The following is a 72,089-nucleotide window of genomic DNA, read 5'->3' as shown; positions in this document are numbered from 1 at the left end:
AACTGTATTTTCTATGTTCTTTCTATTACAAAACCTTTCCACAAGGGGCAGTATTTTGTGTGAAGAAATGTGGCTTTCACAGGATGGATGACTTGGTTACAGAATGAAGCACTTGAGGTTTCAATATCTCAGTTACAAATGGAGAATGGTTTATTGAGGTTAAAAATTATGTATGCAATGGGGCTGGTGTGATAGCTCAGCTGTAGGGCGCTTGCCTTGCATGGGGCCCGACCTGGGACAGACCCAGGTTTGATTCCCGCACCCATTCTGGTTCCCTGAGCCTGCCAGGAGTGATTTCTGAGCTCAGAGCCAATAACCTCTAAGTGCCACCGGATGTGTTCCCCCCCCCCAAAAAAAAGAAAGAAAAATTATGTATGCAAAGGACATGAAGTATTCTATAAACTAAAATCTGCTAGTACTCTATCACCATTATATAAAAATACAGATCATATTTTAAAAAGAAAGTCGCCTTCAAATTTTAGAGATCAAAGGGATAAAATGAATGTTTAATTGCTGGAGTCTCAAGTTTAAGCTTACGCACCCCATGGCCTAGTAGTAGGTCTCACTAGGAGATTATTGGTTTTGACCCCAAATGCACAAAAATATCCATTGAAAGTTGTACTGGCAAAGGTCAACTTTTCCAATCCCTCATTGCTTTCAGAACCAAGACTATTAGCCCCAAGGAAAGAATGGGTCCCAGGCTGATGACCAAAGATTCTTTTCATTCTAAAAATGCTTATATAGGACCAGAGGAACTGGGCAATCTGCAGGCTGGCAAAACATAGGAAAAGCATAACTAGGGCAAGAAGCTACCAAGGAAAAGATAAGCATGAACAATGGAGTTTAGGAATGCCACAGGAGCAAAAGTGTTGATAAGTAACCTCCCCCAAAAACCAGAGCCCTCTGTGAAGGAAGAGATGGCCCAGAATAAAGTCTGAAACCAACCACTGATCATGGGGAGAAGGTGCTCCTCTTTGTACTGTCCTTGTCCATCTCTAAAACTTTTTATTAAGGATAATCACCAGAAGAGTTTATCTATGGGGTCTTTCACAACAGTTGCTTTACAGGTTCCATATGTCAGGCAATTTGGGTACAGTGTCACAGGAGAAATCCAACAAGAGTGTAGACAGCTTACATTTAACCTGTATATTATTCCTCTTCTTGTCTTTTGCAAAAGAAAACAATAAATTTACTACACAGAGACAAAATTAAGTGATAGGCAAGTCCAAAATAGACACCGAGTACTCAAGATTATTTGATTTTTTACTTTGCAAATAACACTGGCAGAAGAAAGAGGCTTGCTTTTTAGAAGGGTGATCCCAAGTGATTACTTGACAACAAACATTTGACTTTCCATTCTCTTATTGTTTAGGATTCTTAAGATGTTTGATATTTCATTCTATTCTGTGCCAGTAAATCTGCACATTTGTCCTACATTTGAACTCATCTTCCACAACACAGGATTTGTTGACAAATGTATTTTTTCCTCCTATGGCCTTCATGATAGGATGACTCACTCCCTTGTGGGTGGTAGGTAACTCTGCCCTTGGTCACTAAGTGAATGATTTGGAAAGTCTCTGTGGCTGAATATATTTGACTTAAATGATGCAGTGGGAAAGAAGGGGTCATGGAAAGAGCATAGCTTGGCAGACTGTCAAATGGTGCGTGGCAGGCATTAGGAGCACACTGCAGATGAAGAGACAGCAAATATATTTCAAACGTTGCTGCATTAGGAATAAGCAGAAATCACAGACTCCTTGAATATTGGAAATGTCATTTATACTTCAATCAAATGTGCATTACTACTTCATTCAAATATGCTTTTGGAATACATAGACTATCCACAAATTTCACCATCGAGACCCTAAAGTGACATTTTTAACTTGAATTCCTTAATCAATATCCATTGTTTACTTCCTGCATAGGAGTTAAAAGTGATATTGGTCTATTTTTTAACTGTTAGTGTTAGTATTCATAATTTCTTTTTCTGAATTGTTTCCTTTAACCCTGTCACTCTGTTCTGCACTATTTCAAACACACAGTTCCAAGTCATTCTGCTCTGTCCTCATTTGTCATATATAAGCAAAATTATTCCTGGGGAGTGTGACAAGCATTTATCCCCAAGAAAGGTGATATGTTCATAAAGAATATGGCTCTATCAGAAAAGGGAGAAATATCTGACAGAAGCGTTTATGTTGTCTGTGCTGCCTGTTTTGAGGTAGAGTCCATTTGATTGAGCAGAAATTAAGAAAATCCAAAATAGTTACTGAAGTGACAAGAAAGTTCTTTCTTGCCCATTTAAGAGAGTACCAATCTGCCTATATGCAGATTCCTTTTCTCATTGAAAGCATCATATTATCAGACTGATACCAAAGTAATAGTGCTATAATAGCCTACAAGGAATAGTGCTTTCCCACATCTGAATTTATGTCAGAATTTTAATAAGCCATTTAAAGAGAAAGAGGAGGACTGAGGATATAGCATAGTGGCTAAAGAGCTTGTTTTGCACACAGCTGACCTAGGTTCAATCCTCAGCACTTTATATGGGCCTGAAAATTCTTCTAGGGATTATTTCTGAACATAGAGCCATGAGTAAACTGGCTGGTTGTAGCCACACACTGCTGGGTATGGCCGTAAAATCAAATTAAAATAGACAATAAATAAATAAATAAATAAATAAATAAATAAATAAGGACCAAAGAGATAGTACAGTAAGTGAGTGCTTGCCTTGCAAGCAACCAACTGGAGTTCTATCTCTGGCACCTCACATGATTCCCTGAACCCACCAGAAACAATCCCTGAGAGAGAGCCAGAAATAATCCCTGGGCAATGTGTGACTCCCAAAAACAAATAAGTAAGTAAATAAAATCATGATATAAAAAACTATTGCCTGATTAATGGATGGTGTATTTCAATGATAGTGCATATTCCTTGAATGTCTGAAGCCCTAACTTTGATCCTCTAGACCTCTCTACAAAAGTGTGGCTGAAATATATCCCACCAAATGATAAATTGAAGTCTGCCATACTATCTGTAAATGTGACCTAACTTACTTGTATGGGGCCAGAACGGTGACGTGAGCCATAGGCGTCTGCCTTGCACATGCTAGATGAATCGAGGTTCAATCCCCTAGCATCCTATATGGTCCCCCAAGCCATAGGTGATTTCTGAGTGCATAGCCAGGAGTAACCTTTGAGAATCACCAGGTGTGGCCGAAAAACCAAAATAAACAAATAAATAAATATTTGTAGTAATCAAGTTAATATGAGGTATATACATCATTATCAAGTGTTATTAATCCCAGAGAGTCAAGTATTTTTAATGTACATAATGTATCATCTCAAAAAATAATTATAAAAACCATAAAATCAGGCGTTTGCTTTGCACGCAGCTGTTTTGAACAGACGATGGTTCGAATCCTGGCATCCCATATGGTTCCCGGAGCCTGCCAGGAGCGACTTCTGAGTACAAAAGCCAGGAGTAACCCCTGAGTGGTGCCAGGTGTGACCAAAAAAAAAAAAAATAAAAACAAAACAAAAAACAAAACCCCATAAAATCATGTACTTTTATACAGAGAATGTTTTTTTTTTTTGCTGAAGTTGTCTTGTTGTGTTGTTGTTGTTATTTGTTTTGGGATCACACTTAGTGGCACTCAGGGGTTACTCCTGGCTCTGTGCTCAGAAATCACTCCTGGCAGGTACGGGGGAACATATGCAATGCAGGAATTCTAACCCTCTTCCTTTCCTGAATTGCCTGCTTGCAAGGCAAACGCCCTACCACTGTGCTATCTGGCCCTTAGAGAATTTTTTTAATAATATTCAACATCTATTCAAAATAAAAATTATCCAAAAATAAGGATTGAAAGAATATACTTCATGATAGAAATGGCCATCCACAATAACCCACAACTAATATCATACATACTCAATGGTGAAAAACTGCCTTAAGAAAGAACTAAGAGGGGCCTGGAAGGTGGCGCTAAAGGTAAGGTGTCTGCCTTGCAAGCACTAGTGTAGGATGGACCGCAGTTCGATCCCCCGGTGTCCCCTATGGTCCCCCCAAGCCAGGGGTGATTTCTGAGCGCATAGCCAGGAGTAATCCCTGAGTAATCCCTGAGCGTCAAACGGGTGTGGCTCAAAAACCAAAAGAAAGAAAGAAAGAAAGAAAGAAAGAAAGAAAGAAAGAAAGAAAGAAAGAAAGAAAGAAAGAAAGAAAGAAAGAAAGAAAGAAAGAAAGAAAGAAAGAAAGAAAGAAAGAAAGAAAGAAAGAAAGAAAGAAAGAAAGAAAGAAAGAAAGAAAGAAAGAAAGAAAGAAAGAAAGAAAGAAAGAAAGAAAGAAAGAAAGAAAGAAAGAAAGAAAGAAAAAGAAAGGAAGGAAAGAAGGAAGGAAGGAAGGAAGGAAGGAAGGAAGGAAGGAAGGAAGGAAGGAAGGAAGGAAGGAAGGAAGGAAGGAAGGAAGGAAGGAAGAAAGAAAGAAAGAAAGAAAGAAAGAAAGAAAGAAAGAAAGAAAGAAAGAAAGAAAGAAAGAAAGAAAGAAAGAAAGAAAGAGAGAAAGAAAGAGAGAAAGACAGAGAGAGAAAGAGAGAGAGAAAGAGAGAGAAAGAAAGAAAAAGAAAGAGAAAGAAAGAAAAAGAAAGAGAAAGAAAGAACTAAGATTGAAACAGCTCTAAAAAAAAGAACAAAATTATGTAATTTGCTGCAACATGGATGTAACTAAAGTATGTCACGCTGAATAAAGTCAGTCAGAAATAATCAATGAATATAGTATTATATGTTTCATATGTAGACCTCAAAGACAACAAATTATTGACAAAGGCAACAGGAGAAGAGAAACAATCCACAAAACAAAAGGCTTTTGGTGGGTTAGGTTTAAAGAAGAGAATCTTTCACCTCTTCATATACTCCATACAATCCTCTTGAATAGCAAATGGCAATAAAATTCTAATGCATGAGAAGCAGAACCTAAATCATCAGCAATTTTCTGATAGGGAGAGAGTTGCCTAAGTTGTGTTCAAGAGGCTCAGAGTTTCCCTCTGATGACTCTTATCTAACTGCGCCTTAGGTTAAGTACAATAACATGAGGATGCCATGGGATACCCAGCCCCCCACGGTGATTAATGGGACCTCAAGTTGCAACCAGCAAAGCTTGGAGAATCTAACCTAAGCCAGGCACATTGCAAACATGATCCCTGATCCTTATACTTTCTACAAACCCCCAGGTGCATTAAAAACAATTATTTGCATCACTTTCCTGTACCTAGTACACCAAACTGTTACGTTTAACAGAAATGTAAGCAATATCTTAGTAACATGATGTGGTACATTTTGACATAAAATTGTTGGTATTTTTACTGTGGAAAACACAATTAATATTTTATTTTTTATAAATTTATAAATGATTATAAATTTTGAAGTGAAATTATTGAGATTTTACTGTGGGAAACAAAATACCTATTTTATAATTGCTGGGTCTGTAAAAAGTTATACACAGGTTTTTCATATGTCTGTTGAAGGTTTGTTTTTTGTTACCAGAAACATTTAAATAGGTGTAAAAACATAGTATTTCTTAACCTTTGACAAAGGAAATAACAACTATTTTAAGTATTATCTTACAAATATTTTCTTCTTAGTCTATTCTTCCAGAATCATTTGCTGTTATGATATTCTGCAAGTGATTTTTCTCAATATCAAAATACCAATAATAAAGTCATTACACTGAGATGAGATAGAAATTCAATAGGCTTTGTATGAGTAATAATTGAGTTCACCTCTGATTAATAAGGCTGTAATGAAATGAAAGAGAAATGGCATTGAAGTATGCTCAGGAAATAGGAAATAAATGGAAATACTGTATGGGTTCCTAATTTACCACACAAGGGACCAGAGATATAGTACAATGGATAAGGATCTTGCCTTGCATTCAGACAGCATGAATTTTTTTCTCACACCACATAAAGCTCCCCTTAACGCCATCAGCAATGATCTCTGAGCAGAGAAGCAGGAAGGAGTAAGTCCTGAGCACAGCTGTGTGTGGCCCCCAAATAAAACAAAATTAATATAGAATTGCCAAATATTACAGGTTACAGAAGCGTATTACTTTCTTACTTTCTTTCTTTTCTTTTCTTTTCTTTTCTTTTCTTTTCCTTTTTTTTTTTTTTTTTTTGGTTTTTGGGTCACACCCGGCAGCGCTCAGGGGTTACCCCTGGCTCTACGCTCAGATATCGCTCCTGGTAGGCTCGGGGGACCATATGGGATGCCAGGATTCAAATCACCATCCTTCTGAATGCAAGGCAAATGCCTTATCTCCAAGAAACATATTACTTTCTATGAGCAGAAAGTATCCTGTAGATAACATGTAGATTACTATTAATGACATATCATTAATATGTTTCATATCTACTCATTCTCAAATACCTGGCTATTGTAGACAAATAAACTATGATTTGGAAGATAAAAAAACACTCATTAAAAGAACTAAGTTGGGGCCAGAGAGATAGTTTGGAAGTAAGGTGTTTGCCTTGCATGCAGAAGATCAGCAGTTCAAATCCCGGCATCCCACCATATGGTCTCCTGAGCCTGCCAGAAGCGATTTCTGAGCATACAGCCAGGAGTAACCCCTTAGAAATACTGGGTGTGACCCAAAAACAAAAAAAAATAAAATGAAGAAGAAGAAGAAGAAGAAGAAGAAGAAGAAGAAGAAGAAGAAGAAGAAGAAGAAGAAGAAGAAGAAGAAGAAGAAGAAGAAGAAGAAAGTTAGTTAATTAATTAATGTTCTGGAAGATTTTCCATTCAATTACATAAAAGCATTTTACATTTTACCTAAAGTTACCTTCTTAGACCTCTGCAGGTGTAAATGATATTGAATTGTACAGTCAACACCCATTATTGACACAGATGGCTTATTTTTAGCAAAGTAATTCACAGAGTATTTCATAGCACCTACACACAAAAAGAAATCTACATCTTAAAATATACAGCAAGGATGTCAATTTGAACATGCAATTGCATAACTAATCCTACTGAAAATTATTTCAAGAAGTAGGATTGTAAAAAAATAACATTTTCTCGATGCTTTTATATTAGATAATTTTAATAACTGAATTCTTTCAAATATGCTTATGTCAATATTTAAAGCATGAGATAATCCTAAACTTTTGCCAAATATTTTGTTCAATGATTTATGAAAAATTTGATATATAGAACTAATTTCTCCCATGGGAGGAAGAGCATGTAACTTTTAGAAATATCTATGATGTGATACTTTATACTGTTACCTCAAGAAACATATAATCTAATCAGAGAAAATGTAAACAGAAGTGGCAAATAATACCACAAAGCAAAATAAACTGAGTTTGTTTAAAGTAATATTGGTTTTTCATCTTAAGATTTCTTAGATCTATTTGACCACTTTAAAACTGTATAAATAAACAGGAAATGAGAGCATAAGAAGCACTGACTTAATGTATTTTTTTACATTTTTTCAGTAATCCACACCCTAACCCTGCACCAAACCCATATTTATAATGATATCCAGAAAATATCAGGTTCTCTGTGTTTCACTGTGCTACTTATACAAAATACATTTAAAAAAGACACATGGACTTGTTCTCTTCACTTTTCTTGCCGAGGAAATTTCTACAAAGGCTTAATACTAATATACTTCTCATTCTCCTTTGAAATGGAAATTTTATAAAAGAATACAACTTTCTACTATTTTTCAATTTTCACAGAAAATACATTGAATTTTATTGTAGACACTTTTTTTACTTTTAAATAATTTTTATTTTGACCAAAGTGGATTACAAATCTTTCATAGTAATATTTTAGGTATATAGTGACATTGAATCAGGGGCATTCCCACCACCAATGTTGTCACCCTCCATCCCTGTTCCCAAAATGCACCCCATATCCCACTCCTTTGCCCCCGGGGTTGCTAGTATAAGTGATCCCCTCTGTGTCTAGCTTGTTGTAGTTTGGGTATTGATTCTGTTGTCGTTGGCTTTGGATTTGGTGTTTCACTTTGATCATTTTTTATTTCTACTCAATGTTCATACGACTGTTTGGTCTTGGTATCCTCCCTTATTTCCCCCTTGATTTATGAGGAGAAACCAATTGGTTCAAGTTATGTGGTTCTGTTTAAAGAAAAAAGTGGGAAGGGTCAAAAATCAAACAAGAAAAAAACAAGAGTTCTTCTAGAGGCTTAATATCTATCTTAAGAGAAGAAAGGGAAAAAGAAGACCAACATAACAATAATACAAAAAATCAAACAAACAAAAGAAATTGAAAAACATCGCAGAAAAAAAAACTATGAAACAAATAACAATGAAATGATATTGGATTGCACAACAACGAAACAATAACCACGACTCCAAAATAAAAATAAAACAAAACAATAACAAAATAATTTGTGCTTTTTTTGCATAGGCACAGTAAATATTGGGGAGATTATAAAGGTAACCCTTGGCCTAAGAGATACAGGGTTTCTTCGCCCTTGAAGTATACTGTCATGGGAATAACTACAGGCTCCTTACATGCTCTTTTACTTTCCCCTAGATCCTTTTGTGGTGTCTAAAAACTTTCTGCTCTGTCGTGGATGATAAAATCAGCCCTCTATAACTAGAGACTTTGGTGTTTGCACAGGTCATAGGATGGAGCCTAGGATGGAGTCTTTCTTTACAGTTCTAGAAGTTCTGTTCCATCTCTGTTAATTTAATCAGTCTTCTGTAGTTGGTGGTCTTGGATTTTGCACTGATCCTTGGGCAAAGCCTAGGATAGAATCTTTCATTATGTTTCCAGAAGTTTTGCTCAGTTGCAGTTGTCTCAGTCAGACCTCTGGAATTAGAGATCTTAATTGTTGTACAGATCATAGGCCAAAGCCTAGCTGAGGGTCTTTTTTATAGGTTCCAGGATAACTTCTGACTGGTCATGGTTGTCACAGTCAGTATTCTGTAGTTAGCAATCTAGACTTTTGCACAGATCAAAGGATGCCATGTATTCTGATTTCATCTTATAATTAGGTGTTGAGATAAGACAACCTGCTCTTAGATCAAGTTACCATTTCCTCATTGCCAGGATTTGTATTGTAGACACTTATTAAAGCTTCTCAATATTTCCAGACACTCTGGTTTTTAAGTATTCATAAATGTCAGATTCTATTGATTCTAATCCACACTCTTCGACATCTTTACTCTTCAATTTTTTTTCAAGATTTTTGATTGTATTGAAATCAAGATAATTGCAGTTAGAAAAAATGATTTCCTCATAATTTTTACTCAATTTTAGGGTAAAGCTTACATTGCTGTGACAAAGACCATTCAATATATGGTAGTTCAAAGACATTTTTTAATAGTTCAAAAGAGAGAGAGACTACATCCTTGAAGTTTTTCAAAGGACCAGGATGGTGCAGTAGATCTGATTACCTCCACCATATGTACTTCCCTGGCTGAAATACTGTTCTCCTCCACCACAAAGACCAGTTTGAACCTATTCTGTTCATCCATTTCCAGAAGGAAAGAGTATGCCCAGGATTAGCATTTTCATAAGGAATGAAGTAAAACTGTGTATACTCGCTTTTTACCAATAACGCTTATTCATACAATTGCACATAAGTACTTTAGAACCTCTTAGTTTGACTTACAGGATAGTCGTGTACCCAAAGAAAGAACAAACAAACTTAACAAAAAAGTTCATTTGTGCAGATTAAGAATCATATAATTTATCTTTTTAATATGGTTTTTGTTGTTGTTGTTATTTTTACAGAATCACTAATCACAGAAGCCTATTGTCTCGTTAGCAAGTTTATCCCAACCTGGCATAATATAAAACCACAGCTCATAAAATGTTTAACCATAACTTTTGGCACTGTTTTTATTCTTTTTCAGCCTGTATATTCAAAAACAAACAGAAATTTTCTAGCAGCAATGTATCTAGTGCTTCACTGATTGGAGAAAGTGACAAAAGTACCTTATTCCAAGACTATATGCTTTTGCGATAGAGCCTCATTGTTTATCTCCTATTATATGATAACCACAAATTCAAAGAACTAAAGGAAGGTTGGTGCCTATCCAGAAAACAAAGTAAGTAAGACAGAAGTTGAAAAAAAAAGACAGACAATTTCAAAATTACAAATATGTGTCTCAAACTGTTGTATACAGGAGTCAGAGTGATAGCACAGTGGGTTGGGAATTTGCCTTGTATGTGATTGGCCTGATTTCAATCCCCAGAATCCCATGTAGTCCCCCAAGCACCATAGCAACTCTTACTGCAGTGCCAGAAATAACCCATTAGACTTGTTGGAAGAGCCACCCCAAAACAAAAACAAACATAAAATTGTCTTATACAAATTAAATAAAGCAGTATTAAAAAACATTATTTCAGAAATAAGAAGTACTATTCTGAAGAGAAGGTATTATTGATGCAGTGTCTAAATCATTTTTGGAGAAAGTGAATGAGTATTTCAATTCACATAGCACTAAGAACAATAATCATAAAATATTACAAAAAGTGAAAAATGCATTAAAGTTTACTGAACATATTGATTTCTTTTTAGTCTTTCTCAGACTCATTAGTTTAAGTAATAAAGACATAGCATTCAGGTATAAGATGTATTCAAAGTTCATCTGTTGGAAGCTGGATCCAAGTCCCATAGTCACTACCATGCAAAAGATTCGCCAAATCATCATGCCAGAGATTTAAAATGAAATCTCTGGAACCTCTGGTAGTGGAGGCAGGCAGTCCACATCCCCCCACCCAATCCCACCATGCTTCCGGAAGCCCCAACAGCCACACCCAAGTCCTAAAGCTGCCTCAGTGTAGCCTCATTGGCACCACTAAATAGATTTTGGAGCTTAGGGAGACCATGTCACTTATGTGGCCACTCAAAACCTCCAAATTCTTTAATAAAGACATCCCAGCAGAACATCAATATAGATTCAAGAGTAGCATACAAGTAACCTAAGCTCAACAAACAAAAATGTAGAATTTTCAACTAGCAGCATACAGCTAGTACCTTCAGACAATGACATAATTATATCCTGTGAGATATAAAAAGTTTCACAAGTTTTCTTTTATTTAATTTTTGATAATTCCATAAACATTGAGTTATAACAAGCAGTACAAAAATAAATTATTTTGTGCATGCCAAGAGGGCTGGCTTGGGAATGGGGAGGAAACTGGAGACAGTGATAAAGAGAATGTCCACTAGTAGTTGGTTTGGTGTAAAAACACTGAATACCATAAACCACTTTTATATGAACAATTTTGTAAATCATGATGTTTAAATAAATTAAAATACAAGGTTCACCTGTCTAATATGTAATTTTTAGTTATAATAAAATTAAAAAGGCACTACACATGATAGATGGTATGTTTTTTTATGAATACCTTAAATTTTCAAAAATTAAAGAATACAAACTCAGGTGGTTAATCACTATTTTTATTTAAAGCACTAGACTAAAATTTTTGTGGAAATTGTTGCCCAGTTCTTGAACCATAAAATATAAATTAGATAGGTAGAAAAATTCCCATCCACTCACCCAATTATATATTGTGTTCATGTGACCATAATCAAACCTGGGTTGGCCACATGCAAGACAAAATATTAACCTCTGTACTATTAAACTGACCTCCATCTTGAATTTTGGAATCTATGAATATGTTTGATTATGTGGGAAGTCATGACCTCAATTTAAGATTACTATGGATTATTTGGCAATATCATTGTCAAGGTCTTTAAGTTGAGAGAAGAGAAGCAAAAGTGTCAGAAGGGTACATCAGTAAAATAAGATGACAATGGCAACTATGAAGACAGTATACTTTTGGGACAGGGCATTAGTGATCTCCAAAAGTTATAAAGATATAAAGACAAATTTCATTCAACAAAGAAATATTTGATTAAAAATGTAACCCAAATTACAATAAGCAACTACATTTTTAAAAGAAATAATGTATTGCCAATACCTTGCATTTAGCACAGAAAAACCCAGTTTAGATATATGACCTTCAAACTATAATATAGGGCATTTGTGTTGTTTAAACCATTAAATTTGTGATCATCTGTTACACCGGCAATTAGAAATTCATACATAGTAGAGTGTTAATGGTTTGAAATTGAATTACTTTGATTTGAGTATTTTCCAGATATTATCTGTTGTTACTGTTTGTATTCTTTGAGCCACACCCAGAATTGCTCAGGGATTACTCCCAGCAGTGCTCATAAAACCTGCAGTCTCTGGAATTAAATTATGATATCTCAAGTCCATTGAGCCACCTTGTCTAACTTATGACTTGAAAGTTATTCAACTTTTCATGTTATCATTTTTTCTTGGGTTCAGAGAAATAAAGCAGCAGGTAGGGTAATTTTCTTGCATGTAATTGGACAGGCTTTCATTCCTGGCATGAATATGGTCCCTCAAGACCCACCAGGAGTAGTCCCTGAGCACAGAGCCAGGAATAAGCTCTGAGTACTGCTGGGTATGACCTAAAAAAACAAACAAAAGAAAGATTGAATAAATAATCCTTAAACCCATAGTATTTTTATAAGGATTAAATAAAGCACTTTCACAATGCCTGCAATAGCCTGTATTTTAAACTGTTAGCTGTTTCTGTTGCTTTGTAATTATTATGTTATTTGGTAAGACCAGTTATGTTACTCTCCGCCCATCTTTTATCCAATTTCATACCACAGAAATTCAAGAACACTTTCCAAAAGTACATGTGAAGAATTAAATGAAGACATAAAAGTAAGACTTGATGAAATACAAATTAGAACATAATCATTAACAACAAAGAACAAAAGTCTTATGCTGAATATTTACGCCCAACATTGTGGTTGGATTTGAACACCTAGTTAGAGATGAACATAAGTAACCAGAAAACACACACATACACAAATGGCATGACTCATTTATGTCTTGAAAAATGTAGCAGAATAAATATGAGAACTACCAGCTAAATGGGTCATGGAAAATTTTGTGGAACGAGAGGTAATAGAGTAGGCTTAGAAACTTATCAGGACTTAAGTAAGAAGAGAGGAATTGAAATAAGTATATTACTAACAAATAAATAACCATAAAATGAGCTTTTATTCTTACAAGTTATTAACTGAATACTTCCTTCTAGACTGTAGGGCTCAGGAAGCTTAATATACTTTAATTAAAAAAAAAAAAAGGACCACATACACTCTATGACACCTCACAATTATTTTACATTGCCTTTTATTTTCCCAGATGTATATAAATATTTCCTCAGATACAAGAATTTTTATAGTGACCTGCTCCTTTTAGGCATATTTGCCTTGAAAAACAGCATACATGCTAAACAAAGGTCAAGAAAATTTATTATTCCCTCAGTTCAGAAAAAAAACATATGGTCTACCTTAAACCATCAAATGTCTAACACCCCAATTTTTATGGGGGAAGCAACAATAACTTCTTCTTAGGCTCAATGATTGTGATAAAATATACCCTTTTATAAAAATTATTAAAAATTTCCCCTCAAAAGGTGAAAGAATAGGTTCATCTATTTATGAGAGGACCCTGACTGGTACATTGAAGCTGTTGGTAGACAAATTAAAATTTTGTTCAGTTGTGTGGTCTTGTCTTTAAACTCAGGACCCTAACATTTGGGGGCTCATCCAGAATTGATCAATGATGACTCAGTCACCAACAAAACTGTCTAGGTCCTGTTAACACCAGTACCCACTTGAGTATTTTTGGATGCTTCATGGCATTATGTTCATTTTAATAAATACAAGCAGTAAGTGTTTCTGTCTATAATGGGGATACTCCTCATGGAGACAAGATATCTTAAAAGTCAGCTAGGGGTACCCAGAGCCCTCTTCCAGGGAAGCAAAGTTGAAAGGTGTTGAGGTTAAGTGACCAGCAGGTTCCACTCTACTGATCTCAGGGACACCACAGGTGGATTGGTCTAGGGAAATCAGAGATCTTCTAGGGATGTCTAGATCTGTGATGGCTGGCCACAGCCTGGATCTTGCTCTCAGCATTGAGAAAAGTTCCAGAGACCAGAATCTCTCTCAACCCTGGCCAGGTTGGGACAGGATCTCTCCAAGACATACCTTCAGAGGGTTAGACACCCAAGGCCATCCATATGTTGACATGAACTTCTCATCTTTATATCAGCCAAGGTTGGGAAACCCTGACATAACAGATAAAGTCTAATGCTATTATTATTAAACACCTACTCTGATCTTAATAAATCCTTAGAAATTCTCTGTAAATAATGGGGTGCCCCAAATAGAGATCTATCCCATCTTGCTGGGTTTATACAAAGGTTTATGCCAAGTATATTTAGCCATCTGGTAAGGTTCAATGTGAAGGTGGAGAGAAAAATTATTTTTCTGTAGTTGATTGAATTAAATGCATTCTAGCATGCTTAACATAAAGCCCACTCTTCTTGGGTAATCTAAATGGAAGTATACTTATTGGTTGTAATAGACTAGTCATAAGGAACTGAAGACTTCACTTGCAATGACTAGTCTGGAGAGAACTTTACCAGGCAGAACATATGCTGAATAGGACAAGTAGCTGAATAGTAGAAGTAACTCAAAGCTGTGTTTTATTACTAAAGCTAGGGTCTTCTCTTTAGGTAACATTTTAACACTAAAGAGCATATCCTGAGGAAGACTGACCTCACATGGATGGTAAATGCTCAGGCAACAAGTGTAATGCCATGATGCTTAGCTTTCTGTTATTTAACATAATTCCAGAGGGAGCTATATCCTTCCAAGTATAGAGAGGACCATTTACTGCTCCAGGGCCTGATCAGTATTTCCCTGTCTAATTGATCTGATCTCTCTCGGGTGTTTAAATGGCAGAACAAAACCAGTTAAATGCCTCATTAAGAGTTAAGGTAGCTGGGCCCGGAGAGATAGCACAGCGGCGTTTGCCTTGCAAGCAGCCGATCCAGGACCAAAGGTGGTTGGTTCGAATCCCGGTGTCCCATATGGTCCCCGTGCCTGCCAGGAGCTATTTCTGAGCAGACAGCCAGGAATAACCCCTGAGCACCGCCGGGTGTGGCCCAAAAACCAAAAAAAAAAAAAAAAAAAAAAAAAAAAAGAGTTAAGGTAGCTAAATATTACACCTCTTCTTATAGGTAAGGTGCACAGTCCTTTGCCAGCCTGAGAAGTTACAGAAGATGACTTCTAAGGTGGTGAAATCTCTAGGAAAAATGTGAAACAGGAAGGTCAGCGGTAAAGATGCTAGAGAATAAGGGAAAATGGGGCCACAGAAACTCAACTAGTTAAGTCCATTGACATCAATTGGAAAGTACACTATGATAATCTACCCCAGTGGTTGAATCAAGTGAAAAGAATGAACCAGACACCAACATTTAAAGAGAATGGGTGGTGGAAGGAAAGAAGGAGAAAAGATTGTGGCTTCCTCTGGTAATCTTAATGGTAAAAGTATTAGCACCACAGTGTGGGAGGCATTTCTGTCTGACCTAGTGCAGGAAAGGCAACTGGATTTTAGGACACTATGTTGTTATTCTCTCCACCACAAAAGATGTTTAAGTTGCAGAAATGAAGAAGCAAGCACCTCCCTTATCTTTGTGGTGGAGTCACAGCCTGAATAAGCAGGACCCCCTGCAGATCCTGATGTCTCAGCTCCCAGGACCAGGACAGAATGCAGATAATCCTGGTGCTCCTGTTGACTGTGGCATTGACTGCGCAGTGACTGCGAAACGACCAACAAGAATGAACATCCTCTAATCCAGCCTGTGGATGGGGGCTTTGTGAGTCAAACTATCACACTTGGGATCACTCCCTAAACTTTGACTTATGTGATTTGTTTGGGGTTTCTTGATATGCCCCACAACACCTCCTGCTACTGACGCATAAGTATTAAAAAAAAAAGTGGTTATCAACCCATGGGTTCAGGTTCCAGAATAGGGAAGTTGCCTTGAGAGTATTCTTATTTTATGCTTGTCAAGAAGGGAGTCCCTTCTGTAGGGTATAGGAATTTTCTGCAGGGTATAGGAATGTGCCAGGGAAGCCACAGGGAGCCAGTCCCTGAGATCTCAGGAAGAGTTTTGGGAATGCTGTTTATCAGATCGCTCTTCCCCAAATATCTGGCCCAAATAAGAGAATGTATCCTGACTAACTTCCTAGTAGGGAAGTATCAGTTAAAGCAAATAAAGGAAAGAGGCAGCAGCTCAGCAGTGCCTTCAGGTGCCAGTGTAAGCCCCACAACCCTGTCCCTCTTCTTGGCCCAATAACTGAAGAAGTGGAACTCAGGACCATAAAAGAAACCTACCATTTTCTTAATGTCACCCTGCTGGGTCTGGCCAAAGATTACTGGTTATACTTGAACCCTAGACCCCCATATTTTATGGGAGCTAGAGTAATGGGGGTAGTGGTCCAGGAAACAGACTCCGTCTACCCCTGGATTGAGGGCAGGATCATCCTGCAGGGAATACAAGGTACAGGCACTTGCTTTTACCCACCCCTAGAGGGGCCACTAGGGTCCCCTCCCCTTACCTGAACTATTGCAATGAGACTATAGTGGCCAATATAGATGCATGAAAAAGTAATCTCCATCAGGAAAGGAATGAGACATGACTTGCATATAACAAGGAACTGACCCTTTGTATTTACCACTGCTTTTGCAAAACCAAGTGAGTTTTGTACCATGGTCATTTTCCTATTCCAAGTGTCATACCTGTTGGGAGAGAGTGGGTGGGAACAATTTGAGCAGAGTTAATGTCCCCCTTTTTATTTTAGCTCTTGTAGCATTTGGTATTCCCAGCTCCACTGGTGTGGGAGTGGCCTCCCTTGTCAAGGGAGACATGCAATTTAAACAACTCTTCCAACAAGTGGATGCTGATCTGAGAAGATATATTTTTCTATCAGGATGTTAGAAGAACAAGTTGCCTCTCCAGCTAAAGTTGCTCTCCAGAGCAGGCAAAAACTGGACCTACTGTTCTTTTTCTATAAATAAAATGGAAATCATTCACTTATTTACTCATACATAGGAGATTATACAAACATACACACACAAATATACACTCACATAGCAGTAAATGATTTCAGATGGTTCTACATAAAACTTTAAATCACTTCATGCAACACAAGAATTATTATTGAATGTTTTCAAGGAACCAAACTAGAAAAATGAAAAATTACTCATCTTATAGAAGGAAAATATATCATAAATTTTCAGCACTGTAAGGAGACAGAGCAATAGTCAAGAGCTAACAAATGAGTTATAAGAGTACACTATGACAAGAAGGAGCAACGTGAACCTAACTCTAAGGCTAAGAGGCAACCAACATTAATTATTTGAAAAAATGTAGACATTGCCATATTTTACAGAAAGTTTTCTGTCATTTCATTCTTTTAAATAATATCTGCTCTCAAAGAAAAGAAAATCTGATTCCCAAACTACTATCTTGGCAACAATCTAGGGGAGGAAATGTTGACCTTCTTAGTTAAATCCCACCATATACACTGGAACATGTTTTATGGAAATTGGGGCAGTTCCTGAATTGTAAAAAGCACAATAACCATGCTCACTGCCTACCCTTCACATTCCTTGTTCCATTTCCTCTACCAAGTGATCATGGAAACATAGCCCTACTCCTCCAAACAACTTTTCTGATGCTACAGATATTCTGAAGTACAGAAATGGCACAGAAGCCCTTCTGTTCTAAACGTATGCCATAGACTGTACCAGAAAGATAACAGTAAACCAACATATTTTACTATTCTATCAATACAAATAATAATAGTTTGGGTAATAATTCCTACTAATAAGCTTTTTTACTTTTCACTAGGGATCTACAAGGAGGAGGAGGTGGAGGAGGGGGTTAGATTCAGGTACCAGAATCTCCATCTCCAAACTAAGCACTGTCAAAAGCAGATTGAGCTGAGTCTTAAATGATAAGCAGAATTCTAAGCAAGGGGTAGGAGTTGAGGGTAGGAGGCAGCTGGAACAGGCAGCAGAAGGAGAGCATTTGGGAGCAGAGAAAACAGCTTCAGCAAAACTGATAGAACTATAGCCTGCATGGAAAAGAGAAAAATAGGAGTAAGACTGATAGGCCTAGTTAAGGTAATGAACAGTCTGTTAGTTATCCTAAAATATTATATAATATATTATCTTAATATAATTATTGTTATACTAATATTATCCTTTCAAACTCTTACATATTGTTTTTCTAATATTATTCTAGAAGGTATAGAAAGCAATTAAAATAATATAAATATAAAAACGTTAATTTTGCTCTTGGAAAGATGTCTCTGAGAATAGTGTGGAAAACTAACCAAAGGAAAAACTAATCAAAGAGAACAACTCTAAAATAAGTGTAATAATCTAGGTAATAGAGAAGAGTCATCCTATAGATAGTATCAGATTCCCTTAGATTCCAATACAAAAGCCAAAATGCCTAATAAGATTCTGTTTAGAATGCAATGAAGACAGAGTCTTTGTGAATGGAAGTGGGCCCTTTGAAAAAGAGATAGGAAAAGTGAACTTTGTGTTATGGGAAGGCACACAGAAGGAAAGAGGCTGAGCCAAGAACCAAATCATTCAACACCTGGAATTTAGACTACACCAATTCCCAAAACTGTGAGATGCCAATGTCTGTAGCTGAAGCAACCTACCCATAGTGCTCAGTAGAGCAGCCTGATCTAATAGATGAAAAAAAAAAGGGAGAGAAGAATAAAATTATTTGAATAAGGTTGGTCATATCACTGAAGTAGACATTTTATATTCACTCACTTTTTGTTCCTTCAAATAACCCTGGGAAGATGCATTAGCTCTTTCATGTATAGCAAAAAACATAATCTGAAGGTTGTCTTGTCACATAAGCTAAAGCCATAAAGTAAGCCAGAAGTGAACCTATATCATCTTTGATTCAACTCTGATTGGGGCGAATCTCATAGATACACTTATCCCCGCAAAAACATTAGAATTTATTAAGTGTTAACAAGCAGAATTCATCCAGTGTTTTTACTGGGAGTCTTTGACCAATTGAATAATGCTTTCCAAAAGTTAAGCTATAGTCATAAACCTTGGAACTTATAAATGTGAACTTATTTGGGAGGAAAGCTTTTTACAATATAAGTAAGCCAAAACTCTTAAGCTAGTAGCACATTGTATTTAAGATACACTCTACGTCAAATAACTTGTATCCTCATAAGTAAAGGAGGGGGAAGAAATTTAAAGAAGAAGGCTGGGAGGATATACAGACAGTGATGAAAATGTTTCCACTAGACAAAGAGAGAAAATGGCAAACAGAGATGAGGATGAATTTTCTTATCATCTTGATGCCTTGTTCAGATTTCTTAGCCTCTAGAACCATGGAAAAATAAAGTAAAATAAAAATTAATATATTTATTTGCTCTGTGAGATCAGGTCAGCTGCTTGTAAGGCAAATGCCCAACCGCTGAGCTATCTCTCTGGTCCTGGCACAATTCTATTTTGTGGACCACAGAACTTGTATGTTATGAACTGAGATGTTTAGCTGAGAAAATTTTCAACAAAATTGAAGGCACATCCTGGTTCTCCCTTTCTACTTAGAGTAAAAGGCAAGAGTTTGAAAGGATAAATTGAGGAGAAGGAAGAAGCAGAATTGTATAATTTAAAAAATCTCATTCTCTTGAGATGGCATACTGTAGCATGATCTGACACAAGAGGCCAGGTATGGTTAGTTCTGCCAGAGACCAGGCTTGTGACTCATGAATTCAATCTAGCAACTAAACAGAGGCTCAGCATAGCAATGGGATTACTCAAGAGAGGAGGAAGAGCTTGTCTAATGTCACAATCCTTTAATATATACAAAAGAACAGAAGAGTTTTGAATTTTCTATACCACCAAACACTTTCAACTTGGAATACCAAGGCTTGAAATGTAATGAAATGAAAAAAATCTGTAAGACTGTGGAGTTCTCCAAGTTGGAAAGAGGCTGGTTATCCACATCAGAGGGAAACATGATATCCTACAAGGAAACAGAAGAATGAGTCATGAGGTAGATGTCATTGGTGAGGAAGACTTTCAGAGATCCCAAGAGCAAAGTCAACCCTTACATGTACAAGCCAGCACTACTTGTTACTCCAGGTGTGTTGCAAAAGAAGAGTGTGTCCCAGAGAATAGGACAAGTAGCTACTGCTAAAATCCCAAAGGGGCAAATGAAGGCTAATGTATTATTTCCTGTGCTGTGTAACAAATTTATACAAATTCAGCATTCAAATCAATAACCTTATCTCCTCCAACCATCTCATTTCTTTTATTTCTTTCTTTTCTTTTGGTTTTTGAGTAAACTTAGTGGTGCATATGCCTCTCAGAGATCACACTTGTCAGGGCTCTGGGTATCATAGAGGTGCCAATATTAAATCCAGGTTATTCTGCATGCAAGACAAGAGCCCTACTCATCTTACAATGTCTCTAATCCCTCAGAAACTCAGGATTGCTTTCAGGTTTGAATTTGGTTTTGAAATTCAAATTTGGGTTTGAATTTTTTACAGTCACAGGACAAAGCTCCCAGTTTCTTGGTTTCTTTAATTGTTATCAAAGAAGAAATATTTCAATTCTTGGACACAGCTTAAATTGCCCTGTAGTCTTTTTTACCTTCAAAATAATGAGAATTTTTTAATAATATCTTTATTTAGCACCATAATTACAAACATGTTTGAAGTTGGGTTTCAGTCATATAAAGAACACAAAACCCGTAACAGCAGTACCTGTTGGTTTGAATAATAAAGAGAAAAGGTCTACATGTTAGGGATTGCAAGTTTAAGAACTGATTTAGGTTCTGTACACCACTTTGATTGCTAGATTACTAAAAACTGAAGCTGCCAGTTTGTAGGGGAAGGAACCAACTGCCAAGGAAAGGTAAGTATCATTAGGGATGAAGAGTTAGTACATGGAATAAAGCGCATGCTTTTCATACAGATGACTCTAGTTTAATCCTAGGTACCACATGGTGCATTATTAAATACATGCAGGAGCTCCCACCTTCCCCCGGACCACCCCAAATTAATTTAAAACATTTTTAAAGAAGGTGTAATTCTGGGAGGCCAAGGAAAGAACAAAAGAATGGGAAGAAAACAAAGACTGAAAGCAAAATGACAGAAGAATAAAACAAGTCCCTTTCCTCTCCTCCAACCTGTCCACCTTCGATCCCCCTTCTGGTAGAGTCCTTGAAATTCCCTGAGAAAATAGAAAATGCCATGCAAAGTCCTGATCCTTAGTACAATAGGCTGAGTTACTGGCCCAGAAGGTCATCCGAGGAACAAAACCAGTAATAGGTTATATTGGATAACAAATGCAAGATTATTAGGACACAATTGACTGTTTTGGCATGGAACAGAGAGTTTGTAAAAGAGCAAATTTTGCAGAAAATTGGATCAAGAACCAAGATGACTTAGGAAACTACAATTTCATTAGCATAATCAAGGAAATCTGTTGATCTAGATGTGTTTTTTTATTTGTTTGTTTTCTGTTTTTCACTTTTAAGCCACAACCTGGGATGATCAGGGCACTCAGGAATTATTCAAGTTGGTGTTCTGAATGACCTTATAGGATGGCAGAGATTAAATCTATCTATCTCTCTGAGATCTAGATGTGTTATTTTAACATATAAAAATTTGTTACAAAGAGAAAAAGTCACGAGAAACAGAAAAAAATTATCAATCCAAATTTCATTAGGAGGTGACGGAACATACTTTTTTATGAGGATGACAAATTGCCTTTGATTTTCATATAACAGTTTAAGGCAATAGTCTTTGAAGTTCAGATAAATTGTGATTTACAGAGGTAAATATGTTTTAAAGAAACCAAAACAGACAAGAAAATATGTGAGTAGTAAATTAAGACGCAAGGAATATATTGAGAAGAGAACCAGCTTTGAACACTACTACCTATTTCTTTTTTTATAAAATTATATGTTAAAACAATCAATAATGTAATGAATATTTTTTGATAATTTCATTATTTAAGCATCATGGTTACAGACATATTCATAGTTGGGTTTTAGTTATAAAATGTACACCCCAGGGGCCAGAGAGATAGCATGGAGGTAGGGAGTTTGCCTCGCATGCAGAAGGACGGTAGTTCAAATCAAAGAACCAACTTTTCCATTTATTGATTTTTAATAATATTTTTCAAATCATTGATTTTTGCTATAAACTTTATTATTTTCTTATGTCTGACTATATTGGGTTTTTTTGTTGATTACATTTTAATTTTATAAGCTGTGTCAGTTATTTCCGTATGCCCTTTCTTCCTTCCTGATGAGTGCTTACAGACCTATTTTTTTCTCTTAGTTCATTAACTAGGAGATGTATGGAGTCCACTCACCTTGATGACATACCTTGCTCTGCTGGAAGGGTAGGAGACTCCATGCTTAAGGCCTATGTGCCTTGGAGGGCTGCTGGTCCTGGCAGGGTCCACTCATCTACAATCATGTGTGTACCACTGGGAGGGAGCAAGCTTGAATGAAGCTTTTCTAAAAATCTTTGAAAAGCCTGTTCAATTTTTTACTGTATATATAATGATATCATATTTATTTGTAAATAGCTTAATGACTTCCTATTTCCAAGACTTTGGAAACTCAAGCAAGTAAGAATTCATAACTATTTATTCCTCTTCTAACTTACAGGAGCAGTTATTTTTAAGTAGTGATAAATCTTTAATTACATGATTTTCCCTTCCAGGGAGTGTTATTGTAGGGATAAAACCTCCAATGAGATGAGGAATGAAGCAAAATCAACAGCAAACTAAGCAAAAGACTAATCAATAGTGTTATAACAATCCTAGATTTAGTATGCAAAATCAAAAATTAAGGTTTACCATGTGCTTCTCTATTCTAACCCTCAGTATTGTTTTACTACCTTTCCCACAGATTAACAGGACCCACTTTAAAATATCTGGGTCATTATATAATCCCTCCTCTTCCCAATACACTTACCAAGCTCTTACCTCAGGGTCTTTGCTGTTAAGCAGCTGATACACTACTTAATGTCCAAGTTCCTGTAAATGTCACTTTTACAAAGTCATTTCTTAGTAATTCTTTTTTAAAAAAGTCATCAACTTTCATCAACTTTAATTTCATAAAATGTACATTGATGAAATAATGGGTGTTGGATGAAATAGTGTTTGACTGAAACTCAATTACGAACAACTTTGAAACTGTATTTGAAACTATGTAGTGAGTCAATTAATAAAGAAAATAAATTTAAAAAATTTAAGTTAATACTTTCCTATGCCCATTCTATCATTTTTTTCTACCTTAATCGGCTTTAATTTTCTTTGTACAGAGACTCAGTGCACGGTCCACAGCATAAGTTTATTTATGTTTCTCTTCACTTTAAACGTAAAGACCTAAGAGAATAAGGTTATATCTATTTATGAAACAGAGAGTATGCAATAGACTTAAAAAACAGACAGGGAGTAGAAATAAGATCCAAGATAACATGGAAAAAATTATTTCCCAAACTTAATCAAGAAATTCTGTTGATTAGATAAATTGGATTATCTAATTTTTCTATAGTTCCTTGCTATATCTTACTATCTTACCTAATTACTCAAACTTTTTTAGCTTACTTTCCCCCAACACACTGTTTTTTTGTTTGCTTATTTGTTTTGGACCACATCCAGAAGTGCTCATCATATGGGATACCTGGAATCAAGTCCAGAGGGGCCACATAAGAGGCAAATGCCCTACCTGCTATGCTATCACTCAGACCCCTTTATCACCCATTTTCAGAAAAAAAAATTTAAACAGGACATCCTAGGATATCTACATTTGTCAATGGAAAAATCAGAAAACAATCACTAAACTCATCCAGTTCCTATCACACTTCCAGAATCCTTCCAATCATGCCCCCCCCCCCCAGGGTGGAATGTTACTCACTTTAGGAAACACTATAATGCTGAGATATCTCAAAAAATATTTGTTAAAAATTGCCTACCTGATCTAACTCTGATTAATTTAGCCTATTTCAGCCTTTGCATTTCCTTAGGAACAGATTTAGTTTCTCATTGATGATAAAAATTAAGTAATGAAATTGTCCTATACAGGGATGGACATGGAAACTATTTTACTGAGAAACATAAGTCAGAGGGAGAGAGATAAACACATAATAGTCTCATTCATCAGTGTGATTTAAGAAAAATAAAAGACATTATTGTAATAATACCCATAGACAATAGAGATGAGGGATGAAAGGACTGGCCCATGAAATGAAGCTTAACACAAAGAGTGGTGAGTGCAGTTAAATAAATAACTACACTAAAACTATCATGATAATGGTAATGAGTGAGAGAAATAGAATGCCTGTCTAGAATACAGGCAGCAAATAGGGGAGGAAGGAGATGGGGGACATTGGTCGTAGGAATGTTGCACTGGTTCTTTTCTATAACTGAAGCCCAACTACAAACATGTTTGTAATCATGGTGCTTAAATAAAGATATTATAAAAAATAAAATACTGTCTTAGTTTCTCCCATGGATGAAGCATTATGCTGAGTTCTTTGCAAAAATTTCACTCAAACAACAAGCTGTTTATTAGGTATATGCCCATCATATCAATAAAGAAACACAAGACAGAAGGATTCACTCACCTTAAATTATACAAGACAAAACCGGAAAAAAACTAGATCTTTATCTAGTTTTGACCAGCCCTTCACTGGACATTCATTAACTTGTATAATAAACATATCCAAATACAATTATCTTTTTATTCTTTGAGGCCATTCTTCTCTATATACTGTGTGACACATACCTGTCAGAGCACAAGGCAAATCAGACTGTAATCATTTGGGTTCTTCAAAATCTTGACTAATAAACAAACATCAAATTAATAACTTTGCAGATTATGTGTATACATCAGAAAAGACCAAGAAAAACATATTAGCTCATTCACTAAGCTTCAGATGTAAGCTTTAAAAATCCAATCTAAGACAAAAGTTTAGGAAATATATAGAAAAATCAGGGGAAAAAATCATGAAGTTAAAGGAGACATCCTTAAGAGAAAGTTTCACATGTGACTTCTTTTTTTTTTTTTATAAAAGTTCCACCACCTCACACCCCAGAGAATGGCACACATCACAAAGAATGAGAATAAACAGTGTTGGCGGGGATGTGGAGAGAAAGGAACTCTTATCCACTGCTGGTGGGAATGCCGTCTAGTTCAACCTTTATGGAAAGCGATATGGAGATTCCTCCAAAAACTGGAAATCGAGCTCCCATACGATCCAGCTATACCACTCCTAGGAATATACCCTAGGAACACAAAAATACAATACAAAAACCCCTTCCTTACACCTATATTCATTGCAGCACTATTTACCATAGCAAGACTCTGGAAACAACCAAGATGCCCTTCAACAGACGAATGGCTAAAGAAACTGTGGTACATATACACAATGGAATATTATGCAGCTGTCAGGAGAGATGAAGTCATGAAATTTTCCTATACATGGATGTACACGGAATCTATTATGCTGAGTGAAATAAGTCAGAGAGAGAGAGAAAAACGCAGAATGGTCTCACTCATCTATGGGTTTTAAGAAAAATGAAAGACACCCTTGTAATAATAATTTTCAGACACAAAAGAGAAAAGAGCTGGAAGTTCCAGCTCACCTCAGGAAACTCACCACAAATAGTGATGAGTTTAGTTAGGGAAATAACTACATTTTGAACTGTCCTAATAACGAGAATGTATGAGGAAAATGGAGAGCCTGTCTAGAGTACAGGCGGGGGTCGGGTGGGGAGGAGGGAGACTTGGGACATTGGTGATGGGAATGTTGCACTGGTGATGGGTGGTGTTCTTTACATGACTGAAACCCAAACACAATCATGTATGTAATTAAGGTGTTTAAATAAATTAAAAAAATAAATAACAAGAAGAAGAAGAAAAAAAAAAGTTCCTCTACACCAGTGTTTCTCAATTATTTTCTGTCATGCTCCCCTAAGAAGAAGACAGCATTTTTTACACACCCCGTGTGACTGTAAATAGTATCTTTATAAAAGAAAAATACTTTAACCTGCAAAACAAAAATATATAAAATAATTTGAGCTGATTTTTTAATCAGAGGTGATGTCTGGATTAATGGCTACAATGAGCATGTTTTGTAATGCGTAGCTTTTCGAAGCAGGGTTTGAAGCAGGACACAGCAACTCTAAGCTCCAGAGACATACAGAGACATAAACAAGGGGCTTAGTTTATTATGACAGTGTTTGCCAGGTCAAACGCGCCCCCCTATACAGAGTCTCGCACCTCCCCTTGGGGGCACCCCACTATTTGAGAACCACTGCTCTACAGGCAGCCAGGGTCCACCCAGACTGGGAACCAAGGTCAGGTGAGTCTAAAGCCCCCTCCCCCGCCAATTCCAACCAACCCCAGCCAGACCTTTCAAACTCCCCAGCAGCCCGGAAACCCAGATGAGGTGTTTTTACCCATTTCCCATCCCCTCCACCAAACCCCCAGCTAGACACAAACACCCCAGCAGCCCTAGAACCCAGGATAGGTGCTTTTACACACAACCCACTCCCTCCAAACCCCAGCCAAATTTCACAAACTACCCAAAGGCCCGGGAACCCAGGCCAGGTGCGTCTCCCCCCACCCCCACCCCGTTTCACCAAACCCTCAACCAAACTGCATGACCTCCCCACCAGATCGCCCTGGACCCCTGGCCAAACTCCAAGACATTCTAAGAAGATATTCTAATTTATAATTTATACATCTAAGCAGTCCAGACCCAAAACTCAGTTCCCTCAGATAATCCACAGCCCATAAAACAGAATTGCAAAACAATGAAGTAGCTTATAATACCTCTATCATACTTAGATAAGCTCACCCGGCTAGAAAAGATAAACTCAAATTTGGATATACCTTTAATAACTTCTAATACAATCAATATAGCAGACCACTTTATTAAAAACCCAAAACTTCAACATTCAAATCCACCAAATGCAAAGAAATATGGGTAAACTAAGAAAGACACTAGCATCTGGGGAAATGGAAAGAAATTCTAGCAAGTTTTCAAGTCCACCAAAATGCAGGAGGCCAAAAGATGAGGACCTAAAAGCAGCAATGGATGTCTTAGAAATAGAAATCAAGAAATCACTAGCCTGCAAAATCAAGAAATCTATAAATGAACAATTCAACCAACTCAAAGAACTTTTCAGAAATGAGAGAATCTATACAAATGGAGTTGAGGGAAATAAAAAACATGATAGCAAGCCATAATAGCAAAATTACACAGTTGGAAGATTGCATAGAGGAACTTGACAAAAAAAACTACAAATCCACAATGACAAGGAAGTCAATAAGGAAACAAGAGACACAACTTTGGAAGAAAATGTTAGGTACCTATTGAAAAAAGGAAAAAGAAAGAACCTATGATTCGTAGGAATGCCAGAAGGGGAGGAAAAAGGAAAAGGGAAGAACAAGTAGTGAGGGAAATAATAGCAGAAAAATATCCATCCCTCTGGAAAGAGGCACCTGTAGATATACAAGAGGCAAAAAGTTTGAATACCTTAACTTAATTTTATTAGGCATAAAATAACCCTTTACTTTCTTTGTTAGTGGTTCCTGGAAAAATAGGGTAGACACCCTAATATTGCAACTCAATGCTCAATCATACTAGATACCAGATATAGTGCATATTTATGACAATCTATTGATAAAATACTCCCATTTTTTCATTTTCTTTCATTTATGTCTTCTATTTGTACCCAAAGCATATGACCATTGAGACCATGGAAACAGACAACTGAGCACTACAGGCTTATGTTACAGATCCCACTCATTGAATACATTTTTGCAAATTACTATTATCTCATTTCCTTTTATTAATTTTTTTTATTTTTCTCTCCTTTTCCTACTTCTTAATCCCTTCTCTCCTTTATTTTTCTTCATCATTTCAACCTATATTACACAAAGCCCATGCTGTCAGTTTCTTTTTAGGAAAGGAGCTCCAATTCATAAGCGGTGGATGTTACTACATAGGGAAGACACCTCTTATAGTACTCACCAACACATTGTGTAACACTACAGAGAAAACTATGCTTATCATAAAATGCTTTTGCCACTATCTAACCCTGGAACCTCATTTAGCAAAGATTACCCCTATCATTGATGAAGTGCCTAGAAATGGGAAAATCTCCCAACCCCAGGTGCTGGCTCAATTTTTTTCCCTCTTTTTATTTCACTTATTTTTCCTATATTTTTTTACCTCTTATCCTTTTTTTCTTTCTCTTTTAATCTATATTTTAGGTATTTATTTATCTTTTATTAATTAAATTATTTCTTAATTGAGGGTCAGATCTCCAATAACAACTTATGAATAGATCTCTAATGTCTGTATTTATGTGGCCACGGCTTTGTATACAATGGACTCCTCTTTGACAGCCAAACCTATATTGTAAACAATCAATACCTACAGTGTATATAGCCCCTCAGATATTTTCCCACCCCCTTTCAGAAATCCTTCTATTCTCTCATTTTCTCATTCCTTATCCCTCCCTATTTACTCCCTATTCTCTCTTTCCCCCATTTCTTATTCCTTATCCCTCCTTATTTACCCTCTAGTCTCTCATTTCCCCATTCCTTATTCCTTATCCCTCCTTCTTTACCCTTAGTTCTTAACTCAGTAGGTACCAAGCTGACCTCCTGCCCCAATAAACTACCACCCAGCTCCCAAAGTGAAAGGACACCCTCTTGGTTCTAAATCTCATGTTCTGGCAAGAACCTACAACCACTACTCATTCTGACTCATTTTATGGATCCCTTCTTATCACCCTCTCATAAATATAGACTGTTGCATGCTACTAGATTCAGCTCCAGAAGGACCTCCAGTCCAAAGGCACTACCTGATCCCTTACTGCTGTTAACCATTTCTCAAACTCAACAAGACTATGTTGTGGGATGAAAATGTGCACTGGACTCCCTTCACACATACAAGAATACAAGAATATCTCAAAAGACGTAATGAGGATATCTATATTTTCCTTTTATGTTTAATATCCTAATAGTTATACCTCTTAGTGTGTTAATATTCAAAGGAATAGGTAGCCTCCTTCATCCTTTTATAATTATTAATTTTATCTTTTTTCATTTATATATTAATTTCACTTGTTTTGTTTCTGCTTGGTATAAAATTCTAGAAGAAAAAGTACTGCTTGAGATAAAAGCTCAGATCAAAAACAGGGCACAGAGACTGTATAACAAGTCATTCTTACTAGGGATAAGACCCATTACATTTTATAATGGAGGGGCACCTCCTACCCTGAACATGTGTCAGAAGGACTCGACTCCATATGATTGGACAGCTACCTTCCAACCCCAAACCCCAGATCCCAAATGAAGATCTGACACAACTCCCTGCAACAACACCATAACCAAACTCCTCCTGGGGAATCCATAATACTGCTCTGGCATCAACTTGTGACGGGCTGAAAAAACAATCTGACAATAAGAAAACAGCAAAAACTTGATCCAAGAACAGGTTGCCCTATCTCATCACCTAACAGTAAGATGAAATCAGATGACACACTCTCCTTTGACCTGCACAAAAACCAAGATCACTAATTACAGAAGACAGACTTTGACAACTGCCACTGGGCAGAACTCTTCCTGAGACCAATAAGAAAGATCCTAGCCTAGGCTTCAGTCAAGGATTTGTAAAACAAAACAAAACAAAACAAAAAAACCAAGATCTCTAATTCCAGAGTTCTGACTTTAACAACCTTGACTGAGCAGAAATTCTGGAGCCAGAAGGAAAGACACCATCCTAGGCTTCAACCTAAGGCATGTGCAAAATACATGATCACTATTTACAGAAGACTGATTACAACAAACATGATGGAACAAATCTTTTAGAACCATAATGAAAGACTCTATCCTAGACTTTGTCCTATGACAATGAAATACCAAGGTCTGGGGCCTGAGTGGTGGCACAAGTGGTAGGGTGTTTGCCTTGCATGTGCTAACCTAGGATGGACCACTGTTCAATCCCCAGCATCCCATATGGTCCCCTAAGCCAGGAGTGGTTTCTGAGTGTATAGCCAGGAGTAACTGCTGAGCATCAACTGGTGTGCCCCCCCCCAAAAAAAAAAGAAAAACAAAAGAAAGAAAGAAAGAAAGAAATACCAAGATCTCTAGCTACAGAGGACTGATTTTGTCATCCACAACTGAGCAGAAAGTTTCCTGGCACCATAAAAAGACCTTGGGGTGTAAACATGAGTGTGTATGGAGCCTGTAGTTGCTCCCATGACAGTATGCTTCAAGGGCTGAGAAACCCTGTATCTCTTAGGCCAAGGGAATTTCCTTTCTAACTTCCCCAATACTTATTGTGCCTATGCAAAACAAAACAAAACAAAACACCACAAAGCCTTACCATACCAGTCCTTTTTATCTTTTCTCCCTCTTTACCTTTTTCCTTTTTTTCCCTAGTGGTTGTTGTTTTGGTGATGATTTTTTTGATGTTGCTGCTGTGTTTTTGTCACTACTTGTGTTTTGTTTGTTTGTTTTTTGTTTTTTTTTTCTTCTTTTGAATTGATATTTATAGCCTCTAGAGTCTAGAGGAATTCCTCCAATCTCTTTTTTTTTTCTTTCTTTTCTTTTTCCAACAGAACCACAGAACTTGAATCATCTTGTTCTCCTTCATGAGGGGAAAAAATGGATGGTACCAGGAGCAATCATATGAATATTGAATGGAAATAAAAAAATTGATTGGACTTAAGCACCAAATCCAAAGTCAATGACACCCAATCTACAACAAGCTATACACAAAGGAGACCTCATAGACTAGCCGTCTATGTGGGCAAAGGGGGCTCTAGGATGCATGCTGGGAACAGGGGTGGAGGGAGGACACACTGGTGGTGAGAATGGCCCTAATTCATTATCTGTGTATTTTAAATATTACTGTGAAATACTTGTAATTTACTTTGATCACAATAATAATTATTTTTAAAAAAAGTTCCTCTACTCACCTTTTTGAGACTTCCCATAAATTAATTTTTGCCAAAGATATATTTTAGGGTAGCATATTTTTGTTCCTCTACTTTTTTTTTGCCTGCCATTTATTGGTAACTGTGTGCTCTCAAAGGAAAGCTATCCTAGTCAGTAAACTTATAAATAGTTAGTTTGAAATTAAGCAGAAGTAAACAAATTTTTACTAGTTTAATCAGAACCATGCTTTAAAAATTATTTGAATACTTTGAACTTTCATATGATAAAGAAAATATACTGTCTGTGATAATATAATTCCTTCAGTATTATAATTCTTAGCCATATTAACTCATGATGAATATGTAGTATTATTAGTCAGATTCATTTCACTTGATTATTTCACTCTGTGAAAATTTAAAATCATGTATTAATTACTGGGTTCACAGTATCAAAGATGTTGATGAGAGTCAAAGAGATAGTAAGGTGTGATTAGACTCTTGTTTGAACACAGAGAGCAAGACAAAGAGTAAGTGCTGAGAACTGAACTCCATCAAGTCTAGTTTGCATCCATCACCATCAAATTGGCCCCCATTTTCTCTTATAATCCACCCCAAACTTCTGCCCCTCTGAGTACACCCAATCAGAACATTTCAATGAATATCAATAGAGTTCTTATCTAATACCAGAGTTTATATTGAACTCTGAGAATATAGCAGTGAACATTCTAGTGCAGTTAAAATTTTCATAGGGTTAACAACAAAAGGGTGATGTAAGATAATCAGAAAATAATAAAACTGAGAATAATGAAAGTCAACACTTATATTTTTTCTATATTGAAGAATCTAGTTCCAGGACAAAATCGGATAATTTTTAGCATATTCAATTATAAGCAATTTTAGAGACTATGATTCATGGAGGTAACCCACAAAAGATTTAGCAGAAATACTGGATTAAATTTTCTAGGAGTTAAGGTCAAGAATCCTTTCAATCCCGATCAAAGGCCCTGAACACACTCAAATATAAAGCCTAAGAGCCTCCATTTTAAGAAATATTTATTGAGACACCCTGAGTCAAGTCCTTCCTAAGAATCTCTCCTTTAATCACTTTACCTAGGGATTCTAAGGATATTTATCTCCTCTCTAAATTTAAGTACTTGTAAACTCTTTTCAAATGTAATACTCCTATTTGATAATACTATTTATTAAATCCTATTTAATCACTCTACTCTGTCTCCACTCCAAATCCTAGCTAGCACCTTGGGACCATAATATAGCAGAAACCTTTTATTAATGACTAACAATATACTGAAACAACCATCTTTCTCCTGCCAGCCTTTTGTACTGATTTATCAAGCCACACTCAACACTATTCTATGAATAGGAAATATAAGGGGAACTGATATTTTCAGTGTCATATTTATACAATCACAACTATGTCATTAACATTTTTAATTGTAACTTTTATTTTGGATTATCTTAATCAACCACTTAGGCCCTGGATATTGTACTACTCATCTCTCTCGAAGTAAGTTACCTCTGGACAGCACAATACTTAATTGACTATAGATAAATGAAATACAGGCTGTACTTGTTGTAAGGAATCTCAACTATGCAACTCCTCCTATGGAAAAGTAAACAAGGCACTGAGAGAGTTTAAGTACCTCCCAGGGAAGATCACAAAGCTAATAAGACTTTGAACCAGAGCATAAAGCCAGAATCAGAAAATAAATTAATCAGATACCAGTGTCAATTCATTTGATATCTAAGTTGCAATAATGCATTGCATTTCTTGACAAGAATGGAATTTGTGAAAAATATATAAGAAGTAAGTGGAAATACAGGAAATTGGTTGAGGAATATCTCTTTGGGAATATGACTTGGACTCAAAACCTATGTAACAAGAAGGAACTGAGGGCTAAGAAGATATAGGAAGGAGTGTCTGAATTGATGGAGGTCATAAAAGTCTTAAAATCTGGAAAAATAAATAAACCCAACCTGGTGTGTTACAGGAAAAAAGCAAAAAAAGTGGGAAAATTTTGGTGTATTATGGGAAAATGCAGTATAATTGTAGAATTAAGAGACAAGTTTGGAAAGTTAGAAGATCACAGATTATAGAAGTCTCGAAGATTATGGTAAAGAGTTCAATGTTATTCTAAGTATAATGGCAAATAGTTGTTTGGTTTAAATATAACATGTTAGTTATATATAATTTTATATTATGTTATATATAATATGTTTTATGTTAGATATTTATATATAATACATTTATTTACATATTCATATATAATATATTGCCATATTTTTCATACATAAGGTGCACTTTTTCCCCCCCAAAAGATGGTGGGAAATGTCTATGTGTCTTATGGAGTGAATGCTGCCTGTAGTTGAAGCGTGAGTGCAGGGAAAGAGAGTATATATTAACCACTTGACATCCACAGTGTTAAGCTCCCTTTATTGCACAGACATTCCACATAGTATGAGCAATCAGGTTAATGCTCTTTCACTTGTCACATATAAAGCTTTGTTTAAGACTATTTGATCTCTGCTGCAACTTCTATTTTTTTATTTTAACAAAAAAGTTTTTAAAAATGTTATTTTTTAAATTTTCCGATGCAAAAGAGTTAGGTAAATGTGTTCAACCAGCTGTTAACCAGCATATTGTAAATATATTTGGCCTCGCAGCTGGTTGTTCTCAGTCGCCATCTCCTGACAGTGTCCCCACATTGTGTTTATTAAATATTTCAGTACACCATTTGCTTTAGAATATTTTTTCTTGTTCTCCTTGTCTAAAAACTATGTGTACCTTATTGTCAGATGTGTCTTATAGAGCAAAAAATAAGATATATAAATATATTTACATATTTTATATAATTATATAAAATTATATATAATTATATAAAATTATAATATAATTTCTACTGTTTAAAAGAGGACCCTAAATACTATGAATAAATGGATTAAACAGAAAAAAATGGATGGTAGGTCATCAGTAAAGAAAGAAAGAGCTACATTTTAGGCCAAAGTACTATAATGTTAAGGTACCTGAATGGTCAACTTGGGTTCATGTGACCAACTATAGTTCAATTCCCAGAACCACATCTAATCCCAAAGCCTGCCAGAAGTGACCCTTATCTTGAGCCAAAAGTAAGCACTTAGCATTGCCAAATGTGGCTCCCGAATCAAAATACATCAATAAAAAATGGCGGCAGAGTGGGTAAGTAATTGACAATGGTTAAATGTTTGGTATCCCATATGTTCCACTTAGTACAACCAGAAAAAAATTCTGAACATCACTTGTAGTAAACCACAAAAAATTAAAAATAGTAAAAATAACTATACTGTTCAAAGGCAAATTATCTGAGGGCAAGCATAGGAGGGTCATAAGAGAAAAAAATGCTTTGGTATATCAAGGGATTAAGCAAGGAAATAAATATTATTTAATGAAAACAAGATTTTAGACTCTGACAGAGTATAACTGAACTGAGGCTACCAAGGGGAAAAGTTCTATGGATAGTTGTGGCTGGATATTGGCATTTTTTTTATTAAGGACAACATCTTAGCCTAAAACTTCAAAGCAATTGCACTCTTGTAAAAATGAAAGAAATGAATAAACAGGATTATGGAAAAGGAGGGAATAAAGGAGAGAAAAGAAAAAGAATGGAACAAAAGGGAGAAAGATTAATGTATTGGATACCAGTTAGTGTGGAGTAGGAGGCTGAGAAATCATCAGTGTGCATACAACAATATAGCAATAGGCCAAGACAGTTGAAAAGCCACTGATACAGGTCCAGAGCATTAAACAACAGGTTGGGTGTGCTTGCCTTGCAGGCAGCTGACCAGGGTTCAGTCATCTCTGAGTCATCCAGGAGTGATTCCTAAGTGCAGAGCCAGGAGTAAGCCTTGAGCACAGCAGGGTGAGACAAAAATAAGAAACAACAACAAATCAAGGGGAAAACAACCAGATTTCCCATTTATAAATAAAATCTACCTCATAGAAAGACATACACACACACACACACACACACACACACACACCCACACACACACACACACACACACTAAGAGTATGCTAAGGTCAGTTCATACCTTAAATATCCAGAGCTATCCTTCAGTCAACCATATAGATTAGATATGATCGCTCATCTAGTCCATCAGAAAGCAGGAATAATTGTAGACCGGAGGTCCGTTTCATCCATGAACTCACTTAACTCTGAACTAGCCTAAAAGGGATTAAAGGTAGACAGGATGAATCACAGAATCAGACTTGTGAGACTGGACACTGCTCTGTACATACTCTGAGACTCTACATGCTCTGTATACTGCAGCTGTTTCAAGTGTGTTCCTACTCTTTGGCATGCTGTGTAGCCCTCTAAGATTTCTGTCTTGATTTGTCAATTACTTCCTAGGACAGAAATTTGTTCCAAGTGTCAGAGAATATGGAAGGACTCATCCCTCTCAGAGAGTTGGATTCTGCAACTGAGAGTCCCCATTTTGACTGACGTCCTATTTTAAAAAACCACCATGCAATATCAAAGCTATTTCAGATTGCAAGTTGCAAGTCCCTGTTGGAGTTTTCTAGATGGTCAAATTTTTTCTCTTTAACCCCAAATCAATGTCTTAAACCAATCCTTACATGAATCTGCTTACCTTCTCTCCTCTTCCATGCACTTTCTCAAAATCTCAGCTTTTTAGATAATAAAGACTGCTAAGAATATTACTTTCACCAGAATGCTTTGCAGAATAAATTTCCAAAGGTAATCTCTCTCTCCCTTTTGCTAGAACATATCCCTTTCCACAAAACTTTAAGTTAGTGATGACTAGTGTTGATACTTTAAAACCTCAGCATCCCACTAATCATGAGGAGAAAATTTTCAAACTCCAACTGATTGCATTTTGCAAAAAACTTAACCAGTACTCCTCAAAATTGCTAAGAAAACATAAAATAACAAAATCTCAGAAACTCAGTATTAGTTTTCTAATAATTCTTTAAATCTAAGTCTTTTGAAATAGTTATTAAAGTGCAAGCAAGACAATATTTCATTTTCATGTACATAATGGAAAATGTATCTTAGAAGGCATCTTCCTTACCATAGCTTACTCAAAGTCTTGTTCATTTAAAAAAAATTACGCTAAATACTTTGATTTCTTTTAAAGACATTTGAAGGTTTCATTTTTAAGAACATCCTGATGAGGTTACTTAGGACTTCGTTTGGACTTGAAAGGAGATACTTAGTCGTTTTTAGTTAATTATTTATTCTTAAAGTCTCTGACTCTTCCTTTTGTTTATTGATTAACATGAGCATAAGCAAACATCTTGAATGCCTTATAAAGGTTTTATTATGCTTCCCTTTTCTATGTTCAAAATGCATCTTCTCAATTGACCCATTTTCCATCATCTAGAGACACTAGTAGGAAGAACATAATGCTCTTGCTTTCTATAAGGATGATAATGGAACATATGGCAGAAGTAGGGAAGAGAGAACCTTCACCACTTCATATTTTGACCTTGAACAAACACTGCTATTTAGTTTCTTTCATTTTTTTTTTTTTTTTTTTTTTTTTTTTTGGTTTTTGGGCCACATCCGTTTGACGCTCAGGGGTTACTCCTGGCTATGAGCTCAGAAATCGCTCCTGGCTTGGGGGGCACCATATGGGACGCCGGGGGATCGAACCATGGTCCGTCCTACGCTAGCGCTTGCAAGGCAGACACCTTACCTCTAGCGCCACCTTCCCGGCCCCAGTTTCTTTCATTTCTAAAGCAGAAAGATTAAAACCTATACGTGTAAGAAAAGAATTATATGAGATGATACATTTAAATTGCTTTGCCTAGAGCTTACCACTGATTGTCTCAGTAAATAGATATAAGTGTTTTGAGGGCTGCACTCTCCTATGCACTCATGTGTGACAGAGAAGAATAGAATATAGAATATAGTTATCTAGAATAGAATATAGTTCTTCCAAGTTCTAGGTACTCCCCCTATGATTGAGAATCTTCATCAAGTGAGAAAATAGAAGAAAGTACATATGCAGAGGAGGCAATGGGAGTAATGTGCAGAGTCTTGTAACACAGACAGGTTTCTGGCAAAGAGGTCACTGAAGTTGTAATTTTGAAATTCAGAAAAGTCATTATTGTTGAGAGCAACAACGATATTCAGGATAAATTAAGAAGTAGTAAAACAAATATTTCCTGAATAAATGTATCCCCTTGAGAACAATAATAGCTTTCTGACATCGCAATATCAAGCTGCATTCTATATCTCTTATTAACTGGTTTCTACAAACCAGAGACAGATTTGTGTTGCCTCATTTTGAGAAAGAGAAAGAGCATAGCTAGAGACACTTGGCTTGAAAAAAAAAAACTGGATGCCTTATCTCTAGTAAATATTAAAGCACAGGTTCAGAGTGCTAGCATAGTGAGTACGAAGCTTGTTTTATATGTACTTTACCTGGAATTGATCTGGTACCACATATGGTGTCCCATGCCTTCCACTTAGCGTGATCCCTAAGTGCAGAGAATACAAGCACCTTAAAAATAATGTATATTTAAGTAGACAAAAACAAAGTACACAGTAATTTTAAGGCATTAGAGAAGTCCCCACTATACAATCTCTGCTCATATGGAGTTGACAGTTTAGTGAAAATACATTAGGGATAAGAGAAATATGAGGACACGGGATGCCATAAGTAGAGGGTCTTATCCCCAGAGAAATAGCATTCACAACTGACATTACTAAGAAAAGCAGGTTTCCTACTTGACCCAGATATATAATATCCTTAACAATTACACTTTACTCTTAAGATATAAAGCTGTTACTTTATATCATATAGCTAGCTTATCTAGTATAAGAGGTTTTTCTACATTAATTCACGGAGACACTTAGCATAATGCCTAGCACATAAGCATCGAAGTATACATTTGAAGTCCTCTTCTTTGCTGTTAGTGCTATGCTGGGAATAGTTGACACTTAATAAATATTCTGAGTCAGTGTAAAAGTAATGGAAGGGAATACATTTTAGTCAATCCTGAAAATAAACTCAGACCCAATGCATAAAAAGATACTTTTGACATATATTTATGAAAATATTCAACTTATGAATAATTAATAAAATCTTCTCTCAGGACCAGCAATTGGATGAGAAAATTAAGACTAAAGAGGCATGCTCATAATAGGATACAGTCATGATGTTATCAACCAATCTTTTTCTCTCTCCTTTTGGTTTTGGACCACACTGCTCAGTGCTTACTCCTGGCTCTGTGCTCAGGGATCAGCCTGGAGAGAGCTCAGGAAATCATATGGGGTATTGGGGATCAAATCTGTAAGATAATGCAAGGCAAAAGCCTTACACTCACTCTCTCTCTCTCTCTCTCTCTCTCTCTCTCTCTCTCTCTCTCTCTCTCTCTCTCTCTCTCTCTCTCCCCCAAATATGCCCAGATCTATTTGACTTTCCCCACTGTCCCTACTCCCAATTATATAGTCTTTCTAATATTTATATCTGTATTCCTATTCCATCTTTTGACTCAATCACTGACATCTTAGTTTATTCTTCATTTTAGAAATATCAAGAAAAGCCTGCCTGTTGATAGAAATGGTAAAGTGGTGGTTAACTGAATGCCATTGAACCTGATATGTGTCGTTGTGCCTTTGAGAACAATAAAAAAGAAAACATAACTGCTAATTCTGATTTTCTAACTGATTTTACTCTTTTGATTGATGTGCATTACAAAGAAGAGATCAAAAGGAGTAAAGCATTATGTGGGAAATCTAGTGGAGATAAGAGTCATCTCAATTTTGTAGAAATAATTTACATGATGAATTCCCAGACATCTTCATCTTAATACTTTCCTCATGAAAGAATTGAAAAAATAATCAGTGTAATAACAATCCAGTATTTTCTAAACCAACTTAGAGGTAATAAATCAGAAATGAATAAATATTATTTTAAAGGAAATAAAAACCTTTACTTTTCTAGAATGGCTCAAACACTAATTTTAAGTCTGGGTTTTCTAAAACTAATCATAATGAATTTATTTAGCATGATTATGGGGTGCAGTACTGCTCTTCATGAGGAATTTTATTCTGTCATAAATTTTCCCTGGTAGGATATTGTTAAAGTGAAATATTAATGATATTTTTATTAAAATTGTCAAGAAAATTATGGACAACATTCCAATAACCTAAAAGTTTGGAATTATTTTAAAAAACTACATATATTTTAAATGTGTTATTCAAAGACATCCAACTTCTTAAGAAAATAATGTAAAATGACTCTAATTTATCATGGGTATTTATTATTTTAAAATTATATATGTTCAACTGAACCAAAAAGCACCAATGAAAGAATTTAATGAAAGATTAATTGAATACAATATTTTCTTTTGGAACAATTCTCAATCACCTCAATGTGTTGTAATTCATTTTAATTAGAATTTTAACTCCTTTCAAAAAAATGTAATATTTTTCAAATTGTACAGATCCAAGCAAAAAATTATTTCAAATCAGAGTTCTTCATATATACTAAAGTAGTGTTTTGGATCCCAAAATGACTATGTGCAACCTAAACCACGAAAATGTGTCTTGTTTTAAATTCCCATGGACAAAATTAGTATGAGTCTCGAACCACTGTTTCCTGTGGAAAATACCAGCCCACTAAATTTTCCCCTTAAAACTTGCTGTATACAACAGTTTTGACAATGCTCTTTTAGTAGCAAAGAATTTGGGGGAAGAGGGATTGTTTGTTATTATTTACCACTATGAAATTAAATGAACTATTTTCACCTTGGGTTTTGGATAAATTTTATCCAATAATATATTTATAAAGAGTAAACTGAGGAATGCTTGGCCAGTATTTCTTTTCTGAATTTTGTTTTGTATATCTTTGGTATTTCTAAGAATATAACTGAGTTATACATTAGGAAGACCTAGTAGGTAGGCCTTAATAATTCAAGTAGTTTGTCTAGGAGACAAAGTTTATGTAGAAACTAAAAAACTAATTTTGTCAATAATGTAAAATTTGGGGGCCGGGCAGTGGTGCTAGAGGTAAGGTGCCTGCCTTGCCTGCGCTAGCCTTGGATTGACCGCGGTTCGATCCCCCGGTGTCCCATATGGTCCCCCAAGCCAGGAGCGACTTCTGAGTGCATAGCCAGGAGTAACCCCTGAGCATCACCGGGTGTGCCCCCCCCCCAAAAATGTAAAATTTGCTAAATAATATAGTTTATAATATAGTAATTAAGTTATTTAATTTCTATATTATATTCAATCGGGTTTATTTCAGGACTTCATGGTTTTCTTATTTTAAAACATAAGCCAAATCATCTTGGCTTTCAGGTTTAACAAACTATGAAAAATTCAACAAGTGATTAAAACATTTTTGTATTGTTTAGCACAGTAAAAATAAGAAAAACTATACACAATAAATATAACATCATTACTACTCCAAGAAAAATAAAAACATTCCCTAATACTTTCTAGGTCTATAATCTTAGAATATAAATCTTCTCATTAATTGTAATATGTTTTGGAATATTTGTAACGTTTTATAATATCTTAATTGAAGAGTAAATAGGAGATATAGTGAAATGGTAAAATAAGTTCCTATATTGCTTAACTCTTCTAAAAGAAATGTTTTAAATATTATATATAACCACATTTTAAAATATATAACCTGAATGCCTTGTAGAGGGTTACAAAATAAACAATATCTCACAAGAAGAGTTGCCTATTTTATGGCATTTAGCACATAAGTATCAGAGGAAAACCTTGCAGTCTTTCTGGACTCAAGATTCAGTAACTAGTATATGGGAACACAAGTAAAGTCAATAGTGAGGCATTCACATATGATGAAATATTCCTTCTCTCTCTCTCTTCCTCTCTCTCTTTCTCTCTCACTGTTCTCTTTGTCTCTGTCTCTCTCACACACAGACACATTCTTTTTTCCTTTAAGTATATCGCTTTGCAGTACTGGATATCATACATATCCAGGATATTTGACATCCAGGATATTAGACAGGATACTATACATGTTGCTTTACCTTATTTGACCACCCAGTTCTTGTCCAGAGTGATCATTATCATTCTGTTTTAACTGCATTCCACACCCTTAGCATCCCACTAGGGTGAAGTAAAGCAGATTAGGCTTGTCTTGCATGTGGTAGATAAGGATTCAATTCAGCACCACATATGATTCCCTGCACCCACCTGGAGAGTTCTCTGAGCAAAGAGTCAAGAGCATCACCTGGAATGATTCCGAAAAATAATTTTTAAAAAATGTATAGGGAAACACAATACTTAATGCCATTGGGATGCCAGAGATCAAACCTGGGTCCATGTGAGGTAGGCAGCATGCAAGACAAACACCCTATCACTGTGCCATCGCTCTGGCCCCTAATGCCATTTTTGATCAACAGTTTCACCAGACTATTATCTCACCCATAATTTAATTTGCTTGATTTTACTATTTTCTTAAAACCAAGCATGACATTTTATCTTATTAGGCTAAATATAGTATGTACATTAACATCTATGATTCTATAAAATTTAATTAATTGATTATCAGGTTTTCAATGTAACTGAAATGTTTCTAGAAAAGTCTTGCTTTGCAAATAAAATCATATATTGGAATTAATTTTATAAGCTCACTTCAGCAGACTCAATAGTGAATCTAAGAGACTTGTCTTGTTCATTGATAAAGAGAACTTCATGTAGGGCAATTTCTCATAGAAAGAAATTAAGTGGTGACCTCTCACTGTTGAGAAAAAATTAGAAGGTCTCAGTTCTACATATAGACTAATCAAAGTTAAAAGACTGAAGATACACAATCAGTATAAAGAATGAAACAGACTACTACTAGACTTATGGAGAGTAAATGAACATTAAAATAGTTGAATTTGGCCAAATTTGACTATCAACATGAAAGAAACTGAAAAAAACAACTTGGTACTAAAATTGATCAAACAGAAAATCTGAATATTCTAAAGAAATGCTATAGGAATTAAGGTGTAAATCAGGCATTTTGACTGCTTACACCACAGAGTCCCCTAATCACTGCTGCTATAGCCTGGGGAGGGGGGGTGCAGAGCATAGCCAGGGGAGTGCTGGTAATTCCCAGCACAACAAGTTTATCCTGGGGGGGAGGCTGAGCACTGAACCTCCATCCTGCTTAATTATTACTGGGTATTACCCAATATCCATAAGCATTACTTTGAAGTTGAGAGAAAAAAAGAGGGGGAGGAAGAGAAGAGAAAATTTTCTCTTACAAAGTAAGTTGTAGCCTTGAGCGTTTGAAATAATATTTTCTTTCAAATGTAAAAAGGACATCACCATTTCATGAAGACACTATAAAAAATAGTAAAGGTTACACATTTCAATAAAGACAATGCAGAGGAAGCTGTAGATCAATATTCAACATAAATAGATCTTCAAAAGAAGACGTGTTGTTAGTAGACTCTCTCGATCATAAATTACATCTGTTTTGTTTTATAGAAAACCTTTTTCTAAAACATATTTAACCATTTCATAGAAAATATGCTTAAGACTTACATTGTTCTAAATCTTATCAACTTTTGGAGTATCACATTCATGTTTTAGTCCTAATCTGTTTCATAAATTTACACTTTACTGTTTATATATATATACATATATGTATGTATGTATGTATGTATGTATATATATATATATATATATATATATATATATATATGGTTTTTGGGTCACACCCAGCAGCGCTCAGAGGTTACTCTTGGCTCTATGCTCAGAAATCGCTCCTGGCAGGTTCGGGGGACCATATGGGATGCTGGGATTTGAACCACAGTCCTTCTGCATGGAAGGCAAAAATGCCTTACTTCCATGTTATCTCTCTGGCCCCTTAACTATTTTGGGGGGGTACTGTTTTTATTTCTTTGGGGGAGGATAGAATAACTATTTTTCTATCATTTTTCTGACTTTTTTAAGGTGGACAATTAGATCATGTCCTTGGTGATTTTTTTATTTCTTTTCTATATGAATAGGTCTATAAATTAGTATTTAAAATATTTCCTCATGTTGTTTTCATATTCTCATTTATTTAGCTAAAATATGTACTGTAATTTCTTTGTCCAATGTATCATTTAAAAGGGTATTGCTTAGTTTTCTAATCATCTACTATGGTCAGAGAACAGTCTTCCAGAATAACAAAGTGTTGTTTGCCATTTTTCTTAATCATGATATTTGATTAAGTGAAATATAAAATTAAATATTATAACATTATGACCTATCCACACAAAACAGACTGCATAAGTCTCTTTTAAATTGTCATCTCTTTGCCTATTTTAATAAACAATAAATATAAAAATGGTTTACATCAATTTTGCTTTCTTCCTTACCCTATAGATCAGTGGTCCTCAAACTGTGGCCCGCGGGCCACATATTGTATTTGTATCTGTTTTGTTTCTTCATTGCAAAATAAGATATATGCAGTGTGCATAAGAATTCATTCATAAGTTATGTTTTTACTATAGTCAGACCCTCCAATGGTCTGAAGGACAGTGAACTGGTCCCCTGTTTAAAAAGTTTGAGGACCCCTGCAAATTATATATATTTTATGTATGAGTGTTTCTTAAGGTCTTAAATATATTAGCATTTTATTTTTTCATTATTTATTCCTGAATTCTTGGTTATAAATATAGGCCTTTTATTTTAATCTTTAAGGGAAGATGGAACTATTTGAGATTCCCTCAATTCTCCACTGAGAATTAATCAGAAGATGGTATATTATGCAGTAGATATTAATTTAGAGCAATATTTTAATTCAAAGACAAAATATAATTTCAAATATAACCAAGATCTGAAAATTGAATAATTTTTCAAATTAAAAAGAGTACAAAGGAATATTATGCAGCTGTCAGGAGAGATGAAATTTTCCTATACATGGACGTACATGGAATCTACCATGCTGAGTGAAATAAGTCAGAGGGAGAGAGAGAGACGCAGAATAGTCTCACTCATCTATGGGTTTTAAGAAAAATAAAGTCATTTTTGTAACAATCCTCAGAGACAATGAGAGGAGGGCTGGAACTTTCAGCTCATGTCATGAAGCTCACCACAAAAGAGTGGTGAGTGCAGTTATAGAAATAACTACACAGAGAACTACCATAAGAATGTGAATGAATGAGGGAAATGGAAAGCCTGTCTGGAGTACAGGTGCAGGTGGTGTGGGATGAAGGGAGATTTGGGATATTGGTGGTGGGAATGTTGCACTGGTGAAGGGGGTGTTCTTTACATGACTGAAACCTAATTAAAATCATATACGTAATCAAGGTGTTTAAATAAAGAAAAAAATTTCAAAAAGAAAGAGAGCAATCGGAGTGAGTAAGAAATGGCTGCATGTGGGGGTTTCCAGGCAGAGTGCTGATTGCTCTAGCTGCAGAGTCTCCACCCGGCTGTGCTTCTTCTGAAGAAACTGAGGACCTGAAGGGAGCCCTGTCCTACTCTTCTCTGTCTTTCCTGAACTCTGGAAGCTCTCCTCAGAGCTGTGGGAAGCGAAACCCAAAAAAACTACATTCGGAAGCTAGCCAGCGAGCCAGTGAGTGAGTAAGAAATGGCTGCATGTGGGGGTTTCCAGGCAGAGTGCTGATTGCTCTACCTGCAGAGTCTCCACCCAGCTGTGCTTCTTCTGAGGAAACTGAGGACCTGAAGGGAGCCCTGTCCTACTCTTCTCTGTCTTTCCTGAACTCTGGAAGCTCTCCTAAGAGCCCTGGGAAGCGAACCCAAAAAAAACTACATTCGGAAGCTAGCCAGCGAGCCAGTGAGTGAGTAAGAAATGGCTGCATGTGGGGGTTTCCAGGCAGAGTGCTGATTGCTCTACCTGCAGAGTCTCCACCCCGCTGTGCTGCTTCTGAGGAAACTGAGGACCTGAAGGGAGCCCTATCCTACTCTTCTCTGTCTTTCCTGAATTCTGGAAGCTCTCCTCAGAGCCCTGGGAAGCAAACCCCCCAAAAACTGAAGCTACCCAGTAACTCTCCTCAGAGTCTTGGGCAGCGACCCCAAAAATACAGCATTCTGAAGCTGCCAAGCAAGCGAGTGAAAACTACGCCTGTCCAGTGGGGCCCAACTCTGAAAAACTGTGAGTGCTGCCTGTGTGTGTCTCTCTACTATCCTGCTGCGTGAACCTCCTGAGAGTGGGCTGAAAAGAGGCTCCAGAAGGCACTTAGCTCCACTTCGCTACGCAGCCATGCGCTCTTTCTAAAAAAAATAACACCATCACAAGAAGAAAAAAAAACACACTAAGAACTGTGTTGGATCACAGAAGCAAGAACTTCTCTCCAGACTGTCTTCTCTGCTGCGTGCTCGGGCCTAAGATTTGATCCTGTGTGAGGCTTCATCCATGGAGGACTCCCCTACCTTGGAGGCAAGCAGGCCCATCCAGAAAGGACGGAGCCAAAGAAGTGTGCTGCCTGCATCATATAACCAATGAATACCACCACAACACGAAGAAAAACCCACAATACAAGTGTGACAATGGGGAAACAACGCAGGCCAGCATCAGACATAGAGAATGAAGATGACAATTCTGATGACCAGTTAAGGACCAACCAACTAATCAACCTCTCAGATAAGGACTTTAGAGTAGCAATATGGAAGATGCTCAAAGACCTCCAAAAAACCATGGATAGAGTGGAACAGAACACTAATAATATTCAAGAAAATATGAAGACAGAAATCACAAAACTCCAAACTGAAATAACATGTCAACTAACAGGCCTGAAAAAATCAGTAAACGAAGTGAATGACAAAATGGATAAGCTCTGGGACAGGGTATCAGAAGCTGAGAATAGACTTGGTGCTGTGGAAGATGAGATACATAACAATTCCATACAGCAGGAGAGATTGGAAAAAAACTTAAAGCAAATGAACAGACAATTGAAAAATTAGTCAAAGAATGGGAACAGATGAAAATAGAAGTCTATGATAAGATCAACAGAAACAACTTAAGAATCATTGGAGTCCCAGAGACCCAGGAAGAAAATTTCCAGGAAGAATCAACGGTCAAGAACATCATTAAAGAGAAACTTCCAGAGCTAAAGAATATATGTGATCAAATGCTGCATACTCGAAGAGTACCAACCAAAAGAGACCCAAGAAAAACCACCCCAAGACACATCCTAGTCACAATGACAAATCCCACAGATAGAGACAGAATTCTGAAAACAGCAAGATCAAAAGGGGAAATTACATTCAAGCAAGCATCCTTGAGATTTACAGCAGACCTGTCACCAGAAACACTCAATGCCAGAAAGCAGTGGTGGGATATTGTGACAAGACTGAATGAAATGAATGCTTCACCTAGAATACTGTACCCAGCAAAACTCACTTTCCGGTTTGACGGAAGAATACATGGTTTCACAGACAAAAAACAGCTCAGAAACTTTATAGACTCAAAACCAGTCTTAAGAGAAAAACTGAAAGACCTAATTTAAAACAAGACTAACCAAAAGACACACCAAATTTCGATATAAAGATGGCATTAAATCCCAGGATAATTCTTGCTCTCAACGTCAATGGACTAAATGCACCAATTAAGAGACACAGAGTGGCGAAATGGATCAAAAAACTCAATCCAACCTTCTGCTGCCTACAAGAAATGCACCTGAATAGTCAGAACAAACATAGACTCAAAATAAAAGGCTGGAGAAAAATTATCCAAGCAAACAACACCCATAAAAAAGCTGAAGTGGCCATACTAATATCAGATAATGCAAACTTTATACTCAGGAAGGTTGTAAGGGACAAAGATGGACATTTTATATTAATCAAGGGGTATGTAGAGCAGGAAGAAATAACTCTCCTAAACATATATGCACCAAATGAGGGGCCAGGAAAATATTTAAAACAACTGTTGACAAATCTGAAAAACAATATCAATAACAACACAATAATTGTGGGGGACCTCAACACTGCTTTGTCAACATTGGATAGGTCAACCAGACTGAAACCCAACAAGAATATACTAGACCTGAGGAGAGAAATGGAAGAAAGAGGCCTAGTGGATATATATAGGACACTCCATCCCAGAAACCTGGATACACATTCTTCTCCAATGTACATGGGACATTCTCCAGGATAGACTACATGCTGGCACATAAAACATACCTCCATAAGATCAAGAGGATAGAAATTTTGCAGACTACCTTCGCTGTCCACAAGGCTCTGAAATTATTTGTGAATTCCAAAGGGACTCAGAAGAAAAACTTTAACACCTGGAAGTTAAACAACCTCATACTCAATAACCAGTGGGTCCGAGATGAAATCAAGGAGGAAATCAAAAGGTTCCTGGAAACAAATGACAATAAAGACACAAACTATCAGAACTTATGGGACACAGCAAAAGCAGTACTGAGAGGAAAATTTATAGCTTTGCAAGCACACATCAGAAAGGAAGAAGGAGCTTACCTGAGTAGCTTAATGACACAGCTAATAGAACTAAAAAGTACTCAACAAAAGGACCCAAAAATAGGAAGACAGAAGGAAATAATAAAGCTGAGAGCAGAAATCAACGAAGTGGAAACCCAAAAAACAGTCCGAAAGATCAACGAAAGCAGAAGTTGGTTCTTTGAAAAAATAAACAAGATTGATAGACCACTGGCAAACCTAACAAAGAAAGAGAGAGAGAGAAACTTGATAACTCGTATTAGGAATGAAAAAGGAGAGATCACTACTGATATGACAGAGATTCAAAGGGTAATCAGAAACTACTTTGAAAAACTCTACGCCACTAAAAATGAGAACCTGGAAGAAACGGATAAATTCTTGGACTCTTATAATCTTCCACAGTTGAAAGAAGAGGATGTAGCATATCTAAATACCCCCATCACCATTGATGAAATAAAAATGGTAATCAAAAGTCTGCCCAAAAACAAAAGCCCAGGCCCAGATGAATTCACTAATGAATTCTATCAAACTTTCCAAGAGGAACTACTGCCAATCCTGGCAAGATTCTTTCATGAAATTGAACAAGTGGAAACACTCCCAAATAGCTTTTATGAAGCCAACATCACCTTGATACCTAAACCAGACAGAGATGCTACGAAAAAAGAAAATTACAGACCAATATCGCTGATGAATGCAGATGCAAAGATCCTCAACAAAATCCTGGCAAATAGGATTCAATGCCTAATTAAGAAGATCATCCACTACGATCAAGTAGGTTTCATCCCAGGAATGCAAGGATGGTTTAACATCCGTAAGTCTATCAACATAATACACAACATCAACAACAAGAAAAATAAAAACCACATGATCATATCAATAGATGCAGAGAAAGCATTTGATAAGGTCCAACACCCATTCCTGATCAAAACTCTCAGCAAGATGGGAATGGAAGGAACCTTTCTCAATATAGTTAAGGCCATCTACCACAAGCCAGTGGCAAATATTATCCTCAATGGAGAAAAAATAAAAGCCTTCCCTCTAAATTCTGGCACAAGACAAGGCTGTCCTCTCTCACCACTCCTATTCAACATAGCACTGGAAGTACTTGCTATAGCGATTAGGCAAGAAAAAGATATCAAGGGAATCCAGATAGGAAAGGAAGAAGTCAAGCTCTCACTGTTTGCAGATGACATGATACTCTACTTAGAAAACCCTAAAGACTCTACCAAAAAGCTTATAGAAACAATAGACTCATATAGCAAGGTGGCCGGCTACAAAATCAACGCACAAAAATCAATGGCCTTTCTATACACCAATAGTAATAAGGAAGAAATGGACATTAAGAAAACAACCCCATTCACAATAGTGCCACACAAACTCAAATATCTTGGAATCAACTTGACTAAAAATGTGAAGGACCTATACAAAGAAAACTATAAAACTCTGCTCCAAGAAATAAGAGAGGACACGCGGAAATGGAAACACATACCCTGCTCATGGATTGGCAGGATTAACATCATTAAAATGGCAATACTCCCCAAGGCATTATACAGATTCAACGCTATCCCTCTAAAGATACCCATGACATTCTTCAAAGAAGTGGATCAGGCACTTTTGAAATTTGTTTGGAACAATAAACACCCTAGAATAGCTAAAGCAGTCATTGGGAAAAAGAATATGGGAGGAATTACTTTCTCCAACTTTAAACTTTACTACAAAGCAATAGTTATCAAAACAGCATGGTATTGGAATAAGGACAGACCCTCAGATCAGTGGAATAGGCTTGAATACTCAGAAAATGTTCCCCAGACATACAATCACCTAATTTTTGATAAAGGAGCAGGAAATCCTAAATGGAGCAAAGAAAGCCTCTTCAACAAGTGGTGTTGGCACAACTGGCTAGCCCCTTGCAAAAAATTAAACTTAGACCCCCAGCTAACATCATGTACGAAGGTAAAATCCAAATGGATTAAAGACCTCGATATCAGACCCCAAACCATAAGATATATAGAACAACACATAGGCAAAACACTCCAGGACATTGAGACTACAGGCATCTTCAAGGAGGAAACTGCACTCTCCAAGCAAGTGAAAGCAGAGATTAACAGATGGGAATATATTAAGTTGAGAAGCTTCTGCACCTCAAAGGAAATAGTGCCCAGGATACAAGAGCCACCCACTGAGTGGGAGAAACTATTCACCCAATACCCATCAGATAAGGGGCTAATCTCTAAAATATACAAGGCACTGACAGAAATTTACAAGAAAAAAACATCTAATCCCATCAAAAAATGGGGAGAAGAAATGAACAGACACTTTGACAAAGAAGAAATACAAATGGCCAAAAGACACATGAAGAAATGCTCCACATCACTAATCATCAGGGAGATGCAAATCAAAACAACAATGAGATACCACCTCACACCACAGAGAATGGCACACATCACAAACAATGAGAACAAACAGTGCTGGCGGGGATGTGGAGAGAAAGGAACCCTTATCCACTGCTGGTGGGAATGCCGTCTAGTTCAACCTTTATGGAAAGCAATATGGAGATTCCTCCAAAAACTGGAAATCGAGCTCCCATACGATCCAGCTATACCACTCCTAGGAATATACCCTAAGAACACAAATATACAATACAAAAATCCCTTCCTTACACCTATATTCATTGCAGCACTATTTACCATAGCAAGACTCTGGAAACAACCAAGATGCCCTTCAACAGACGAATGGCTAAAGAAACGGTGGTACATATACACAATGGAATATTATGCAGCTGTCAGGAGAGATGAAGTCATGAAATTTTCCTATACATGGATGTACACAGAATCTATTATGCTGAGTGAAATAAGTCAGAGAGAGAGAGAGAGAGAAAAACGCAGAATGGTCTCACTCATCTATGGGTTTTAAGAAAAATGAAAGACATTCTTGCAATAATAAATTTCAGACACAAAAGAGAAAAGAGCTGGAGGTTCCAGCTCACCTCAGGAAGCTCACCACAAAGAGTGATGAGTTTAGTTTGAGAAATAACTACATTTTGAACTGTCCTAATATTGAGAATGTATGAGGGAAATGCAGAGCCTGTTTAGAGTACAGGCAGGGGTCGGGTGGGGAGGAGGGAGATTTGGGACATGGGTGATGGTAATGTTGCACTGGTGATGGGTGGTGTTCCTTTTATGACTGAAACCCAAACACAATCATGTATGTAATCAAGGTGTTTAAATAAAAAAAAAAGAAAGAAAGAGAGCAATCTCTGTTACAAGACTAGAGAAGGTTTTATTAAACTGAACTAAAATTCAGAAGTCAAAATAATAATAAAATCTACAAGTTACTTTATTCCCTTAAGGAGGAAAAAGAATAATTAAAAAAAAAAAGTCAGAATAACTAGTGGGTAAAAGATGGATGCTACTTCTGTTCCATTTTCAAAAAAACTTCAAAATTGAAGAGAAGAATAAAACTTGATATAACTGTGGAAAAAAATATACATGTTTCTTTAAAAAGAAGATACCTTTTTTTTAGAATACCCTTTGGCATCTCAAAGACTAAAAACTGTGGTCAGCTCAACAAAAATACACGTGTAACTGTGTCTACATTCTCATTTTCACCATAGGATTGGGGAACAAAAACAAACTTGGTGCATTTATTTGGTCACCAGAAAAATAGCTACTGTCATCTATTCTGATAAAAATATAAAATTACTGTAGCACTGTAAAGTTTGGGCATATTTAGCCAGCATAATTAATAATATTTAACAGTGCCTTTTTATGCAAACATACTCTAAAAATTAAGGAAATATTTATAAACTTTGAATTATTATGGAATTATTTGTAATATTACAAATAATCCAACAGAGAACTGGTCACATAAAATGTAAGTACATTGACACAATAATCTCCAGCTCTGTCTGTGAAAAAAAAAAAACTTCTATAATCCTGGTAGACCAAGATGACAAGATCTTTGGGGTACATTATTAATTGAAAAATTAAAAATCCATATACATAACAAAATAAATAATATGCAACTTTAAAATGTGAGAAAATAACATTTTATTTATGACTGTGTTTGTGTGCTTGCTTATATTTCTGGTTGTTTTACATTAAAGACCATTCTGCGAGAAACATAAAACATATATAAAAATATGATAAAAAAAACATTTCTAAGAGAAAGGAAAATAAACATTAAGACTCAAAATAAAAATACCTCTCTTTAGATACTTTGCTGTATACTTTGCTGTATACTTTGAAACTCTTAAGTGGTCACATGTCCAAATATATAAATAATATACATCATTCCCTGAAATTATAAAACAAAAATAGAAATAAGTGAACGATTTCAAATTTATACCCTGACCACATGGAAGAATAATTTCTAAAGGACTTGGGAACACATATCTACCATTGTGTATCATTCCAGTATAAAATTAAGTTTATAAAAAAAATAGGTGGCGCAAGCTGTAGGGCATTTGCCTTGCATGCCACTGACCTAGAAAGACAACGGTTCAATCCCCCGCTTCCCATATGATCCCCAAGCAATTTCTAAGCTCATAACTAAGAGTAAACCTTGAGCGTCACCAGGTATGGCCCAAAAACCAAATAAAATAAAATATGATATAGAACCTTAAATTTTGCTAGTTTCTACAGTTTTATATGAAGCAGAATTAAATTAATAAGTAATTATTAATAATATTAACAACGTTGCCAGGAATCAAGATCCTCAGAAAATTAGAATCATTTCAATACTCGTCAATAAAGAACTGGTTGAATAAATTATCTATTACAACTAATTTAAATAATTGTTCAAATGATTTTAATTTAAGTTATATTACAGATAATATAAATATATATTAATCATAAAATCACATACCAAATTTACCATATACCAACTTTTCTGAGTTTTAGGTTCCTTAAATATAGTCTGAGGTAATTACCAAGATAAGAATAATCAATAGTTAATAATAGCAATGTGAAGGTTAATGACCTTCCAAAATCTCATGTTTTAGGCTACAGCCTAAAATATGATGGGATTTGGGACAGGCAATGAGGTCAGCTAAAACAATGAGGTTGAGGCCTAGGACTGATTAGAATAGTATCATCATAACATTTTAGGATAGAAAGAAGCCAACCCTGACAGTGCCTTAACGATAAATTTCTTAGCCTCTAGATATGTGAGAAATATATATCTGTGGTGTTAATTATAGAGACTCTGGTATTTTCTTAGCAACATGGGTGCCTTTATTCTATATATTGCAACAAAAAGATAGTAAAATACAGAGCTGAATTTTCCCAAGGCCACTGTTAAGTGAGACTGGTATACCAGTTCAATATTTTTATTAACAGAGTTAAAAGTCTTGAGAAGATTATACACAACAGCAGAATTAACATTTTTAGTATAGTTATTTCTCTTTTTTATTAAATATATATTTTTTATTTAAGTAACATGATCGTATATGGGTTACAGTCATAACCAGAACACCCCCCTTCACCAGTGCAACATTACCCCCTCCCTCCTTTCCATCCCCTGCCTGTATTCGAGACAGGCATTCTACTATAGTAATTTGTTTTTAAGTTCAGTAAGTTGTACTTTTTTCCTTAAAGGATAGTTTCTGCATTTAATGATATGCTGAAACTAGAGGATGCTCCACATCAGCCTGACATCGACGGAAGAAATGCACAGAATCCAGAGTCTTTAAATATAAAAGTCTGATAACCAACTATAGCTAAAGTGTGAAAAAGTTTCACCAAGACCTTGAGAATGCCTGGAGTTGGATAAACTGGTATGCTAGAATTAACATTTTAATCTTTGTTTTTACTATATTATATTTGAAAACAAGAAATTCCTTTATAAAATTACAAAATAAGAAGAAGTTTCTGAATTGAGTTTAATATTAAGGCTACTTGAGACTTTTTGAAGGATACAGGTAGGATGTTTTTCATAAGTGTGCAACCAATGCAAATATACAGGGCCTAAAACTCAAAAATAACCCAATTGATTATTCCTGCAAGTGTGGCCTGGCTTAGGTGCACTTACTATGAAAGCCATTGCTCAAAGAACTACGTGTTCTCAAATATAAGGCAGGTTATATGCTTGTCTTGAATGTAGAAATAAAGGCAGCCTTTAGTGAAGGATACAGGTCAAGATTGAGGATTTATGGGTCACCAAAGAAAAATTCTACTACTCTTATTATTTTTATATGATCAATGATACTAATAGATGCTCTCAAAATGTGTTTTAAATGCTTGAAGCATTATTTTATTGGTGATTTCTATATTCTACGGCTGCTTGTGATTGGCATTTCTACTTTGTTGGGACATCAATAAAAATTTAGCCAGCAGTTCAAAGTTCTAAGAATCAAGGATTTGAAGTAGAACTGAAGTTTAGTCCAAATCCCTTTATTGCATCTGATAGGAATGAGTCTGGTAAGTAAGTGACTTTCTTGGTTGTACAGCAAATTTCTCTGAAATAGACAAATGCTTATGACCACAGTTGACCTCCATCTTCACATTTTGGATACAATAACATAAGATATAAATAATTATAGGTAATTTGGTTGTAAAATCACTAGCTAATGTGAAGTAGTATGTAGAAAGAATAGCTGACAAAGAAAAAAACTCATAAGAGATAAGAGATCAGAAAATTATACTTTTAAAAGGGTGGGGCCTGGGTAGCTCTGTGAAATAAGACAGAAACACATAATCAGAGCAAGAACAGCCTGACCTATGCATTTCTATCGAGATAAATGCTGTGGTGATTTTGGTTCTCTAGCTCTGAATTCAGAAACTTGAAAGAAAACTTCCAGATGAGAAAAGTTAAATTATTTTTCATGACTAGCTGTTTTAGAAAATCAGAATAAAATTCTTGGCTTTTCCATTTCCAAGGGAAATCTGAAGGCTTTATTTGGGTTTACTGTTCTATAACAACATTTTCAAATTAGGTATAGTATTGGGTCATCCAATAAAACTGATATGTAATGGAGTACAGCAAAGATGTGGATAACACTGGTTAAACAGAACTTATTTTAAGAAACCTTTTGAAGAAATAGCAAATCTGCTTTAATATCATTATAGAATAAGATCTCAAAATGACTGGGAAGCAGCAAGAAGTCATTCTACATGAACTGACCCTACATGAGATAGGCCTGCTTTGAATTTCTTCACAAATTCCTTTCATTGCAATTCCTGGTGTGGCATTCAGCATTTCAAGTTCAAATAAGGGAAATGGAAAAAGCAAAACTAAACTCAAACCACTATGCATTTTTAAGTTTAAAATTGTTTTGGTATGCTGGCCAGATATCTGACATCTACACACACATACATACAGATGCATATACATGCACACATTCTTAGATGCAGAGGATTGGTTGCATACACAAAACTGATGGAAAAAAGTCATCAAGCTGTTAACACCATTCCAATCTTGATAAACGGTACACTCAAACACATTATTAATCATTTGTTTTCATTCTACTTTACAGAACAGAGCACACATTAGGATGGTACTGATTACAGGACAGCAAAGCTTTTCCTGTCTCCAATAATTAAAATTTAAAGTTTTGGATTTTTTTTTTTTTTTGCTTTCCATTTGGTGTGTGTGTGCTTTTTTTAAGAATTAAAGAGCTTAGTCATTAAGCTTTTAAATAAAGAATCAAATCAAAGGAGTAGAGAAGAGCTTAACTATTCTTATAAATTTGCTGATTCCTTATTCTAAAGTTAAATCACATGAATGTACCATAAGATACATGTTTATAACTTTATGACATATCTGGAAAAATGATATTCTAATGAAGCACCACACAACTCTACTGACATGTTTTAGAGACAGCTGCTGGCGAGCAGTTCCTAAACAGCCTGATGTTAATATGTTAAGCCTTTAATTTAAATGTTTTTTGGCTTGCTGATCAGCCATCCACTTCAGGGAATGAGTAGTGCACGCTGGTAACCAGTGGATTTGTTAGCTTCAGCAAGCACAGCCTTCCCTGATACCGTCTGTGCACATACATACATTGTTCTTTCTGAGCATTTGGCTTAGATATTCAATCCACTGAATACTACCATGCTTCTGATCATTAGCAGACAAAGTATTCCGATGATGAACACAGGCTTCTGGAAATTCAGATATCTTATGAATTTAACATACCACAGAGAACTCTTCAATGAAGAGATGTTTGATAAAATAAAAAATATTGAGCCTTTATCTGGGGAGAGGTATTATTCATGATGGTTTATTTATTGCACTTCTCATTCAGTGTCACAAATGCATAAATGATAAAAAAAAAATATAGGGACTGTGAACTGCTTTGATAGTGCAAAAAATTTAGGGTTTTATTATCAAGACACTTGAAGATATTCCAAAAATCCTATAAAGCAATCTTTGCAAAGAATGTGTGGGAAAAATAGGTTTCAATAAAAAATTTATTTCAAAAGCCAAATCTTCACTTATTCAAACTTTTGAAGTAGGATAACCATAGGGGTCAATATATTTAAAGCAGAAAAAGTAATATCCTTTTTCCTCTTCTCAGTCTTCAAAATTAGCATGGCTACAGCAAGAATAAACTAGAAGATAGGATGCTCAATGAAACAGGTCAGAAAAGTAAAGAAATGCTAAATGGTCCCTTTTATATACAATGAAGAAGTAAATAAGGACATAGATAATAAACAGGAAAACTAATCCTTACACTCTGATGCAGAACTGAGGTTACAGAAGAGAGATAGGAAATAAACAGAAAATGTCTTGTAGACTGTGGGAAGCAGACATTGGCAATCTAGTATTAGGTATAGAGAGTTAACATTGTAACTCTAAAATACACCAACATTTAACCTCTTTAAAATAATGTCAACCTAGTAAGTTAATACTATGAATAAAATTGACACGGACTCTAAATAAAATTTTGTATATTTCATGTTCTCCTAAACCAATTTCTTTTAAATTCCATCTCAGCTATAGAATCTCTTTTTATCATAAACTAGAAATTTCACAGATACCATCTCCCACCTTATTACGATAGCTATCAAGTTTTGTCTCTTTGATTCATGGTGGGTTCTTCCTTCTTTCTTCCTCCAGGAAAGATTATTTTTTTATGTTTCCTTGTTTATCAATACCACTGAAAAGAAACATTATCATGGTTCATCTTTCATAGTTTATGTTCCTAATAAAACATAAACACCTATTATTTTCCACTTCAAATTCTTACTAAAGTTTGTTTCCCTGCACTCTCCAATATAGGCTACTTACCCTGCTTTTCTTCTTTTTTTTCTTTTTTTGGATTTTGGTCACACCCAGCTGCTCTCAGGAGTTACTTCTGCTCTACGCTCATAAATAGCTCCTGGCAGGCTCGAGGGACCATATAAAATGCTGGGATTTGAACCATTATCCTTCTGCTTGCAAGGCAGATGCCCTACCTCCATGCTATCTCTCTGGCCTCAATACCCTGCTTTTCTACCTACAACCAATTGGCTTACTGTATTTACTTGTGAACACATTTTTGCTAAAAATATATGTACTCTGAAGCCTCAAAGATTTTGCCTTGGATCAAGAAAGTTCCTGTTAAAAAAGAGAATAATAAATGGGAGAAGTTTAATATAAAGAATTCTATGTGGTTGGTGAAGGTTTTCCTAGAAATAATCAAAATTCATTTCAAAAAAGGTAGGAACAATCATTACATGAAGCAGCCATTATCTTCAAGACCAAGAGAGATGTGGAGGCAGGACTGATTTTCTCACAAGGTTAAGGTCTCTTGAAAAAAGGGTTAGGTGGCTCATTGAGAGCAGAGATGTTACTATAGTACCATACTGTAGGAATTTAATGGATATTCACTTTTTTGGAACATTCCATGAAGTGTTGTATTATCAGAAGCACTTTGCTATCAAGTTACTCAGGACTAAAGTAGAAATGAAACAAGGCGAGGCTTGCTGTGTTTCATCTATCATCTACTGAGTGCTATTGGCTTCTGGGAGCAGTTGGTGACTGTATGTCAGGGAAATTTCCAGTAAACTGGGAACCCTAAGATAGAAATGCCACGAAATGATAGAAAATTCTAGCAAATATCCTGGAACTAAAAAATGATGATCTCTTCCTTTCTCAAACTCCCTATCAACCACTACTGACAAAAATTAACATTCCTCCAGCAAGAAGAAAAGGAGAATTTAAGGGCTCATTTCCATTACAGCCCTTACTAAAGAGTTAACTGACATTGAGAGTGAATTTGAGGCTAAAAGGCATGACTTAGTAGCTGGTATATAACCAATTTTTGTTCTAAGCATGATTTGCCTTTCTTTATGTATGAAGAGAAATATTTTCTCTTCTCTAAATTCTTTCCTGAACAACATTAAACAATTCTTCATAATGTTATCCATATCATTGTAGAAAAAATTATCTTTGTACTTCTCTCAATCCCTTTTGCGTTTCTTTTATTTGTGTTAGATATGTATTTGCTCATAGGCCAAGAAATAAACTAAACAGGAGATCAAGCATCAAAAATGGTGGATTTCAAAGCACAGAAATAAAAGTAAAAATTTCTTCTTAATTCTAAGGTGGAATATTTTAATAACTTCAGTGTCAACAGCTACTTAGAACTATAAGGTTTCAACTGAGAATTATAGGGAAAGATAAATTGGTTCTCCATCTTGCATAAGAAGAGCAATTCAAATCTAATTATGGAAACTGAGTCTAGTTTTGTTTTCCTAACTTGTATATACATTCTTAAAATTGGGGAGAAATATGTTTAAAAGAAAGAAGCCCACATGGTGGGTGGCCTTAAATCCTGGGCACTATTTCTTTCTTAAGATTCTCAGCTTAATGTATTCCCATATGCTTATCTCTGCTTCCACTTGTTTGGAAAGTGCAGTTTCTTCCTTGAAGATTGACTTTAGTCTCAATTTCATGGAGTGTTTTACCTACGTGTTGTTCTATATACCTTATGGTATCAGGTCTGATATCAAAGTCTTTAATCAATTTGGATTTTACCTTCATACATAGTGTTAGCTGGGGGTCTATGTTCGCTTTTTTGCAAGTGGCTAACCAGTTCTGCCAGAACCACTTGTTGAAGAGGTTTTCCCTGCTCCACTTATGATTTCTTGCTCCTTTGTCAAAAATTAGGTGATTGTATGTCTGGGGAACATTGTCTGAGAACTCAAGCCTAGTTGACTGATCTGAGGGTCTGTCTTTATTTCAATACCATGCTGTTTTGATAACTATTGCTTTGTAGTAGAGTTTAAAGTTGGGGAAAGTAATGCCTCCCATTTTCCTCGGAGTGTTTTAGCTATTCTATGGTATTTATTGTTCCAGATGAACTTCATAAGTATTTGATCCACTTCTTTGAAGAATTTTATGGGTATCTTTAGAGGGATCTCATTAAATTTGTATAATGCTTTGGGAGTATTGACATTTTAATGATGTTAATCCTGCCAATCCATGAGCAGGGTATGTGTTTCGATTTCCGTGTGTCCTCTCTTATTTCTTGGAGCAGGGCTTTATAGTTTTCTTTGTATAGGTCCTTCACATCTTTGGTCAATTTGACACCAAGATATTTGAGTTTGTGTGGCACTAATGTGAATGGGATTGCCTTCTTGACTTCCTTCTCTTCCCTATCATTATTGGTGTATAAAAAGGCCATTGATTTCTGTGTGTTAATTTTATAGCCTGCCACCTTGCTATATGAGTCTATTGTTTCTAGAAGCTTTTTTTTAATAATTTTTTTATTTTGAATTATGAGAACAAAAGATGCAAAGAAGGAGGATAAGGTAAAGTTACAGTGGAAGGACAATCACCCATAACATAATTCTCAGAAGAAGTCCCCTTGCTAATATCTTAACTTTGAACTTTCACCAAAGAAAGTCAAGATAAATAAAACAGAATCCATGTGCAATTACTTTGTCCCTCAAGTTCCCAGATTGTAGCACATTATAATATTTCTTAACAGCACACAAGGCAATCTAAAGCCATCAAACTTACGTAACTCCTTAAACATTAGAGGCATAGTATTCTTTACATTTCCATGTACATGCATATTAGCTTAAGTTAACCTCAAATTTTAAGTGGGTGCGTTTTAAGGATTAGAGTCAAAGGAGCACAGTAAAAACGGTGTTAGAGTGGCAATTGTTGTTTGCATAGGCCCACTAAAATATGATAGGCATGGAAAGGAATAACCTTGGCCTAAATACAAAGAGATCCTACCCCTGAAGTTTCCTGGCATAAGACCAGCTCTAGGCCTCAGGCAAGTTATCGTTCGATCCAAGACATTGTCCGTAGCGCCAACACACTTATCACACAGTCTCTCTTGGTCTCATGTTTCTGTATTAAAGATTCTGGAATCTGCATGTCCTACATTGAAGTCATGATGTGGAGTGCCTTCTCGTTTCACCTCACCATGAAAGAGCAATGCAGGAAGCCCTGTCCTGTAAGCAGGTTGTTGTTGTTAAGTCTTCTCAGTGTTAAGGGAAGTCTCTTTTGAGCAGGACGATGTCTGAGCAGTGGTAGGGTCTTCCGTGGTAGAGGATTGCTTCCAGGTGATGTTATAGACAAACCTCACCATTAAGGGGCAATACAGCAAGCCCTGTCCAGTAAGCAGGTCATTGTTCTTGTTGTCTTCTCAGTGTTAAGGGGTGTCTCTTTTGAGTAGATCGATGTCAGAGCAGCTGTAGGGTCGTCCCTGGTACAGGAATGCCTCCGGGTGATGTTACATACAACCTTGGATGTTTTGTAAATGTCTTCTGTAGATCAAGGGGTAAATGGAGAATGCCCATTCTTCTGAGGCCTGTGCCAGGTCTTTATGTCAATGTTCAGGGTGTAAGGTCTCATTGCACTACAAGATTTGTGTGTTCCTATTTCTATTAGATAAGAACTTATTGGTATGTATAGTATTTTCCCATGTTAGTGTGCCTACGCAAACAAGATATAAAGCCACGTGGTGCTATCAGATATATGGGGGCGTAAGAACATTTCCAACAAGACCCATGACTTGGTTCAAACATAAGTATTAAACTGAGGGATTCTTACACACCAAATTCCATATTGAGCAGTTCACAAAGAGAAGATAAAAAACATGGGGGTGGGGGGAAATCATCACTGTATAAGAAAGTATTTAGCAAAAGTTATAGCCGTCAAAGAAAACACCCATAAAATGTTGAAAAGATATGTGTCCTTTTTATGCCTTTTAAAATAGTTGGGTGGGTGTTAACTCTAGGGCACCACTTTGGTCTGTGACTTAGGACTCACAGTACTTAAGTTAGAAAGGGTAAAAAAGGAGTAATGATGATAGGAGTTAAAGAAGTTAAAGAGAATTATGAACTTATGAAGGGGTATGCAAAAGGGCAGAGTACAAAATGGACATTCTGCATACATAAAAACATAATTCAATGATAGTGAGTACTATTAATGTTTCTTGTGAAAGTACTATTAATGTATCTTGTGAGAGTACTATTAATGTTTCTTGTGAGAGTACTATTAATGTTTCTTGTGCACGCGGGGGCTATCGCCCCAGCGCGATTTTGAAAATGTAGACTGGACAGAGGTTACCAGTGCCAGCCAAACCTCCTCCTGCTAGACTCCCGGCTCCCAGGAAGGAGAGATCCTTCAAGAAGCTGGGAGACCAGAAGTTCAGAGCCCCACCCAGACCCTCCCTAAGGAGCTGCATGGATAGTGGGCGAAGGCCTAGGGTACCTTCAAGCTCCACCAAGGGACCCAACTCACCGGCTTGCCCAGGCGTGTGTCCCGGGGAAGCCCTGGAGATCTGGAGCAAGGCGGTAGAGGGATGCTGGGGTTACCCAAGTCCCGCACCCCCACTAGGCCTGGTCAAGCAGGCCTCCGGCATGGCGGGGGCCTGCCAAACCTCCTCCTGCTAGACTCCCGGCTCCCAGGAAAAGAGGACTCTAGAAGCTTTTTGATAGTGTCTTTAGGATTTTCTAAGTAGAGTATCATGTCATCAGATAAGGGGCTAATATCCCAAATATACAGGGCACTGACAGAACTTTACAAGAAAAAAACATTTAGTCCCATCAAAAAATGGGGAGAAGAAATGAACAGACACTTTGATAAAAAAAAAATAAGAAATTAAAAGAACTAAAAGACACATAAAAAAATGCTCCTCATCACTGATCATCAGGGAGATGCAAATCAAACCAAAGATGAAATACCATCTCACACCCCAGAGATTGACACACATCACAAAGAATGAGAACAATCAGTGATGGCAGGGATGTGGAGAGAAAGGAACTCTTATCTACTGCTGGTGGGAATGATGTCTAGTCCAACCACTATGGAAAGCTATATGGAGATTCCTCCAAAATCTGGAAATTGAGCTCCCATTCGACCCAGTTATTCCACTCCTAGGGATATACCCTAAGAACACAAGAATACAAAAACCCCTTCCTCACACCTATATTTATTGCAGCACTAGTCATAATAACCAGGCTCTGGAAACAACCAAGATGCCCTTCAATAGACGAATGACTAAATACACACAGTGGAATATTATGCAGCCATCAGGGGAGATGAAGTCATGAAATTTTCCTGTACATGGATGTACATGTACTCTATCATGCTGAGTGAAATAAGTCAGAGGGAGAGAGAGATGCAGAATAGTTTCACTCTCCTATGGGTTTTAAGAAAAATAAAAGTCATTTTGTAACAATCCTCAGAGACAATGAGAGGAGAGTTGGAACTTCCAGCTCACTTCATGAAACTCACCACAAAGAGTGGTGAGTGCAGTTATAGAAATAACTACATTGAGAACTACCATAATCATGTGAATGAATGAGGGAACTGGAAAGCCTGTCTGGAGTACAGGTGGGGGTGTGGTGGGATGGAGGGAGATTTGGGACATTGGTGGTGGGAATGTTGCACTGGTGAAGGGGGGTGTTCTCTACATAACTGAAACCTAATCACAATCATATTTGTAATCAAGATGTTTAAATAAAAAAGAAAGAAAAAATAAAAGAAAAAAGCCTATATTTAAATCTGAAACTTCAATGTTCACTACTCTTTCTTGATGAAATTCCATGTAACTTTCCAATTTTAGTATATGTGCTGCTGAAGTGAGCACAGTATTCCATGTAACTTTCAAGTTGAATTTAAATGTACTACCTCTAGTCATTATTGCCTCTATTTCTGTACCAACTAATTATTCCTGGATATTTGCTTCTGCTACATAATTCACTCCATTCTTCCAATTATTAAGCACTTTTGAATATATAGCTATCATTTCCAATCATGTCACTCATCTTTTTTACCCTTGGATGACTTTGAATAATGCTGTTATGTAACATACTATCTATAGAATACAACAAAACCACCTTTCTTTCTGTCTTTCATGGTTTTGTGTCTGTGTACATGTATAGTGCCCTCATCTATTACTTCAAGTTGTTTAGTTTAAATTTATTTTTGTCTGTGCACTATTTCTAGAAGTACCCAATAATTTCAATGGTTGTCTTTAGAATATTTTACTGAAATAACATTGTAATATAAAATTGTGTATTAGATGTGTGCCATCCTATACTCAAAAATATTGAATACTTATTATGTTCTATGCATTGTAGTAAATACTACATATGTACACTATAATTATAAGTCTATTGTAGCATTTATTTAAACAAGTAAACATAAAATTAATAAAGTTACAAATTATTATAAATTTATTCTGGACAAGAATTGGGAATTCAAAGGAGACAAAGTGATACCCCTCAGTAGCAATACTATACACCACAGTGTCTAAAAGGTAGAGTAGGGAGAAATGAGAGAGAAAGAAGAAAAATCTTTGCTCTAGGGAAAGGCAGGGAGAGGGTGAAAAGAAAACTAAGGATATTGGTATTGGAAATTGTATACTGGTGAAGGATGTTGTACATTGTATGACTGAAAATAATGAACAACTTTGTGGAAAAAAACTGTATTATGAATAATATTGTAATCACAGTCTTTAAATCAAGTGATTTAGAAAATAAAACCAAAAAGGGCTAAAGTAAAACTACACAGTACTGTTTCAGTTTAATAAGAGATGTGATTTAAATTGGGAATCCAAAGGAATTCTTTCTGAATGATCTGTCATCTGTGACACACAGAGTGATCAGTATCGTCCAAGAGAGTAAAAATGATGAGAGAGTATGGAAATAGACTGCCAAGAAAAGGACTATGTATAAAGTCCCAGGAAATTTGTTATGTCCTAAGAATGATAAAAGGTCAGTAGAAACTATAAAGAATCACCATTTGGATTAAATGAGAAGTTTTTGTTTAGGAAAAAAACAACTTTCACAAGCTAAACCTTGGTATTTAGACCCAAGAGATGCATGAGAATCTTGGGAATGATTAAACAATGATGCACTGTTTGAATTCTTAAAAGAGCACTATAAATTCAGATAGAAAGCAGATTAGAAAATGAAGGCAGCTCCTTTATCAAAAATTAAGTGATTGTATGTCTGAGGAACATTCTCTGAGTATTCAAGTTTATTCTACTGATCTGAGGGCCTGTCCTTATTCCAATACCATGCTGTTTTGATAACTATTGCTTTGTAGTAAAGTTTAAAGTTGGGGAAAGTAATTCCTCCCATATTCTTTTTACCAATGATTGCTTTAGCTATTCTAGGGTGTTTACTGTTCCAAATTAATTTCAAAAGTGCCTGATCCACTTCTTTGAAGAATGTCATGGGTATCTTTAGAGGGATTGAATTAAATCTGTACAATGCTTTGGGGAGTATTGCCATTTTAATGATGTTAATCCTGCCAATCCATGAGCAGGGTATGTGCTTCCACTTCCGTGTGTCCTCTCTTATTTCTTGGAGCAGAGTTTTATAGTTTTCTTTGTATAGGTCCTTCACATTTTTAGTCAAGTTGATTCCAAGATATTTGAGTTTGAGTGGCACTATTGTGAATGGGGTTGTTTCCTTAATGTCCATTTCTTCCTTATTACTATTGGTGTATAGAAAGGCCATTGATTTTTGTGTGTTAGTTTTGTAGCCTGCCACCTTGCTATATGAGTCTATTGTTTCTAGAAGCTTTTTCATAGAGACTTTAGGGTTTTCTAAGTAGAGTATCATGTCATCTGCAAACAGCAAGAGCTTGACTTCTTCCTTTCCTATCTGGATTCCCTTGATATCTTTTTCTTGCCTAATCGCTACAGCAAGTACTTACAATGCTATGTTGAATAGGAGTGGTGAGAGAGGACAGCCTTGTATTGTACCAGAATTTAGAGGAAAGGCTTTAAGTTTTTCTCCAGTGAGGACAATATTTGCCTCTGGCTTTTGGTATATGGCCTTAACTATATTGAGAAAGGTTCCTTCCATTCCCATCTTGCTGAGAGTTTTGATCAAGAATGGGTGTTGGACCTTATCAAATGCTTTCTCTGCATCTATTGATATAATCATGTGATTTTTATTTTTCTTGTTGTTGATGTTGTGTATTATGTTGATAGATTTACAGATGTTAAACCAGCCTTGCATTCCTGGGATGGAAACCTACTTGATCGTAGTGGATGATCTTCTTAATGAGGCATTGAATCCTATTTGCCAGGATTTTGTTGAAGATCTTTGCATCTTTATTCATCAGCGATATTGGTCTGTAATTTTCTTTTTTGGTATCATCTCTGTCTGGTTTAGGTATCAAGGTGATGTTGGCTTCATAAAACTATTTGGAAGTCTTTCTGTTTTTTCGATTTCATGAAAGTCTTGCCAGGATTAGTATTAGTTCCTCTTAAAAGGTTTGAAGAATTCATTAGTAAATCCATGTGGGCTTGGGCTTTTGTTTTTGGGCAGACATTTTATTACTGTCTTAATTTTCTCAATAGTGATGGGTGTGTTTAAATATGCTACATTCTCTTCATTCAACCGTGGAAGATTATAAGAGTCCAAAAATTTATTCATTTCTTCCAGGTTTTCATTTTTAGTGGCACAGAGTTTCTCAAAGTAGTTTCTGATTACCCTTTGAATCGCTACCATATCAGTAGTGATCTCTCCTTTTTCATTCCTAATACAAGTTATCAAGTTTCTCTCTTTTTCTTTGTTAGTTTTGCCAGTGGTCTATCAATCTTGAAGTAAAGAAAGCCTCTTCAACAAGTGGTGTTGGCACAACTGGCTAGCCACTTGCAAAAAATTGAACTTAGACTGCCAGCTAACATCATGTACGAAGGTTAAATCCAAATGGATGAAAGACCTTGATACCAGACTCGAAACCATAAGATATATAGAACAACACATAGGTAAAACACTCTAGGACATTGAGACTAATGGCATCTTCAAGGAGGAAACTGCACTCTCCAAGCAAGTGAAAGCAGAGATTAACAGATGGGAATACGTTAAACTGAGAAGATTTTCCACCTCAAAAGAAATAGCGCCCAGGATACAAGAGCCCCTCACTGAGTGGGAGAAACTATTCACCCAATACCCATCAGATAAGGGGCTAATCTCCAAAATATACAAGGCACTGACAGACTTTACAAAAAAAAACATCTAATCCCATCAAAAAATGGGAAGAAGAAATGGACAGACACTTTGACAAAGAAAAAATACGAATGGCCAAATGACACATGAAAAAATGCTCCACATCACTAATCATCAGGGAGATGCAAATCAAAATAACTATGAGGTACCACCTCACACCCCAAAGATTGGCACTCATCACAAAGAATGAGAACAAGCAGTGTTGGCGGGGATGTGGAGAGAAAGAAACTCTTATTCACTGCTGGTGGGAATGCCATCTAGTTCAACCTTTATGGAAAGCGATATGAAGATTCCTCCAAAAACTGGAAATTGAGCTCCCATATGACCCAGCTATAGCACTCCTAGGAATATATCCTAGGAACACAAAAATACAATACAAAAATCCCTTCCTTATACCTATATTCATTGCAGCACTATTTACCATAGCAAGACTCTGGAAACAGCCAAGATGCCCTTCAAAAGATGAATGGCTAAAGAAACGGTGGTACATATACACAATGGAATATTATGCAGCTGTCAGGAGAGATGAAGTAATGAAATTTTCCTATACATTGGATGTACATGGAATCTATTATGCTGAGTGAAATAAGTCCGAGAGAGAGAAAGAAAGACACAGAATGGTCTCACTCATCTATGGGTTTTAAGGAAAATGAAAGACATTTTTGCAATAATAACTTTCAGAACAAAAGAGAAAAGAGCTGGAAGTTACAGCTCACCTCATGAAGCTCACCACAAACATCACCACTGGTAATGGGTGGTGTTCTTTACATGACAGAAACCCAAACACAATCATGTATGAAATAAGGTTGTTTTAATTAAAAAAAGAAAGTGAAGGCAGCTCAAAAATGTATGAAAAATATGAGAAATTTTGTAAAGATAGTCACATGCATCCCCTTGTTCTTGGAGAAGTCTATTTAGGTTGCTATATTTTCTTTTTCATCTGTGATTTCAGGTCACAATAATTCCCAGTGACTAAACTTTCCCTGTGGCTGAACCATACAGTCCTTTTCCTAATATTACTGACTCCATTTTCCTTGGTCAATTTTCTGCCTTCCCTGTAATACTTTCTTTGCTTTAAGATTTCAGTCAATCTCAGTTTTGGTGCAAACTTTTTGATTGGCTCATATACCTTTAAGAATTGTCACAGGTCCCAAGTGTGACTATTTATGTAATCTTTAGTGAATGTTGTCAAAATTTTTTATTTTCTTAGATGTTATTTGAAATTCCCAGTTAAAATGCCAGGCTGATTTAGATCATTAATAGACTAATAGGTTTCTTGAATAAAATTGATCATCATCCATGCTTGAGTACCTTTCCCATTTGATTATCACAACCTTTGTATCACAATAATTTAAAATTATGGGGCCAGAGAGGTGGCGCTAGAGGTAAGGTGTCTTCCTTGCAAGTGCTACTCTAGGATGGACCGTGGTTTGATTCCCTGGCATCCCATACGCTCCCCCCATGCCAGGGGTGATTTCTCAGCACTAGCCAGGAGTAACGCCTGAGTGTCAAACAAGTGTAGCCAGAAATAATAATAATAATAATAATAATAATAATAATTTGTATTATGAACTTTCTGAGATCAGAAACATTAGGCTATATGAAAAGCATTAGCAGAGGGAGTTGGGAAATCACAATTCAATGATTTTTCAAATCTGATGTCTTTTCTAATAGTAACCACACCTCACTATTTATATACCTATCCCGAATGAAACAAAACTATTTTTTACATTAAAATTTACCTGGCAGGAGCTGGAGCAAAAGTAGTGTGGGTAATGTGTTTGATTTGCATATATCTGATCCCTGACATCCCATATGGTCCCCTGAGTGCATAGAGTGATCCTTGAGTTCAAACCCAAAAGTCATCTTTGAGCACCACTGGATGTATACTCAACCCCCAAAATATTACCTCGCCACTTTTTCTAGGCCACACATATCAATAACAACTTAATACTATCACATATAATCCTGCTCTAAACTTATTGGCTTTTAGATGTTGCATCATGTTGGTGGCGAGGGGATTATCTGATTTCTTCTTACTCACTTAAAAGGTTAAAATATTGGGTCATGTGAGATGCATGAGGCTATATAAGATTGTGTAAGCTGCCAATGAGAAAAATAATAAAGAACTGATTCAAAGTCTGAGCTCCAAAATTTCCAGTCTTCTGTTTCTTGCAGAGCATACTTCCTCCCACACTACACATGTTGTAAACTTTATGTGGCCCATCTGTTATAGAGTTTGTTTTCCAAATATACAGGGGCTTGTCACTTTAGGACTGCATACCAGAACGAAATGTGATATCAAGTTTTACCATTTTAATCATACCCCACTGCAAGGACCCTAATGGAAGTCACTCGCCCATACAGAAGCTGGTACATACAGTAAGAGGCAAACATCTATTTAGCACCTGCCCTGATGATTAATGCAGCAATGCACAGAGTGGAATGAATTTTCAGGTTGACCTGTGGGTTGAATGTGGGCACAGCTTGGCATTTGAGAGTAGTCAGATCCGACCATGATGTTTTCTCACAGGGACTGCAAGACCATAGATAATAATTATGTTGCTGAGCCTACAGAGAATCTTGACGACTGAGCCTCTATTAAACTGGCAAAACAAGAGGATAATGTCTCCAGCGCTAGCACTAACAAGTTGGCAGGAAAGGAGCTGGCGACGCCTCCCACTAGCGTTCCATCTGTGCAAACCTTCAGTGTGATCCGGGAAACTGTTTTCCCACACAGGTTGTGCCTGCATGTGTCTTCAGGGGTGAGGGGGTGGACAAAACAGAGAGACAGAGACAGAGAGACAGAGACAGAGAGAGAGACAGAGAGAAAGAGAGAGAGAGAGAGAGAGAGAGAGAGAGAGAGAGAGAGAGAGAGAGAGAGAGATAGAGGAGAGAGAGAGAGAGAGAGAGAGAGAGAGAGAGTTTATTTTTGAGCCAGTCCTGTTTACAGAGCATTGAGCACTCAGACTGTCATGTAATTCTAAGAAGTCTCTATGCAGGGCTGTCAATAGGAAAAATAACCATTTCCAAATGCCTTGTTCAAATGACAGAAGAATCACAAAAATATAAAGAACAGTTTCTAAGCAGGATTCATTTTCGGAAAACACACACCACACACCACACACAGCGCACAAAATTCACTTTTGTTTCTTTGCATGGGAGCTTGGAACACTGCTTTTGTTTCAAAATATCTTTTCTGTTGATTGCTAACAAAGTCCATGGAGCCTTCCCAGCTTTGACACTTCTCCAGCATCCTGGGTCGGTGAGCTCAGATTTTCCTCTCTCAAAGTCTGATGTAGGGAAAGGCTGGGAAAGGCAATGGGAGTAAACAAATTAGCGGGGTCTCTTCTGACTGAATTAAGTGCCCTTCAGTATTTTGCAAAAGTGGCCTTCTTTGGCATTGAGCTACCCTGCCTGGTTTATGTCGCATTCCAAATGATGCCCAATATCTATAATAGGGCCTCAGAAAGTCCCCGAGCCAAGGAACGATTTCTGAGCGCAAAGCCAGGAGTAACCCCGAGTGTCACCGGGTGTGGCCCCCCCCAAAAAAAAAACAGAAAAAAAATATAAAAAGGAAAACACAGAAGAAAAGCATGCTTGATTGAACATAGTTTTGTAGCAAGATTCAATAAATTGGAAGCTCCTAATAGAGGAAAGTTTCCAGGTGGTCTGACTACAGCAAGTAGTCAATAAGGAGTCAGTAGAGAATGAATGTTTCTCCTCATCCTTGATAGCAGACATTTCATCATTTCAAACACCTACACAAGTACCTGCTTTCACTGATCAAGGAAAATCTAATGAACATTTCCAATTTTACCAACAACAACAACAAAAAAGCACAACAAAAAGAAGTAAAAATAGTATCAGGTTTTTTTGGTAAAAAATAAAATAAAATAAAAGATGTAAAAGAGATATTGAGCCCCAAGCACGAGTAGCCTTACTAAGTTCTTTACCTAGGAGTTATTTTGGACACGTTGTATATTCTTTTACACCATTATTGCTTTTAACTACACACTGGTATAAAATGTGTGTTATTAGGTATGATGGTTTTTGGTTACTTGGTATTCTAAGAATACTCAAAAATGTCCCATTTAAATGAATGAAAATTGCTTCCTCAATTATCCATATGAATCTAGAAAGTCTAGAAAATATTTCAATAAAATGTTCTAGTTTGGGATGGTGGGGAAAACTTGTACAAATAGGTAGTCAATTATGGTTGCTTTTTGTTATGCACAACTGCTTTTCAGCATTTATATATTCTTAACCTGTTTAATGTTCACATAAGGAACTATTATTCCCATTTTACAGATGGATTAGAATATGAAAACTCAAAAGAGTTTTAACTTATTTTAGGCTTATACAAGCAATATGAGGACATTTGAGACATGAAAGTGGGATACAACGGGTCATTAAAATAAAATCCATAAGCATTTGACAAGCCATCTCTGGTTAGAAATTTCTTTTAAGTATCTATCCATGACACAAATTCTAACATATTATCCTTCTAATTTCTTAAAAATCTTGTATATGACAGCACAGAGGTGGCAAATATTTTGATGATCTGCTCTTTCATTTGTTCTTTATGTTGCTTATTTTGGGACTACTTTAGGAATTTGAAGAAACCACAAGGAAGTTCTTTCTTTTGTATTGTCTTCATTAATTCTGACTCTCCTTATATTTTTTCACAGCCTTCCTCTTTCTCCTCCAAAAGAAGGAGGTGTTAGAAAAAATAGAAAATATTAAGCTACAATGCGCATTATCAAAGGTCTGTATGATTATTTTCTCTGCAAAAGTTTCATCATTACCTGATTTACCTGGAAACATCCAAAAGTGGTCTCAGAAGAGTATTTCCCTTACCTATAAGTAATATGCTTCTCACTATCCTTTATTCCCACTACATCATAGCAATTATCTTTTTAGAATACTTTTTCCCCCATTTAAATCTCTCCTCCTAAACCATAATTCTTGAGAACAAGGGACCAGGTCTATTGTTTATTCAAAATTTCTACTCTCCTACACTAAAGTGAGCACTAAAAGTGGGCATTCTGAATGAATTTTTATTCTAGTACAAAGCCCTTATTTTGACAAGAGGGAAAAATAGCAGTGGTGATGAAAATGTAATGGTCAGAAGGAAATTTATGATCACAAAGCCATGGAAAAAGCTGACCTCATGTTCAGTTGTGCTGCACTTTCCGATATGATTGCCCAAATTGTTCTCCTTAGTCTAAATGAAATCTGACTTCCTTCATACTTGAAAACAATAGCCCAACACTAGTAGCTATCTCTTTTGCATTTTAAATTGCTTATAATCTAGTCCTAGGATTGCCTATATACATTTTGCTTTTTTTTTACTTCTTAATTTAGAATTATTTTCTTGTTACAAAAATGCCTATTTGCACCTTTTATGATGTTTAAATTGTTTAAGTACTTTAGCTTCAGAAAAATTAAGATTTTTAGCATCTTGTCCTTATTCTAGCATTCTAATTCCAGCACTAAATACATCTCACAAAGGCTATATATCTGGTCTGTCTTCAACTATTTGGATTTGTCCTCAACTCATCACATCTAGACTTTTGTAAAAAACAAACCAAAAAAAAAAAAAAAAACATTTCAAATAAACTAAAATATAAAACCAACTTAAAGTTAACCAACTAGAAAAGCAAATAGCAGGCTATTAATGATATTGAATTTAGTGAACTTGTTTCTCTTTAGAAGGTCTCTGTGGAGCTGCAAGGAATAATACTAGATTAAATTATTTCTTTGTTTTACGTATCTAAGATCCACAGAATATCCTGGCTGAAGGGAGCTGAATCTGGGACTATCAAGTGAGGTCCCTGAGTGGTTAGAAGTGAGAACAGATGTCAGAAAGAAGAAAAAGGAAAAGAAAAGAAAAGAAAAAGAAAAAGGTCTCTCTTCACAATAGCCCTGTCATTCTCTCTTTCTCCAAATTGGTTGCCTTTAATTCTCTACATATAAAAGGGGTTGGCCATCGCCTCGAATATTGTAATGCCTAACACTCAAACTATTATATAAATTTATAATGACCAGTTCCTTAATGGCATATTTTAATTAAAAATAAAAGATAGATTCCATGCAATGCTTCTTTTCTCCTTAGTTAAGATCAATTGTAAGAATGCACATATTAAAAAAAATAGGAAAATATGTAATCCTGAGGCCAGAAAAAACAGCATGGAGGTAGGGTGTTTTGCCTTCGCATGCAGATGGACAGTGCTTTGAATCCTGGCATCCCATATGGTCCCGCTACCCCCCCGAGCCTGCCAGGAGTGATTTCTGAGAGTAGAGCCAGGAGTAACCCCTGAGCACTGCCTGGTGCGACCCAAAAAACAAAAGTGT

The sequence above is a fragment of the Suncus etruscus genome, chromosome 11 (assembly GCF_024139225.1).
Source record: "Suncus etruscus isolate mSunEtr1 chromosome 11, mSunEtr1.pri.cur, whole genome shotgun sequence".
Classification (NCBI taxonomy): domain Eukaryota; kingdom Metazoa; phylum Chordata; class Mammalia; order Eulipotyphla; family Soricidae; genus Suncus; species Suncus etruscus.
The sequence above is the reverse complement of the archived record's forward strand: the minus strand, read 5'-3'. Positions refer to the sequence as shown.